Source organism: Salmo salar, chromosome 10 (genome assembly GCF_965601325.2).
Source record: "Salmo salar chromosome 10, fSalSal1, whole genome shotgun sequence".
NCBI lineage: Eukaryota > Metazoa > Chordata > Actinopteri > Salmoniformes > Salmonidae > Salmo > Salmo salar.
In genome coordinates, this window is record NC_138300.1 from 18,355,520 (window position 1) to 18,427,608 (window position 72,089).

General features: G+C 44.3%; 3 protein-coding genes across 3 annotated transcripts; 1 reads left to right on the forward strand and 2 right to left on the reverse strand.

Moving 5' to 3' along the window:
* Positions 1–2,368: 2,368 nt before the first annotated feature.
* Positions 2,369–8,088, reverse strand: tmem44 (transmembrane protein 44). The gene is made up of 10 exons (XM_014216151.3): positions 6,853–8,088; positions 6,630–6,759; positions 6,427–6,514; positions 5,984–6,147; positions 5,791–5,877; positions 5,436–5,603; positions 5,160–5,300; positions 4,816–4,920; positions 4,583–4,729; positions 2,369–2,686 (listed from the first exon to the last, which is right to left on the reverse strand). The coding sequence occupies exons 1-10, from the start codon at positions 7,032–7,034 to the stop codon at positions 2,552–2,554; spliced, it is 1,347 nt and encodes a 448-aa protein (XP_014071626.1). The 5' UTR covers positions 7,035–8,088; the 3' UTR covers positions 2,369–2,551.
* An 83-nt stretch (positions 8,089–8,171) lies between these two features.
* Positions 8,172–15,361, reverse strand: LOC106613660 (large subunit GTPase 1 homolog). Its single transcript, XM_082956773.1, has 14 exons — positions 15,166–15,361; positions 13,331–13,457; positions 13,101–13,221; positions 12,854–12,940; positions 12,126–12,212; positions 11,972–12,032; positions 11,640–11,816; positions 11,087–11,518; positions 10,863–10,964; positions 10,610–10,746; positions 10,236–10,366; positions 10,025–10,104; positions 9,686–9,856; positions 8,172–9,529 (listed from the first exon to the last, which is right to left on the reverse strand). Exons 1-14 carry the CDS (start codon positions 15,256–15,258, stop codon positions 9,338–9,340), a joined length of 1,998 nt encoding a protein of 665 aa, XP_082812899.1. The 5' UTR covers positions 15,259–15,361; the 3' UTR covers positions 8,172–9,337.
* Positions 15,362–16,562: 1,201 nt separating this feature from the next.
* Positions 16,563–18,542, forward strand: LOC100195399 (family with sequence similarity 43 member A). Its single transcript, NM_001140428.1, is given in 1 exon segment — positions 16,563–18,542. A coding segment is annotated over 1 exon segment (1,035 nt). The 5' UTR covers positions 16,563–16,776; the 3' UTR covers positions 17,812–18,542.
* The last annotated feature ends 53,547 nt before the right edge of the window (positions 18,543–72,089 follow it).

Sequence of the window (72,089 nt, forward strand, 5' to 3'; positions counted from 1 at the left end):
AACGGGTGTGGCTGAAATAACCGAATCCACTCATTTGAATGGGTGTCCACATACTTTTGTAAATACAGTACCAATCAAAAGTTTGGACACACCTACCTACTCATTCAAGAGTTTCTTTATTTTTACTATTTTCTACATTGTAGAATAATAGTGAAGACAAACTATGAAATAACACATATGGAATCATGTAGTAACCAAGAAAGTGTTAAACAAATCAAAATATATTTTAGATTTTTCAAAGTAGCCAAGCTTTGCCTTGATGACAGCTTTGCACTCTTGGCATTCTCTCAACCAGCTTCACCTGGAATGATTTTCCAACAGTCTTGAAGGAGTTCCCACATATGCTGAGCACTTGTTGGCTGCATCCCAAACCATCTCAATTGGGTTGATGTCGGGTGATTGCGGAGGCCAGGTCATCTTATGCAGCACTCCATCACTCTCCTTCTTGGTCAAATAGCCCTTACACAGCCTGGAGATGTGTTGGGTCATTGTCCTGTTGAAAAACAAATGTAGTCCCGCTAAGCACAAACCAGATGGGATGGCGAATCGCTGCAGAATGCTGTGGTAGCCATGCTGGTTGCGTGTGCCTTGAATTCTAAATAAATCACTGAGTGTCACCAGCAAAGTACCCCCCCACCATCACACCTCCTCCATGCTTCACGGTGGGAACCACACATGCAGAGATCATCCGTTCACTTACTCTGCGTCTCACAAAGAGACGGTGGTTGGAACCAAAAATCTAAAATGTCCATTGCTCGTGTTTCTTGGCCCAAGCAAATCTCTTCTTATTGGTGTCCTTTAGTAGTGGTTTCGCTGCAGCAATTCGACCATGAAGGCCTGATTCACGCAGTCTCCTCTGAACAGTTGATGTTGAGATGTCTGTTACTTGAACTCTGAAGCATTTATTTGGCCTACCATTTATACTGAACAAATAAACATATAAACTCAACATGTAAAGTGTTGGTCCCATGTTCAAGAGCTGAAATAAGATACTAAAAAAGCTTATTTCTCTCAAATTTTGTTTGCCTTGATAATCTATCCACCCGACAGGTATGGTATATCAAGATGATTAAACAGCATGATCATTACATAGGTGCACTTTGTGCTGGGGACAATAAAAGGTCACAAAAATGTGCAGTTGTGTCACACAATATAATGCCACAGATGTCTCAAGTTGAGGGAATGTGCAATTGGCATGCTGACTGCAGGAATGTCCACCAGAACTGTTGCCAGAAAATGTAATGTTGATTTCTCTACCATAGGCCACCTCGATGTCATTTCAGAGAATTTGGCAGTACGTCCAACCGGCCTCACAACCGCAGACCATATGTAACCACGCCAACCCAGGACCTCCACATCTAGCTTCTTTACCTGCGGGATTATCTGAGACCAGCCACCCAGACAGCTGATGAAACTGGAGTATTCCTTTCTGTAAAAGCCCTTTGTAGGGTAAAACTAATTCTGATTGGCTGGGCCTGGTTCCCCAGTGTGTGGGTCTATGCCCTTCCAGGCCCACCAATGGCTGCACCCCTGCCCAGTCATGTGAAATCCATAGGGCCTAATGAATTTTTCAATTTCCTGATTTCCTTATGAACTGTAACTCAGTAAAATTGTTGAATTTATTTTTGTTTATATTATCCATTTCTTGTCACAGACCAATGTCTTCAGCAGACATGTCAAAGGATATGTAATGTGAAGAATGTACTTCACAGTTTTGCTCTAACATATGTACTGTCCTTTTATCAGAACCCAGGGAAGTCACTTGAATGCCCATCAGTTAAAACAACTCTGGCACCATACTATCCGCTAGTTAGAGAAACGGGCCAGACAGGTAGAGTATTGGGAGCGACTGGGAAGGACGGAGGAGCCCTTGTCCTCTTAATCTGGCCCCAATCAGGTCTGCTGGGCCTTTTCCAGTTTAGCCCAGATAACCTGGCCTGACTAGGAAAATCTAGGAAGTGAACCTTTGACCTTGCGAGGCGGACATGGAGCGATATTGTTTTATTAAGAGTGGTCTACGGTGACCCATTCCGAATGGGTCTCGTTATTTAGTGCAGTCCATGCAAAAGCCAAGCTGATGAGGAGTCTGGGTGTCATCCGTTTAATGAGTGGTGCAAACCCATTACAGGAAAGCTGTCTGAGGCTAGCTGAGCATCTGAGGAGCGATGACAGCATCTGTAGTTGACAAACTTACAAAGAGAGTCAGATGCACTGCCATACAGTGCATCCATTAGTAATTGAACCCATTAATTAAATCTTTCATGAAACTAAAACCAGCTGGCTCAATGTCCACATTGTTATGTCAACTCCACAGGTCACTTATGAAGACAAACCAATAACTTATTACACCCAATGAGTATAAGACATTACAAAAACAAAGTTTGATGGCAGATACATTTTTGCACTTTTATTATCTTTCATATTCACAATCCAAACACAGATCTGACAATGTAATGTCATGAGGAAGTGTTACCAGGTCATTCACCAGTGTTTGAAATTATCACGCCACTTCACCCTCACCCACTCTGCTTTATACGCTCTTCCCAGCCTGTCAAATGATGCCACCACAGCTGCAGATGGGTTTTGGGCTCAGGTTCTTTGGCCATTCTTGCAGGGGAAACCCATCCACTTTCTCTTGCTCTTTTGGCAGTTTGTTCCACTGTGCATTTGCATCTTCAAAATCCCACTGGAGAGAAGACAGTTGTGTTGTTACTGGGCAGAGATACCGTTTACCCATTATGCATATTCATTATGGTTGACACATTGTTTATGTCTATCGCTTAATTACATTGTGTTCTTGGTCTCTAAGGAAATATTCTACACTGCAATAAAAACACAAAATGTTAATTTGTTCACATGTTCAACCAACAAAAAAAACTCCTCAGTCCTTGGAGAGCAGCATACAAAATGTTGAGCCAAGCCCTGACCAGCAGGCAACACACAGGAGACCGTAAACAGCTCCCAAAATAGCAGAGCTGAGTGACGAATCCCCTATAGACTAGGCAACCATTTTGTGCCTGCTTCCGAGGCAGAATGGCCCTGCCTTTCAACCCTTGATTTGTAAAAGCAGAATAGTGGGGCCACAATGCAAATCTTGAACAATTCAAACCCTCCGCCTCACCTCAACCCAACTCGAACAAGTACTCAGCAGAAATGAGCAAGAAAAACAATACTAATGGGAATTCCAATCAGCTTTCTTGTGGCTGGGGTTGTTTTCAGAGTAACAAGAAAAACAGACCATTTACACAGAGCCCTGTGGTGAGTTTATGCAGCCGGAAAACTGCAAAAGGCCTTTATTATTTCCTCATAAGAATTCAATATAAAAGCAAATAGTGATATGCAAAAATGACCTAAAGCCTTTGTCAACATCATGGTTTATGCTAATTATTTTTATATCATTCAGTAGTAAATTAAGTGCTTTAAATACTTAGCCTGTTTGTTCTCCAAATAAGACTTTACAGCTGTATGGCCCTAGACAGTCTAGTATTATATAATAGAAATGAAGGTAGAGGGGCATTACATTCAAAGAATCCAGAACAGCCCTTCAGACCTAAAGGAACACGTGTACCAGGTGCCAGGCTACCAGCCCATCCCCACTTATGGATGATTTGTCTGAGTGTTAGTGATCAAAGATTATGCAATACGTGTCGACGGAACTAAACGGACGAACTGAACCCCCATCATATATTACTAAGTAACTGGATGTCTGACCTTTATCAGACCATAGTTAATGCTAACCAAAGGCAAATAACATTTGAGATGTTAAGTAAACGGATGAAAAACCTCATACTGTACAAACTACAGCCCATAGCTATAGAATGCCACTGCTGACAAAATGACAATGACTCAATTCAGCCATGTTAACTACAGAATGTTCTGAACCCTTGTTTGGGCCCTACTGCTCTTTAATGCACTTAGCCAGGGGAGGTTCACATAATTTGCTTTTTCCCGTTTGGTGAATAGTATAAAGTTCCAATTGTTTTCCCTCACACCACTTGCAATTGTTTCAGATTAAATGACATCCTCTGTGACTTGGCTTTCTGCGGAACCACAGAGAGCACTATTATTCGAAAGATGTGAGGGCCAAAAAGGGTGCCAATAGAAAATTAATTTCCCATAAGGCATTAAAGACATCGCACGCTAACCCTAACCATTCTAAACTTTTCCCAATTATGAGGATGACAGGTTGGTTATGAGTGGACTGTCACTGCACCAGAATAGCAAGTTCACATGGGAAGACCTGAGCATAATGAAGTTAAATAAATAGTAATTTGGCAAGCAAAGCACTTCAGAAGAGCTTGCAGGTAAATGTCTTGATTTTACCTTCATTACTTGGTAATAGGCCTGCAATGTGTTCTGACAGAAAATTATTGGCTTCCTTGACGTGTAGATAAATCCAAAGCAACTAGTGTGTGAAGGATGGTTGAACACCACCACCACCACCTTGTGGCAGAAAGTGGTTTTACAGTTCACATCTCTTGACTACCACATACTACACTTCACGAACTCAGAAGACCTAGACCATATCTCACTGTAGAAGATGATTTTACACAATAGTAAAGTTGATTTGTCTCCATCTGACCTCCAGATCCGAGTTGAGGGATGAGGAGTCTGAGAACGTTTCGGAGGTGCAGGGTTCGTCCACTCGCACTACCCTTACTGTCCTCCTGAGGGGATGGCTCTCTGAAACCCCCTCCTCCCTAGAGAGGGTCACCTCCTTCAGACACACCTGAAATCATACATTGATGTAAGTAAAGGAGGTACAAATCTGAGTTGTATGTCAAGTTGAACTTCTGAAGAAGTTTTGACCCTCACCTTTCGCACGGGTTGAATGTTGACATCCATGTAATGCCCCATATCGGCAAACTTTAGATTCTTCTTACTGGAGAGAACCCGGAGAGGAGCTCCATCCAAGTCCAACTCACATGAGGAAATAAGAGTGGTGTTTATTTAAAAAGGAGATGATCAAATACTGTGTGAAGCAAAGCCTGGGTATGAATGAAAGAGTTCTCAAACTGCCATTTTGACTTTCATTCTGTAGCTTAAAGGTCTTTAGTTGGTCTTTCATTCCAATACTTTCTATACAAGTAAGTATTTAATCAGACATTCAGAGTCCATCTCCTCAACTCGGGCATATGAAGACAGGACTGTAGACTTACTGGGTGTTTTTGTTTTGTCTTCCCACTGGGGTTGTGCTGAGTGGGGGGAGAGGAGCCGCCCAGGAGACTCTCTGTATCTGGAGAACCCCCTCCAGGCTGCTGCTCAGGGGTACCCTTCCTACACCAGGACAGGACCACGATCTGACCACAAAGTTAAGACAAAACTGAAGGGGGGGGGGGGGTTCTATTAAATTAGAACTCGGTCCATTCACGGAGATGACCCGATATTCTATTCACATAATGTAGAACTAATATTCACAAGCTTGAGAAGGATACAGCAAGATCCAGGGCTGCACCGCACGTTGACGCCAGGAGCCACGGCATGGCTCTCAGTACAAACTCATACTGGGTGTCGTAAAGTAATATGGCCGAGGTGTAGAGGGCACCGGCCAAAGAGCACAGCAACCCTGAGGACACGTGTGCCCTTGAACTCTCCCCTCTGTGCTAAAAGATCAACGTAGAGGTTGAAGTGCTATGGGCATTATGCAGTATTGCAGTGAGCATTATGTTATGTATAACGCTGTTTTTTTTACTACATAACAGTTGGCTTTGAGGGACTGTTGTGACAATACAGCAAAGTATGGGCAACTCAGACATGAATGGACGTGAACTATGATGGGGTGTCACTTACTGCTCTGGAGAGGTCAGGGAACTTGGAGGTCCAGGCAATCACAAAAGAGAGCAGACCAAGAATGTATCCCAGGACCTCCATACGGTCCTGCCCAAGAAGACAGCATTATAGTCAGTGAGCCATTGAAAAGGTCACTCTGGAATTTATGGGAGGTAATAGAAGAGTGATTTCATAGGAGAATTTACACATTTACATGCAGGAGGTCAGTGAGAAGAAGTCTTCTCCCAGTGAGAGGTCTGTCTACAAGCCCATGGCTGGTCCTGAAGGTTAGGTAGCTCCCTCCACCCACCACCAACAGCAGAGACACGGCCATGAAGTTCTGCCTCCTCCTCCTCTTCATCATCCTCAGCCTCTTCTCTGAGGGGAAAAGGAGGCGAAGGTTAAGGATTGCAGCTCTGCTGACTGAACGTTGCCCATTGAAACATTAAAATAATATTTCTCAAGGCCCTCTCTTCAGCCTCATTTGTTTGGTATCTCTCGGCTTTATAGATAAAACATTTCTTTACTGTTTTGCCTATGCACATTGTGCAAGTGTTGTGTGTCGATAAGGGCTTGTAGGACAGGACTATTGTGAGCAGCTCTGGAAAAAAAGGCAAAAGTGATACATGTGTAAAAGGGACCCACCCTCTTGCTTACCTGCTCTGGTGTTCCAACACAAAAATACCGGGAAGATGGAGATGAAATGAATAACTTCTACAGCTGCCATAAAACCACCCATTATGACCTAAAACAATCACAATGGAAGAAACATGGAATATAGTGATGGACGTAGCAGGTAATCATGATCTTATACAGTATAGGCCCATACAGCGTCTGGAAATAGAATGTCGTTTTGTCACCTGAAGAGCCAGCTGATTGGAGAGAAATGCCCCGACGGTGCCGCACAAATTTCCAAAGAAACAGTAGAGGACACAGGCTGCCTCCTTGCCGGAATTCCTGTCCCGGCCTCTGCATCTCAGACATACCACCCTTGAACAAGTATTGCGGACAAAAGTTAAGTAAAACAACTATAATAAGTAGCCTTTACTCCAGGTTTAAATGCGTAATTACCCACATACTCACATAAAACATGATATTAACAAAAGAAGCACCGACAAACAGACGAGTCCGGTCGAGATGCAAACGTTCTGTCTGTTTGAAAAACAGCTCGATATAATGTCGTGGCGCCACCAAGACGTAAAGTCAAACGAAAGGCTTTCTGCTCTGCTTTGTCCATTTGTGACACTCTGTGCTTCCACTCCCATATCTTCCAACTATGCCGTTGACCTAAAACAAATCTATGGAATGGCAAATATGACCAGCTGCGTCAGTGGCAGAGCGACAGGTGGTGCCCAGCACAGGTATGTAAAAGATGTGCGCAATTGTGCCCTGATCACATGCAAATTTACTTCACAAAAGCGCTGCCCAATAGAGACCACTGGTTCAATATACGATTTTAAACGCATGATCTTGCCAGGGCATGTCGATGCCTTTCCTAAACAACAAAAAATGGAGGTAGATGTAATAAGAAAGTCGGTCAATTGAATTTATATGATAGTCACATTTTAAAGAATAATTGCGTACACCAGTCATGTGCAACAAAGCAAATCAATTCCAAACCAAGGAACACATTTCTGCTCTACACTGAAAGATAAAGGGCAGTTCTCTTGAGAAAAAAATGTAGGTGAGCTACAGCAAAGATTGTCTATTATATTGATATTCGAGTGACAGCTCAAACAATGGAAATGCCTGTCCTCAAAGATGGAAGGCAGGCGAGATCAGGTGGGACCATTCTAGCCAATGAGAGGGAAGATACCCGTATGAACAGGCCATATCTGTGCAATTATAGTATGTAAAACAGCATGGGCAGCGCCATTGAGGCTATCTCCATTTTAAAGAAGTAAATTGTTGGTTCATTTGCTGAATGCTCCCAACTCATAGGAATGCCCACCCAGTTAAGTACATGAAAATGGTGGAAACTCTGAATGACAATACCCATGATGAGTTCTCTATCTAGCTCTGTGACAACCGGCACAACTCCGATATACTGTAGTCGTTTACTGGGTACGTTGCGAAATGCCACGTGCACCAACTTATCAGTACATTTGTAACAACCTAACCATGATGAAACTTCTATTCGATCAAATAAGCAATTTATGTTTTTGTTGCCCAATTTCGACAAGAGTCTCATTGAACGCCATACAAAAATTCCTCACATCGTGGGTTTATTTTCGTGGCCAGATTTTGGGCGGAGTAAAACCTCTCTTCGCCTCTTTCTCTCTGGCTACAGCTTCAAGTACCTCGTTGAGGCTTTTGTTGTGGCAGTTCGATGGTACATTGAGCACATAGTCAGGGAAAATATTGCAAACACTCATAAAAGAGAGCCAAAAACACCACAAATGAACGTTTGAAAACCATCATATATATAATGATTTATTCAGGGATATTACACAAGTGTTGTTGCTTCAAATAAATGTATAGCAAAGTAGCAGTCGGGTTGTAGATCTTTGGGAATCAAACTACTTCATTATCTCTGTAAAGCAGGGGTCTTCAATCTTTTCTTGCCCAGGGCAAACCGGCGACCCAGGGTTCCCCCATCATACCATAAAAAATGACATCTAGTCTTATCAGGTGAATGATAATGGCAAGAAGTAATCTTCATTTTAAAAGAAATAGATATGGTAGTGTTTCATTTTTTTGACCTCCCCGCAATATAATTACTAGAAAGGCAACTCGAAACATTTTCGCTAAGAGCAGCTCTTTAGCTGGTTAAACAAAGGTTAGCAGAAATGTATGCCCAAGTCAAGAAAGCTTACCAGCAGCCACATTATAATTGGACGTGGAAGTGTAAACTCTAACATAACCTATTAACTATAAAAGGTAACTCCAAACACGTTTTCGCTGAAAGGTTAGCCATGTGTTGGCAAAAATGTATGTCCAAGTCAAGAAAGCTTACCAGCTGCACTGGTAGCCTATTCAAGGGTGCTTTGAGTGTAATTTGCTCAATATTAGGAGTTGATAAATAAAGTTGACATCATCAGAAATAGATTCTCCTCTTTTCTACTGTAGGTATGTAAGTAAAACATATTCTGTTACTAGCGATATTCATAAAAACATTGACATTTAAAAAAGCATTTTATTTGTTTTATATACTTTTGCAGACCCCCTGCTGAATATCCCTGCTGTAAAGTACAATAGGCTGCACCTTGTAACAAACATTATTTCAAAAAAAATATCTTCACTGATTGATTTCCAATGAATTCCTCTGGTTCAGAGTAAGGCTCAATTTCAGTTGCAGAAATTCCTGGAATTGAGTTGACCCCAACTCTGCTCTGGTAATAGTGGAATGTACTGTCACTGCAATGTATGGTGAGTTACACAGAATATCCTGAATTATGTTTGATATCAAAAGGCAACCTTTCCCCGTTTCTCCATATTGCAAAGTGCAATGGAGGTTATTGTTGTTGACCAGTATCTACATACCAATTCCTGTGGAATTGCATTGGAAAGTCCTTTGGGGGTTAACAATCCAAACTACCAGCGATTTCTAACAGTTTATAGATGTTCTTCAGGCATCCAGGTGCTTGGTGAGTCGGCGTACTTTCTCTTTCTTGTTCCTGTTGCCATGCTTCTTCCAGGGTTTGCCCACAGGCTGTTCTAAGCCAGGTTTCATTTGACTTACCAGTTCACGCTGGCCTACGCTGCCTTCCTTGTAACCCATGAAAGACTGGACCCCCTTGGTGAGCGCCCGAACATTCTCCTGGAACAAAAAACACAACAATGGGGTTACTATCTGAATTATCCCATTTCACTACAATGGTAATAAAGTAATCTGCCTAGACTGGCTTGAGTTTGGTGTCAATTCTGCAAATGCAGCATTTTAATGTAATTTCTATGGAGTTGCCTTCTACTGTACCTGATGGAAGAAGTTCTTGTCGACCAGATTCTCGTGCCTCTTGACTTTGCTCGGTTTGTTGCCTATCTTGGAGTCTTCACCGTCTGCATCTCCGGTCTGGAACTTGCTGTGCTGGGGCTGGAAGTCTGCAGCACTGATGTGGGGAGGAGGGTGGCAGTACAGCAGTTTTCCCTGGAGATGGTCAGACAGAACCAGTTAGTGGTGCTGCTCTCCCATTACTACTACTGAATTTAGGTAAACAGACTAAACAATATTTAGACTATTCTGCCTAATAAACCGGAGTTGTACAACAAGAGCATGTATTTGGTGGCGGGAGGAGAAGGATGAGGGTTAACTTACAACGACGTAATCCTTGAGAATGTAACGGGCTGATCTCGACTGGTCAGGTTGTCCGTGTGTTGTCATGAAGCCCCTCATGTCTGAAAGAGAACCGATCAGAACAGTGCCAATGGCTTGTTCGGACTCCATCCATATCATATGGCTTACGTTGTGCTATGTCAGTTGTTGTACACTGTGCTGTACTGAATAAGGACAGGGTTTATAGTCTCACATCCATAGGCCATCAGTAGCTCCTCATAGTTGGGTATGCGGTCGGGATCCTCATCCTCTCGCGGGCGGATGATGTTGATGCCATAGGTGCCCTCCAGCACATCCCGAGGAATTGTCTGACACACGTGAGTGGTCTGTTAAGGCCTTAACCACACTGAACACCCAATCAAACATCTGAAAACTCCTTTACCGGTGTAAAACGTGCAGCTCTATTTTCATCCAACTTAAAACAGATCTAGCCGTGACTCAAATGTATTTCAGAAAGAGATTGCTCCAGTATTATCTATTGATTGGAACAATAAACATGACTCTTCTACACCCACAAGTTAACAGACGAGTGGTGTGTAGGGTTGGTAATTGAAGGATATGAGAGAGATGGCAGGCACATGGTCTCGTATCTGGTCGATGGGCAGGATCCCACAGCAGATCATCTCAGCTTTAGTGGACACAAAGGAGGGCATGACCAGGCCAGGGCAGTCACACAGACACAGACCTGGCTCCACGTACAGCGTCTGGAACACACACAAGCACACTTGAATGCTTTGACCCCACAAGAAAATAATGTATCGTCACCAAAGGAACACGTTTTTAGAGGTCCAGCAGGCTACATCAGAGAGCCGGTCTTTACCTGAAAGTGCTTGGTGTGCCCAGGCGTGACTGAGACGGACACCTTCTTATTCCTCAGAATGGTGTTGATGGTCGAACTTTTGCCCACATTGGGATACCCCACCTGTTCAGAGCGTATATAGGAGAATTGAGATCCCACAAACGTCATTCCAAACACAAGACCTGTTCTCCTACTGCAACATTTGAGCCTATTCATTTCCAGTGTGTGTATCTGTGTGTACTCACCAGCCCCACTGTGAGCTCACCCTCTTTCAACGTTGGCCCATCGTGAGCAGCCTTAAATATGGCCAGCAGCTCATCTTTGGTCAGCAGGCGACTGGAGTTGTGGAAGGAGGAGCCGTGGGTGGAGCCATCTATACTCTCTTCATCATCTGCCTCCTCACCCTCTGATGCCTCTTCACCCTCCTCACCCTCTGATGCCTCTTCACCCTCTGATGCCGTCTGCCAGTCTCCCTCTGCTACGCAGTCTTTAAACTGCTCCCCTTCCATATCGCTCTCCTCTTCCTCCTCCTCCTCCTCCTCCTCGCTCTTTTCCTCATTCTTCTCCTTGTTATCCTCTACCTCCGGTCTTTGGCTCACATTGTCGTTGTCTGGCATTCCCTCGTCTTCATCCTCTGCTTCGCTCTTTTCATCCTCCTGCTCCTCCACTTCCATTCCCTGTGGAGAATGAACAAGGGCAGAAGAGGAGAACCCTAGCAACTTGTCTTTCATCAGTCAAAAAAGTAACCAGGTTTAAACAGGCTAAGACCTTCCAATTAAAATGTGACTGCCTCCTCACCTTCTCCTCTGCCTCCAGCCTCTCGTTCTCCACCAGTGCGGACCAGAACACAGCGCGGAGGCCCTCTCTCTGGAAGTATCTGGCCCAGATCCTCCGCTGCTGCCGGGTCAGCAGGTCAGCCTTGTTCACCAGCAACAAGTTCACCTTGTACCGGGACACCTCTTTTACATAGCACTCCTACAGGAACCAGGAAGATCAATGGGTGAAATACCGCAATGTTTCCCCTACTATCAGTTTGGTGGGGTGGGTTCCCCCACCTGGCAATGTCATCCCACATTCAAGAAAAATTGGCCTCAATTGTTTGATGTGACAGCCTTAGGCCCTTTACTTACCAGGTCAGGGCAACGAAATAGCAATGGGTTTCTGGCATCAACAATCTGAACAACAACGTCACTGCGGAGGAAAATTCACAACATTACCACCATCATACAAGGCATTGAACAGCTGACAACCAGTGTCACAAGACAGAGCAGCTCTGATTCCTACCTCCTCTCAATCACTCTCCAGAGCTGTCTCCAGAAATCCAAATTCCTCTCAAAAGGTGTGAGAATCATTTTCTGCTCCTCTTCAAGCCTATAAAACAAGATAGATAAACTTCCAGGCACTGCTGACATAAAACAGTGTTAGGGATTTAAGGTGAATTAAAGGGTTATTACTAACTCATAAGAACTTCCAGCGCTCTACCAGGTGGTTGAGAAGTCAAGAGGGTCATACTAGCAATGCCATATTAGAATGGCAATTTGCATTGCATTTTTACTCATCTCAACAATATTACAAAAATTACTTTAGGTCTGCTTCAATGGCTTTTATAGGCATAGTTAAATAAATGAAATGAGGACAAATGATTGTAATCTTGTATGTCCAAACGTGAATATGAAATTAAATTGAAATGAATGCGTTTTCAGGTGCGATGTCCCTTACATTTCAAATGATCCCGGTTCTTCCATGTTTCCACAGGTTCAGACTACATTTTGAGATAAGATAGTGCCATTTTTTATTACTATTATAGAGCTCGCCAGTTTTTGTTTTTATTTTACCTTTATTTAACTAGGCAAGTCAGTTAAGAACAAATTCTTATTTTCAATGACGGCCTAGGAACAGTGGGTTAACTGCCTTGTTCAGGGGCAGAACGACAGATTTGTACCTTGTCAGCTCGGGGATTCGAACTTGCAACAATTACATCCTATTCAATTAATGGGGGGGGGGGTTCATACTCTGCCAGTTCTCGTCTCCACTCCAGGAAGCTGTCTCTCTCTGTCTGCTGGAGGACCTCTGGACTGGTGCCCTCATCCCAGTGGGGCCTGAAAAATGACAGGACAAAGAAGGCATTAATGGAACATCAGAAGCAATGCAACATTAGCACAATTCCTACTTCTAAGACAACTAGAAAGAAGACATAAAATACATTGACAGTGTAATGTTGACAGTGTAATGTCTTTGGAGTCTCTGGGCTTACTGCACCTTCGTGGAATTCTGAGGAGTTGTTTGTTCTCCTCGTGCAGCTTCTTCAGCTTTGCCGTCTCCTCGGCTGTCAGTAATCCTGCCCGAGCTTCAGCTGGCACAAACTTGATGTTGAGCTTTTCTGGGGAAACATTTTATGCATCAGTTGCATCCTGGGAATCCAGTCTAAAGTACTTGTAGATTACCGTTTTCAAGGATCACTTGTCACGTCAATGCAATAGAGTATTTACCTGCAACAAACTCTGTCCCAGCCATTTCAGCAGTTGCAAGGAAGTCATCCATAGAACTCTGTTCAGTCACTGACTGCAGGTTGAGACGACCCCAGTCGTAGCCATCATTCAGTTCACTGGTGTGGAGCTGGCAATGTGAGATCAAGTTTATTCATCAGAAAATTGTCTAGCTAGCTACAGCTAATAAGACAGACGGCCATTAAAACATGTACAGTGCCTTCAGAAAGTATTCAGACCCCTTGACTTTTTCCACATTGTTACATTACTTCCTTATTCTAAAATTGCTTTAATTATTTCTCCTTCAATCCACACACAGTAGATTGAGTGGAAAAAAAATAATTAAAGCAATTTGACAAAGCAAAAACAGGTTTTTAGACAGCATCAAGTCTTCTTGGGTATGACGCTACAAGCTTGGCACACCTGTATTTTGGGAGTTACTCTCATTCTTCTTGGCAGATCCTCTCAAGCTTTGTCAGGTTGGATGGGGAGCGTTGTTGCACAGCTATTTTCAGGTCTCTCCAGAGATGTTCGATAGGGTTCAAGTCCGGGCTCTGGCTGGGCCATTCAAGGACATTCAGAGACTTGTCCCGAAGCCACTCCTGCGTTGTCTTGGCTGAGTGCTTTGGGTCGTTGTCCTGTTGGAAGGTGAACCTTCGCCCCAGAGGTCCTGAACACTTTGGAGGAGGTTTCCATCAAGGATCTCTCTCTACTTTGCTCTGTTCATCTTTGCCTCGATCCTGACAAGTCTCCTAGTCCTTGCCGCTGAAAAATATCCCCACAGCATGATGCTGCCACCACCATGCTTCACCGTAGGGATGGTGCCAGATTTCCTCCAGATGTGATGCTTGGCATTCAGGCCAAAGAGTTCAATCTTGGTTTCATCAGACCAGAGAATCTTGTTTCTCATGGTCTGAGAGTCCTTTAGGTGCCTTTTGGCAAACTCAAAGCGGGCTGTCAGGTGCCATTTACTGAGGAGTGGCTTCCATCTGGCCTGGTTGGTGGAGTGCTGCAGAGATGGTTGTCCTTCTGGAAGGTTCTCCCATCTTCACAGAGGAACTCTGGAGCTCTGTCAGACTGACCAAGGCCCTTCTTCCCCGATTGCTCAGTTTGGCCGGGTGGCCAACTCTAGAAAGAGTCTTGGTGGATCCAAACTTCTTCGATTTAAGAATGATGGAGGCCACTGTGTTCTTGGGGACCTTCAATGCTGCAGAAATGTTTTGGTACCCTTCCCCAGATCTTTGCCTCGACACAATCTACAGACAATTCCTTCGACCTCATGGCTTGGTTTCTTCTCTGGCATGCACTGTCAACTGTGGGACGTGTGCCTTCCCTAATCATGTCCAATCAATTTAATTTACCACAGGTGGACTCAAATCAAGTTGTAGAACCAACTGAAGGATGATCATAGGAAACAGTATGCAACTGAGTTTAATTTCGAGTCTCATAGCAATGGGTCTGAATATTTATGTAAATATTTCAGTTGTTTTATCTAAAAACCTGTTTTCGATTTGTCATTATGGGGTATTGTGTGTAGATTGCTGAGGATCATTTTTTATTTAATCCATTTTAGAATAATGCTGTAACGTAACCAAATTTGGAAAAAGTCAAGGGATCTGAATACTTTCTAAAGGCACTGTAGTTACTTCATTTTCAACAGGTCAGTATTCACCAAATTCTGCTTTTCTCCAATTAACGTTCCTCAGCGAAATAGTAAGGTAGAACTGGATAGAACCCTTGGAGGTAGGCATCTACTGTTATATGTTTAGCTCGCTAACTAGCTAGCTAGCTAGCTGTTGAAACACGTATCATCAACATATAGTAACAGTTAAAGTTACCCAAGTATCGCCCCTCTTGTTGCCTCGGCCTGCGTTGAGTCTCTCCTTTATCAGTGCTCTCCCGAGCCCCATTGCAGACTTCTTCTTACCCATTTTTCGGTTTGGGTTTAGCCTTGCTTGTTAACGTTACCACAAATCTGTTTTTGTAAAATTTTGCCCATGTGAGAATTGTTGTCCCATGAGGAAGTGAAACGGAACGTGCCAACTTCATTGCAGAATGACGAATAACTATCGAGATGAATCATGTTTTCTCTAATGTATAATTAGACTTATTTCTGGAGATTATTGAACCTGGAGGTTATTGAATCAAACTCGCTGTGTATTTGTATAGCTTTTATTAGGATTTAATGTAATGATTTGTGCATTGACTTTGGATTTGTGGTACATTCCAAAAGATGTGTCCAACACTCAATTATGCATTGAAGGAAACATCCTTTGGCAATTAATAGTTCCGCCAAGGACAAGGTCATGTGACAGGTGCTACCATTTAAATGTCGATACTAAATTGTATTAATTTCTAAATATATAACCTACTCAATATATTTATAATTACATTTCTGCAATACATGCGCAACACAAGGAACTAGTTCAGATAGATTTGTAAACTATATTTTTCTTAACTGTAGGCCTTTAAATAAGTATATATATATATATATATATATATATATATATATATATACACAGAGTTATTTTTTTCCTTTTTTGGGGATAATTTTCAGAAAATTCCACACTATTTTGTTTGGGGGTGTTTCATGAAGAGACAATTATACTCTAGCCTAATTATACGTATAGCCTACTTATAACATTCTTATTCTTAAATGTTATTTTTATTTTAAGCTTGTTACAGAGTAATGAAAGAGGCTTGAGCGCATGTTATCAGTACAGGGGGAAACTCTGTTGCATTGCCAACAGATGGCAGCATAAAACAAAGGATGAGGACCAACATTTTGGTGCATTGCCATGAATTGAATAATTGACAGCAAACCAGCGTTAATTTGTATTATACGATTGAAATACTGAAACTTTAGGTAGGCTATGTATAGGCTCGATTTGTATCCCTCTTGCATTTAGGTTTCTGTTTTTAAACGAACTAGATACAAACGTTATATCCGTTGTGTTCTGAGTGAATGTAGGTACAACGGAATTATTGTTGCAATTTACAGGTCGGATGTATATAAGCTGTTATCAGTTTTGTATATTAGCCTAAATTTCCCAAATTCGAATGATTTCAGTTCATAAATAAACCTTTGTAAGTGCGCTCTGAGTGCCAATTTTATCCTCAAGGGAGAGCTGTTTGACTTTGGTCTCCTCCTCTATGTTCCCTGCAGAGACACTGAAATGGTTCAACCCAGTATATATCCACTGTAGACCATCCCACTCACAGCAGAACCAACCTCACAGCAATCAGTAACCGCAGAATGGGAAAACGCACTTGTCTGGTTATGGAGAAGTCTTTAGAGGATGAGCAAATGAATTACAGGATAACTTGACCGTTTGTTGTATTGGAGTTGCTATTATATGAAAAAGGTCAGTAAAAAGATACGATTTAGTTGCAGTAAAACGTTCGCTGTAGTTGTACATTGTTTTCTGTGGACGTGACACGACCATATAATGCTGCCTTGGAAGAAGAATAAGTTCGACCTGATAGATGAAGATAAACAGTCGAAGCAGAAGGGTTATGCCGTGAGTTTGAACTACTCTGCGCTGACCTCCTTTGCCAAGTCTTGTCCGGAGAGTGCTTTGAACAGGGTTGGAAGCATGTTCAAGTCAAAAAGGAAAAAGGTTAAAATTACCAGCGAAGACCCCACATACACGGTCCTCTACCTGGGCAATGCCACCACCATCCAGTCGAAAGGAGAAGGCTGTACGGACGTGGCTGTGAGCAAGATTTGGGGCAAGAGCGAAATGGGCAAAAATGGCACGAAGATGAAACTGACCATCAGCTCGCAGGGAATCCGGATGGTGCATGTGGACGACAAGGCGAGAAGACCGGGACATTTGTATTTATTGCACCGGATAACCTATTGCGTTGCCGACCCAAGGTTACACAAAATTTTCGCTTGGATATACCGTCATGAGATGAAGCACAAGGCAGTGATGCTGCGGTGCCATGCGGTGCTGGTGTCCAAGCCGGAGAAGGCAAAGGCCATGGCACTGCTTTTGTACCAGACCTCGGCAACAGCGCTTGCTGAATTTAAAAGACTTAAAAGGAGGGACGATGCAAGGCACCAGCAACAGCAGCTGATAGGGGAACAAACCATACCCCTTGTGCCCCTCAGGAAGCTTCTAAACGGACAGTGTTATTACAAACCCCCGGTGGAGCGCAGCAGGAGCGCACCCAAATTGGGCTCTATCACAGAGGACTTGATCGGAGAGGAGGAGGAGGAGAAAGCGATGCTCTTTGAGTGTGAGGATATTCTAGACACGAATGACGATTGTGTGGGCAATGGTAAACAGGAGCTGTCCCAGATTATCAGTGACCTTGGAGAGATGTGCATTGGAAACGACGTACAAACACTAAAAGCGGACTTTAGAGTTACCCGACTCCTCTCCGGGGAGAGCACGGGCAGCGAATCGTCAATAGAAAGCAACCAGGAACCAATTTCGCTCTCAAATGGATTCGAGGGGGGAAGATGCAGGAAATAACATTAATAAATCTGCATTTTCCTGGAGCCAAAATTGCCTCCACAAATAATTGAATTTCTGTTTATTTCACGCTGTCCATTAAATGAGAGTGTAGGCAATGCCTGTAGTATTGCGGCTCCTCGTGAAAGGATATAAGAGGGTTGTTACAATGATTGTGGACAAAATACGCACAAAAAAACACCTACTATTGAATGATATTCTGGGAAACATGGATAGTCTACAGAAAAGGGGAGGACTGCATGCTGAGACTGAACCCCAAACTCGCAGTGCGCACCAGGACAGTGATTTCCACTCTTCAATAAGAGGGTTTGTATTAGAGCTCGTTTACCCAACCTATTTCCCTCGTGGAAATGACATTCTTCTTGAACAACATTGTCCACGAATATGTAACTTTACATTTTAAAAGCACGTTTACTTTTTGGCTCGATGGGTTAAATTAGATGTCCCTCACTCTCCTTTCAGAACGCTTTTCTACAATTAAAAACTGTTGTTTAAATTCAGTCGAGTATTACGTTTATTAGGCTATGTGTATAATATCGTTTTCTCGTAGGCCTATATGGTCTCATAAACATAATGTAATATCTTTGCTGTGCAAAAGAAAAATGTCCTAATGTATTAAGATGTACATCGTCAATGCGTTGTGTATACAGATATCCATTCTTTTTTAAAGGACAAAATGTGGTTTGTTTATGTGAACCTAAAAAAAGACCAATAAAAAGAAATAAAGAATATGCAGGCGTTTGTATAGTTCATGCACTCATTTGGTACATTATTTCTAAGAATCCAGTATAATTTCCATAGAGTATGTACACCATGTGATTTGATGCCTCAACTTTACCCCTCCAAATTTAGGTCAGATCATTATTATTTCGATGCATGCACCACTGGGTTTAGAATTGCAATGAGTTAATGGAACATATCAGCATTCACACTTTACATGTTTTATTTTTTTTTGCATGTAACTGATTGATAAAATATTAATTTACCAACATTACACCCCCCCCCCCCCCCATCCTTGGGAATCACATCATTTTGGGAAAATAGTTTTAGTGGAGGTTGGCATGCATGGGAGAGACATCTCATGGCCAAGTTTATTCTGGGAAAGGGAAAAATACTCTCTTGTTCAACTGTCAGTTCTCACACAGACATTTTCTTCCTTGCTCAGTTGATTTTGGTGACAGTGTTTCAAGAGGGTGTTACATGTAGTTGACCCATTACTTGTTGAGTCGACACCTGCAGTGCAAATCACACCGCAAACAACACCTCTCCAACACCTCTATTTTCTCTCCAGCTCGGTTTTTGAAAGGTGGGCTCACTGTATTGCAGTCACCATTGTAATTAGGGGATTACTAGAAATGTCTCATGATTGTTGTCGTACAACCATAGGGACATGCCCAGGTAAACCACAACACCACTAGGGGCTCAAATCATTAAAGAGAGAGAGTATTTATTGTGTTACATCCAAAAAATACTTCATGTAAGACCAAGGAGTCTATTTATAGGATTTTTTTTTATTTTACCTTTATTTAACTAGGCAAGTCAGTTAAGAACACATTCTTATTTTCAATGACTGCCTAGGAACAGTGGGTTAACTGCCTTGTTCATGGGCAGAACAACAGATTTGTACCTTGTCAGCTCGGGGATTCGAACTTGCAACCTTTCAGTTACTAGCCCAACGCTCTAACCACTAGGCTACCCTGCCGCCCCAAATTACTAAGCTAATTCTTATTAATCTATTATTACAATTTTGTTACTGCAGAATTGGAACAGATTTAAGTTCTGTACGTAATTTACAAATAACAATGTGTATCAATACATCTGAGTCATGTCTGTATGTTAGCCCAATTGTCAGCGTGTTTGATATTTAAAGTCTTGCTTACAGCCTGGGTTGTCTTGCCTAAACAGAATACGCTCTTATTAGGCTCCATACAGATCCTATTCAATTCGTAATTCTATGTTAGACTCACACACACGTGTGACCTACAGTATCACTTAGGATGCTATCTGCATTCACAGACTGCCGCCACACTGCAACTTTTACTGCTTTTCTATAAGTAGAAGGACTGTCATGGAAGCTTCCCATCCATGCTCTACCAAACATGCATAGCAACAGGCCCACATGAATACCACCAACTGTATTCAGATCCTGCCTGTCACATTGAGTGGTATTAATAACACAGTAGTGCCACCATGGTCACAGCACTGCTCTGTCGGGGTTGTCACACTACTGGGCATGGTGTTCTTAAGATCATATTTCATGAGAAGGGAGCTGAGGGCAGTCACCACTCTCTGTGGCTGTCTGTCTGCGAGGACTACTGTATTGATATGGACATTAGTATTCTAGTTGGGGATAGTTCAGTGCTGCTTCAGTCCAGCATTATCCTCAGTCTGTCTGCCAGTGCTTTACTCCAGAGCACTCTACAGCATGCAGAGATGCTACTTCAGAGGCAGCCACTTCTACCTATGCTGCGGCTCAGTAATAAGAACTGAATTAGAGATGAGGCGAGAAAGGTGAGCTTGTTCCCTGTTTAGAATCCAGGTGATGTGTGAAGGTGTCTTGTTATATGAACAGTGCCTATTGCACTAAATCAACATTGACCACCCCCAGACCTTTCCAACACTTCATATATAGCCTGGATGGCCCACCATGGCTCTAGAAATGGGAAGTCAGTGCTTTGGGCCAATGATTTCCCATGGGTCCTATAAAAAGCAACACATCTCATTTTGAATTGATGCAATGGTGGTCACTAGGACAGTAAGACAAAACTACACAACACCAAGGCTGTGTCACTCGCTGTACTTTCTTTCAGGGAGTGGATGGAAACTACTGTGGGAATCGAAATAGCAAGAGTGTGTCAACCCACACAGTTTCCCTTGTCAACGTGGTGCTGCTTCCATCTGCACTAGCTGCAGTCTCACTGAAGTCTACCATACAATAATTACACCACAGACATTATGACATCATCAGCCCATGCTCACCACATGATAAACCAGCAGGATGTGCTATTAGTGGACAACTGCAAACTAGGTCTATAAACCTCTCATAAAGACAGGGAAACTGTCCATTAGTCTTCTATTTTTAAAGTACCCCTTGCAATCACTAGACAGTTTCGCCCTAGTGCAGCCGTGACCTACTGTATATTTTCCCTCAGTGCCAGCAAGCTACATTTGGACTCTTTGTTAAGCTTACCATATGCTTCCTAGTCAAAACGGTTAATGCATATATTATGGCAACATTTTGTGACGTTTCTGTTCGTTTTGGTGTTCGGCTGCTTGAGCGCACATTTCTTTCTTGAGGCAAGCCATAGTTCGGTAGCCGAAGTCTACGCCCCTTCGTCTGTGATTGGTCAACAATAAGGATTCTTCAATTAAGTGATTGTTGTCATTCAACGACAGATGACTAGTTTTCATGCCAATGTTGTTCACTTGAGAAATGCTGCATCAAACATCTTGGTTAGATGTAAAATCAGGCAACTAAGACCTCAGAAAAAATGTCAAAATGAATGGCAGATTCATGATTTATCTTAGATTGATTCTGACTATTTTTAGGAAGTGTTACTGTAGGTTGTTTTGTACAGCGTCTCAAGAGGGACAAACAGTAATATTTCCATTTTCTTCTAGTTTTTTAAGCAAATGTCTTTTTAAGGGAGTATGCGTGGCACTGATGTTCGCTTCGCCAAGCCGAGTTCTGCCAGGAGCAAAGCGGACCAAGTATGCGGATGCCTTTACAAGGCCGCCAAACCTTGTTCCTGTTGTTTTTCAGGGTAACCTGAATATCCTCTCCGTGTTTATTGAGTGGGTCTGATTTAACAGTTTAATACGATGCGTTGACATTTAGTGCATGTAAACATACGTTAATTCAAACCTCGTGGGGCGAGAGCAGATGTTATTGTCTCTCACTGATAAAAGGAATAAAATAGGCTTTTAAAATTCAAATGTCACCTACAACTTCACCTTAAAGGTCCAATGCAGCAGTTTGTATTTCAATATCAAATCATTCCTGGGTAACAATTAAGTACCGTACTGTGATTGTTTTCAATTAAAATGGTTAAAAAAATAACCAAAATATGTATATTTTTTGTAATGTTTAAAAAAAATTAGGGGGTAATGTAAGGATCGACGCTGGTGACAAGAAGCAGGTGCAGGGAGTGAACATTTAATAACCACGGACAGGAACAGAATAAGGACAGCGTCTGGACAGGTGAAACGGAACAACAATAATGCTGACATGGGGATGAATCAGAGGAAACAGACAGATATAGGGAAGGCAATCAAAACGTGAAGGAGTCCAGGTGAGTTAAATGAGCGCTGATTCTTGTAATGATGGTGACAGGTGTGCGTAATGAAAGGCAGCCTGACGCCCTTCAGAGAGGGAGAGCAGGAGCAGGCGTGACAGGTAGCTCAGCTTTAATATTGCAGATCGATTGTAGCTTCCAACAATTTAATTGTCTGCATCATTTCCAATCCCCCATATATATTTTCTTGTAAATATATACAGTGCCTTCGGAAAGTATTCAGACCCCTTGACTTTTTCCACATTTTGTTACGTTACAGCCTTATTCTAAAATGTATTACATCGTTTTTTCCCTCCCCTCATCAATCTACACACAATACCCCATAATGCAAAGCAAAACCTTTATTTTTTTTTGTTTTTTTTTGTTAATTTATTACAAATATAAACCTGAAATATTCCATTTACGTAAGTATTCAGACCGTTTACTCAGTACTTTGTTGAAGCACCTTTGGCAGTGATTACAGCCTTGAGCCTTCTTGGTTATAACGCTACAAGCTTGGCATACGTGTATTTGGGGAGTTTCACCCATTCTTCTCTGCAGATCCTCAAGCTCTGTCAGGTTGGATGGGGAGCGTTGCTGCACAGCTATTTTCAGGTCTCTCCAGAGCTGTTTGATCAGGTTCAAGTCCGGGCTTTAGCTGGGCCATTCAAGGATATTCAGAGACTTTTCCCGAAGCCACTCCTGTGCTGTCTTGGCTATGTGCTTAGTGTCGTTGTTCTGTTGGGAGGTGAACCTTCGCCCTAGTCTGGGAACCTGCTCCAGAGGGCTCAGGACTTTATCATGGATCTCTTTTGGTGCCTTTTGACAAACTCCAAACGGGCTGTGATGTGCCTTTTACTGAGGAGTGGCTTCCGTCTGGCCACTCCACCATAAAGACCTGATTGGTGGAGTGCTGCAGAGATGGTTGTCCTTCTGGAAGGTTCTCCCATCCCCACAGAAGAACTCTGGAGATCTGTCAGAGTAACCATCGGGTTCTTGGTCACCTCCCTGACCAAGGCCCTTCTCCCCCGATTGCGCAGTTTGGCTGGGCGGCCAGCTCTAGAAAGAGTCTTGGTGGTTCCAAACTTCTTCTATTTAAGAATGATGGGGCCACTGTGTTCTTTGGGACCTTCAATGCTGCAGAAATATTTTGGTACTCTTTCCCAGATCTATGCCTCGAAACAATCCTGTATTGGAGCTCTACGGACAATTCTGTCGACCTCATAGTTTGGTTTTTGCTCTGATATGCACTGTGGGACCTTATATAGACAGGTGTGTGCTTTTCCAAATCATGTCCAATTAATTACATTTTCTAGTGGTGAACTCCAATCAAGTTGTAGAAACATCTCAAGGATGATCAATGGGAACAGGATGCACCTGAGCTCAATTTTGAGCAAAGGGTCTGAATACCTATGTCAATAAGGTATGTTTTTTTGTTGTTGTATAAATTAGCATTTTTTTCTTCGCTTTGTCATTATGGGGTATTGTGTGTAGATTGATGAGGATTTGTAATAAAAAATAAAATACAAAAATAATATTTTAGAATAAGGCTGTAACGTAATAAAATGTGGAAAAGAGGAAGGGGTCTGAATACTTTCCAAATGCACTGTATATAAAACATAGAAAAATCACATTTCTGTCTGCACTGGGCCTTTTACAGTTTTTGTTTAACCTACTGTAAAGTATATGAATCAACAGGTTATTAAATAGTACACCACTCATGTTTGAACGAGACAACACGCTAACCTGTCAAATTGTATATACTATAGTCCTACTCCAGTCTCGTTTTAAGCTAATGTATCACCTGATTTACTTAACAAAAGGCACATCTCAATAGGTTGTCAGGGTATCCTCATGATAGGGGGGGTGGGCATTTCCTCTGTTGTTCTTTATTGCTCCTCTATTGTTTCTCAAGCAAGGGGGAGGCCGATGACATTACGAATCCCCGTCAGACCAACTCCTTGAATGCCCTACTTCTTGAAATTTGAAGTTGCCTGAAAAACCCTGTTTTGCAACAAAAAAAATGGTACCCTTTAGTGTGTGTACTTTACTGTATTTACAGTATTTTCAACAGTAAAAAGTTAAAGTAATGCAGATTGAACATCTATTTTATAACACAGACCCATTTCCCCAAATAATTGAAGTGCACATTGTAATCATTTAGTCGGTGCCTTTAGTCGTGCACAAAGTGAGGCCCATACAGAAATGGTTTGTCGAGATCTGTGTGGAAGAACGTGACTGGCCTGCACAGAGCCCTGACCTCAAACCCATCGAGCACCTTAGGGATGAATTGGAACGCCGACTGCCAGCCAGGTCTAATCACCCAACATCTGTGCCTGACCTCACTAATGCTCTTGTGGCCGAATGGAAGTCCCAGCAGCAACGTTCCAACATCTAGTGGAAAGCCTTCCCAGAAGAGTGGAGGCTGTTATAGCAGAAAAGGGGGGACCAACTCCATATTAATGCCCATGATTTTGGAGTGAGATGTTCGACGAGCAGGTATCCACATACTTTTGGTAATGTATTGTATATAAGTGTATTTGTCCGAATACTTTTGGTCCCCTAAAATGGGGGTACTCATTACAAAAAGTGCTCTAATTTCTAAACGGTTCTCCCGATTTATAGATCTGACAGAAGCTGACAGCACTTTAACTTCATAGTTGTTGTATCATTTAAAATCCAAAGTGCTGGAGTACAGAGCCAAAACATCAAAAAAATTTGTGACTGTCCCAAATACTTTTGGAGCTCACTGTAGATCTCAACGCCTCTCATGTTTGACTTACATACATTTTTCCTCAAGTGGTTTTGCCATGTTGTAATCATCACTGCCGTCAGCAATTCAGAAACCCATTTTTTGTGTGCTCCATGGAAGATCTCAATAAATACTATTTACTTGAATCGTAAGAGTTTTGCTAATCATCTGCTTGTGGAACCTAACAGTACAGGTTGAACCAGAACAACTAGAGGTTTGCTAATCATCTGCTTGTGGAACCTAACAGTACAGGTTGAACCAGAACAACTAGAGGTTTGCTAATCATCTGCTTGTGGAACCTAACAGTACAGGTTGAACCAGAACAACTAGAGGTTTGCTAATCATCTGCTTGTGGAACATAACAGTACAGGTTGAACCAGAACAACTAGAGGTTTGCTAATCATCTGCTTGTGGAACCTAACAGTACAGGTTGAACCAGAACAACTAGAGGTTTGCTAATCATCTGCTTGTGGAACCTAACAGTACAGGTTGAACCAGAACAACTAGAGGTTTGCTAATCATCTGCTTGTGGAACCTAACAGTACAGGTTGAACCAGAACAACTAGAGGTTTGCTAATCATCTGCTTGTGGAACCTAACAGTACAGGTTGAACCAGAACAACTAGAGGTTTGCTAATCATCTGCTTGTGGAACATAACAGTACAGGTTGAACCAGAACAACTAGAGGTTTGCTAATCATCTGCTTGTGGAACCTAACAGTACAGGTTGAACCAGAACAACTAGAGGTTTGCTAATCATCTGCTTGTGGAACCTAACAGTACAGGTTGAACCAGAACAACTAGAGGTTTGCTAATCATCTGCTTGTGGAACCTAACAGTACAGGTTGAACCAGAACAACTAGAGTTTGCTAATCATCTGCTTGTGGAACCTAACAGTACAGGTTGAACCAGAACAACTAGAGGTTTGCTAATCATCTGCTTGTGGAACATAACAGTACAGGTTGAACCAGAACAACTAGAGGTTTGCTAATCATCTGCTTGTGGAACCTAACAGTACAGGTTGAACCAGAACAACTAGAGGTTTGCTAATCATCTGCTTGTGGAACCTAACAGTACAGGTTGAACCAGAACAACTAGAGGTTTGCTAATCATCTGCTTGTGGAACATAACAGTACAGGTTGAACCAGAACAACTAGAGGTTTGCTAATCATCTGCTTGTGGAACCTAACAGTACAGGTTGAACCAGAACAACTAGAGGTTTGCTAATCATCTGCTTGTGGAACATAACAGTACAGGTTGAACCAGAACAACTAGTGCTGGGACTTGTTTCGAGCCATGCAAATCAATCTGTTGTTAAATAATGCATGTGATGTTTGGAACAGTGGCCTTTTAGGTCGAGCTCCTGTTACATCAACAGCAGAGAGACGACATTGGCCTGGATCATTATGAAGAGACCAGTGACCCTTTGAATAATGGCAATACACAAAAACACACATCGTCTGCATGCGCCTTTACACAGACACACACAGATGGTGAACTATGACAATAGAAGCCTGGACAGCAGGCACGAGCTTGCCTGGGGGCAGAGAACTTTATAGTTGTTTTGGAGTCTGATTTATAATCTGGAGATCTATAATCAAATGGAGCTTCAATTACAGTAATCAACATTTGACTCTGTTTTTCAGATCCTCCCACAATTCATCCTAGGCTGCTATTATGGCACATTTTGAAGTATAGTATGTATAGGCTAGATTGAAATCAAGGCGAACTTTGGCTATATTGACTCAATGTAATCCAGCTTCTCATTGGCGGCCCTCCCTTGCAGTGGTACAATACATTTGGTCGTTCTGGTTTAGTGACATGGCAGGTGTCAAAGACAAGACAATCTAATCTGACACTCCTGATGACATTCGTAGGCTGTGTGAGGGAAGATAAGCTCTGAGAGACATTAGCCTGGAAATTGTGTGAGAGAGAGAGAGAGAGAGATCGTGTATGGCACTGAGTCACTTTCATGTCAACACATTTGTAGATTTGAGTTGTCTCTGGAGGTTCGGTGTCAAAGGAACAGGAGCTTGCTATGCCATTCTGATGGAGAGCGAACAGAAACATCAACGTTGTGGCAGACATGTTTAATGAACAAGTATTCACATTCATTGAATAAAGCTTATCTTATGAAACACACAGTAAGGTAGGCCAAGCTGATTTCAGCATCAGCTAGTGTTAAGAATCCCTTTGGCCCTGCAGTCTAGGGGAGATGGAACTGAGACCCGTAACATAAATCATGCACATTATAATAGTGAAAAGTAACAGTGAGAACAAAAACCATAGACAACTGAAATCTACCGTCAAACACTAAAGGTTTATTGTTTAAACACACGGTAAGGGGGGGGGGGGGGGGTGAGAAAAGGGGCTGAGTGGGACCCAAGCAAAGAAACAATAATCCAAAACCACCCCTAAGCTAGACTAGCCTATTTCAACAACAGCTAGCTAACTAACCAAAAATACAGGGGGTGGTCCGCCCAGTTCTAACTAGTGTATTTAGACACTGTTTTCCTACGGGTAATGTAGGCCCATGGGAGACTGGTCTTGTTACCCCCTTTTCCCACCAAACAAACAAGTCAAACAAAACAATACTCACAGGTACCGGACAAATGGGACATTTGGGGTGAAAGAAAAACAAAGGAGATGGGTGAGAGAGAGAGCATACAAAGAGCGATTGAGAGAATGACACAAAGATTGATCTCACAGAGAGAGATTGAACACAGAGTGATAATGAGCTAGAGAAAGAGCAACTGACTGGGGTTTTTAAACCAAGGGAAAGGGGCTGTGATTGGGTGAGGAAAGGGGAGCAGGTGTCTTCTGATTGGGGACTGGTTGATGACTGATCGGGGAGTGATGATTGTCACCTGTGAGGGGAGGAGAGAAAAGAAACACATACAGGATACATACACAGGATACCTGTATCCGTAACAGCTAGAATATACTCTATAAGCAAAAGTCAATTGCCGCTCTTGAGAATGGACCAGGCTTACACAACTTCTACATTATAGATATATCACTGACGAAATCTGTCATCACTTTGCTCTCAGGTGTAATTTGGGCCATGTGAACCATCCACTTTTCAGTATGAGACATAGGGAGCTTCTTTTGGAAAGGCACATCTCGCCCTATCCCCATAATGGCCACCCGGTAATGAGTCATGTCTGTGGTGGTGGCCCTTCTCCCTGGGCGACTGTGAAACACTAGAGCCCCCAAAGCTCCACTTGGCTGCCAGTTGCTCTTGTTTTCCACTGCTTCTGACACAAATGGTTTTCCTCCAGGAGAGTCATAGATTTCAGCATGGTTATTTCTGTCCTTCCGTTAGCAGGGAGTAAATGTAATAATAACAGGAGGAGAGCAGGGAAAATCACAGGACTGACTGACATACTGCTTGTCTGTATGGTATGGGAGATCCCATCAAAACAGAATCCGTCCACAACCTCTTTCATTTTCAGAACAGGATACGGCGGCCATGTTAATATCCCAAAATGCTACCTGTTCATCCATGTGGAAACAGTGGAGTCAGTGAAAATTGTACAATACGTACAGCATCTTCTTATCGTATTGCAGTACTTACCCCGAAACCCTAGATGATATCTCTTAGATTCTCAGAAAATGTCCCCATGTACTCTCTAGATGAATTCCTTCAGTAGCTGCATGTTTATGGGCAGAAGACTGAAGCAGCGGCTACATCACTACAGTGCCTCCACTCTGCTCTCCCAGAGGGACTGAGTGCGAGTTCATCATTTGAGATGAGGACTAGTGGCGACTGGTGTGTCGAGCTGACACAGGAGAATAGTGTTAATGTGTAAAGAATACACACCACTGTGGGAGATCGCCTTGGAGGTCTGCTACTGAGCCAAACAGAAGTATTTGTTTCTATATGGAGGTCTCTCTGTTGGCTGGCTGCATGATGTAACAAAACATTTCCCATAACAGTACAGTGCCCTCTTATTTAACATTAGTGGAAGTTGTAAACTCATTATTTGTTGTGAACGGATATGTTTATCTGGTTTGCCCCATCAATTACCGTGGGATGATGAAAACATGCCACCATATCTTTATGGACTGTACAGTCTGGGTATATCTGCCACTATGGTCAGGTTTCCTGGACCCAGATTGAGAATTTCCTTTGAAAGTGCATGTTAGTCCAGGACTAAGCTTAATCAGGATCTGGGAATCCATCCCCAAGTGTTTTTAGCTATGGGATTATTTTATGTAACTATGGGATTGTAGGAACTCTCATGATTGATTAGATTATACATAACCAGAGCTGAATATTCCATTGGAAATACCTTATAATAGGCAGGCCTCATTGTTGTATTGACACATGGTTATGTACTACCATGCTGGCCGACGAGCCAAGATGGTCTATACTGTAGGGCACTGGGGCTGGTGTCATCGATCTGTGCTATTTCACCAACGTATGTACGTGTCAACAGTTGGCGCCCACGTGGAACCATATTGACTTTGGTTCTGACGTGGTTCTCACAATGGCTCAATGGAGATGATTGGATACAAGCCTTGAACTGAGAGGATGTAGTTTTCCACCCGCTTACCCTTATCAGTCGTTCAGAATCTCACTGTCACGGTGGATTAAATCTGCGATCAGAAAATGATCAGAAAACATCAACGAAATTACATTTCATTATTTAAATCCTTTTTTTGCAAAGCAAAAATTGCTATGTAATTTCATGCCGTGCAGTTTTCATTCAATTCCACGGAATAACTTTTCTATAATCATAACGGATATGAGATATATATATATATGAGAAATAACACACGGCTGCAGTACTGGACTGTGTGCTGCTGGCACACCAAAGGCGCCATATCATGCGACGTCTCAGACGAGAATGTAAACAAAACAGGGCCTTTTGTCCACAGACATCCCAACAATGTTGATCCAGCGGCATGCAGCGGACAATACTGAGAAGCAGACTGCTGCAAACCTGACATTTTTCTAGGTCTCTTCTATATGTCTGTTGTGTTTACAATAACATGTATCAATATCAAGGTTGGAGAAGTATAGGATATTAGAAACTGGGCGGTTCGAGCTCTGAATGCTGATTGGCTGACAGCTGTGGTATACCAGACCATATACCACGGGTATGACAAAACAGTTATTTTTACTGCTCTTATTACGTTGGTAACCAGTTTATAATAGAATAAGGCACCTCTGGGGTTTGTGGTATATGGCCAATATACCACGGCTAAGGGCTGTTCTTATGCACACCCCCTTGGGCCTTATTGCTTAAGTACAGCATTACAGTGGCTTGCGAAAGTATTCACCCCCCTTGGCATTTTTCCTATTTTGTTGCCTTACAACCTGGAATTAAAATAGATTTTTGGGGGGGTTTGTATCATTTGATTTACACAACATGTCTACCACTTTGAAGATGCAAAATATTTTTTATTGTGAAACAAACAAGAAATAAGACAAAAAAAACTGAACTTGAGCATGCATAACTATTCACCCGCCAAAAGTCAATACTTTGTAGAGCCACCTTTTGCAGCAATTACAGCTGCAAGTCTCTTGGGATATGTCTCTATAAACTTGGCACATCTAGCCATTGGGATTTTTGCCCATTCTTCAAGGCAAAACTGCTTCAGCTCCTTCAAGTTGGATGGGTTCCACTGGTGTACAGCAATCTTTAAGTCATACTACAGATTCTCAATTGGATTGAGGTCTGGGCTTTGACTAGGCCATTCCAAGACATTTAAATGTTTCCCCTTAAACTACTCAAGTGTTGCTTCAGCAGTATGCTTAGGGTCATTGTCCTGCTGGAAGGTGAACCTCTGTCCCAGCCTCAAATCTCTGGAAGACAAACAGGTTTCCCTCAAGAATTTCCCTGTATTTAGCGCCATCCATCATTCCTTCAATTCGGACCAGTTTCAAAGTCCCTGCCGATTAAAAATATCCCCACAGCATGATGCTGCCACCACCATGCTTCACTGTGGGGATGGTGTTCTCGGGGTGGTGGGTTTGCACCAGACATAGCATTTTCCTTGATGGCCAAAAGCTAAATTGTTGTCTCATCTGACCAGAGTACCTTCTTCCATATACTTGGGGAGTCTCCCACATGCCTTTTGGCGAACACCAAACGTGTTTGCTTATTTTTTTCTTTAAGCAATAGCTTTTTTCTGGCCACGCTTCCGTAAAGCCCAGCTCTGTGGAGTGTACGGCTTAAAGTGGTCCTATGGACAGATACTCCAATCTCCGCTGTGGAGCTTTGCAGCTCCTTCAGGGTTATCTTTGGTCTCTTTGTTGCCTCTCTGATTAATGCCCTCCTTGCCTGGTCCGTGAGTGTTGGTGAGGTGCCACCCTCTCTTGGCAGATTTATTGTGCTGCCATATTCTTTCCATTTTTTAATAATGGATTTAATGGTGCTCTGTGGGATGTTCAGAGTTTCTGATATTTTTTTTTAACCCAACCCTGATCTGTACTTCCCCACAACTTTGTCCCTGACCTGTTTGGAGAGCTCCTTGGTCTTCATGGTGCCGCTTGTGTCACATCTGTCGTAAAGATGGGACCAAGGCGCAGCGGGAATGTGAATACTCATCTTCTTTATTATGAAGAAAACCAAAATAAACACTTAAACAAAAACAACGACGAGAAACAGTCCTGTAAGGCACACAGCTACACATGGAACAACTACCCACAAAAACCCATGAAAAAACACCCCTACTAAATAGGACCTTCAATTAGAGGCAACGAGGAACAGCTACCTCCAATTGAAGGTCAACCCAATAAACTAAATGTAGAAATAGAAAAACTAGAATGAACATAGAAATATACTAACCAAGAACATAAACCAAAAAACCCAGAAACACATAAAACAAACACCCCCTGCCATGCCCTGACCAAACTACAATAACAAACAACCCCTTATACTGGTCAGGACGTGACAGCTTGCTTGGTGGTGCCCCTTGCTTAGTGGTGTTGCAGACTCTGGGGCCTTTCAGAACAGGCGTGTATATATACTGAGATCATGTGACAGATCATGTGACACTTAGATTGCACACACAGGTGGACTTTATTTAACTAATTATGTGACTTCTGAAGGTAATTGGTTGCACAATATCTTTTTTTTAGGGGCTTCATAGCAAAGGGTGAACGCACCACTTTTCCGTTTTTTATTTTTTTAGAATTGTTTGACACTAGTTATTTTTTTCATTTCACTTCACCATTTTGGACTATTTTGTGTACGTCCATTACATGAAATCCAAATAAAAATCCATTTAAATTACAGGTTGTAATGCAACAAAATAGGAAAACACCAAGGGGATGAACATTTTTGCAAGGCACTGTATAAGCTAAAGCAGCTTGAATCATTAGAAACCCCCAGTTACACAGAAGGCTACATGCAGACTGGTTAATGGTTAGGCTAACTAGCTCATATGATCCCTTACTCCCCTGGGGCATTATGGGAGATGATGACACATCAGTTGATGGATGTGTGAAATTGTGACCATTCTAAGCAGAACCATCGCGCTCTCCCTGAAACTTAGCCGGTGTGTAAACCCTGTGAATTCACACAGACAAAAATGTATAATGGGTTCACACTGAAGAAGGCTGTAAAGCCAAAACGTCTGTGTATGGGAAAGGGGGATACCTAGTCAGTTGTCCAACTGAATGTATTCAACTGAAGTGTGTCTTCTTAATCAGAGGTTCGGGGGCCTGCCTTAATCGACATCCACGTCTTCGGCGCCCGGGGAACATTGCTATCCCCGATGCAGTGAAAATAATTTAAAACATTGAATGATGAAGTAAGCTTTATGCGTGCGATTCCATTACACCTTTCTGTTTGTTTGAAATTGTGACCACCCCATGTTTTCATATTGCAAAACAAACCTAGGAAGGAGTGCTTATTGTCTATGATTTCCACAACAGATCTACTCTAAGCAGTTACATACATAAACAGCAGCCATGATGAATAATAAGAGGCATCAGAGAAATCGTGCAGCTTGCTTGATTTTGAATCAACAAATCGTGATGCATGTTTATTAGAATAGAACATAATAAAGTAGTATGCAATAGATATTAGTTCAACATGAATTAGCCCTATGGTTCTACGGGGGCTAATCTCCCTAGTTACACTACTAGCCTAGATACCCAGAAGGACCCTGTCCAGAATGTGAGACTGGTGGAGACAGATGGTCGGTACTCGGTACCCACTCAAAGCCTCTTAAAGACTCAGGACTCAGGCCAAAATCCTCTGGACACAACAAGACCATATTAGACTACCAATACTATCTAATGGTTTACTATTTACTGTAATCTCTTGCCCTTTCGTGCTGTCTGTGCGGGTGTGAATGTTTAAACTAAATTGGGATTGTTAATGTTTAGAGAAAAAAAACGAACCCGAAAAACAGTGTTTTTCCCACAAAATTTAAATCACAAAGCAGTTATCACAAAACTACCACTAATAGGTCCCAATCATCATAAAGAAAAATATATAATTTAACAAATACCTAATGCAACAATGCTGTAATGTTAGTCTTTCAAATTACATAAAGCTGTCCCAACAGCAGTGTCCCAAAAGCAGTGTCCCAACAGCAGTCCCAGCACCATACCACTGTTACACCTGGCTATCAGCGAAGCCTTGTCTGGCAGCGAAACAGTTCATTCAGCCTTATTTACTGCCTTTTAAAAAAACATAGCTGATATGGCAGACTTGCTTAAACAAATGTGGTTTCTACTGACAATTGAGATGTACAAACTATGGCATAAGGGGATGACAAGCGGATAAGAGACAATCCGTTATTTCGATTAGGACGGACGTAGTCAATATAACTATTTGTTCAGCACTTTTGAAATGTACAGCGACATAATTCAGAACATGGGCCATTCTAACAGTAGTCTCCCTGTACACCAAGTCAGAACTGTAGGATAAATAAAGGTGGCATATAAGTAGACAATGAAAGCTCTTACATTATTTAATGATTACATTTGTCTAAAACAGGCTATAGGCTACATGTGCACGACCATGTCAGAACAGTAGGCTAAATTATGAGGGGGGAAAGGGACCAAGTTATTAGGGTGAGGAACATGGGCTACTAACAGCTTACTACACAACATATACTTAGTATTACTTTCTTGGCTACAGTATACATATCTCCCTTGCATATTACATAATTAATGTAGCAGCATACAATACATTTTTGGACTCACCTTGTTGTGCTGTGCTCACTTGAACAGGAATGTGGTGCGAACGTCCTTCTTGTTCTCGACTTGGAATTCTGAGTTGGATGACAGTTCAAAATTATTTTCTGTATTTTTCCAGTCTGACATAGTTTATTTTTTTTGAGTTCCCAGTTGTCTTGAACTCACAGATGTCTGAGATTTCCCAGTTCCAATTTTCCAGTTGTTTTGAACGTGGCAGAAGTCATGCTGGATTGACAACATGGCCAATTCGATATCATGAAATTGGTGAGAAAAAGGGGGTAAAAAAATACAAAAGGATAAATATTCACATGCAATGCCATGAGCCAGAAGTTACAATCTTGTCTAATCACTGCATCTCCCCTACGGACTCGGGGAAGGTCAAGAGCCAAGCTGCTTCTTGACATACTGCCCGGAAGCCAGCCACACCAATGTGTCAAAGAAAACACTGTCGAACTGATGACCGAAGTCCACTTGCAGGCACCCGGCCCGCCGCAAGGAGTTGCTAGAGCACGATGAGACAAAAAAATCCCAGCTGGCCAAACCCTCCCCTAACTCGGATGACGCTGGGCCAATTGTGCGCCATCCCATGGGTCTCCCGGTCACGCCCGGCTGTGACTCAGCCTGGGACTGAACATGAGGTTGCAATTGCGCCTCAGCACTCATTGTTGAATTAGCAATTTCCAACTTGTTGTGTAATGTTTATGTCCAATGGCCTATGAGCATTGATACGTTTTATCTATAATTTCTCTTCATATGACAAGGATTGAAAAGGATTTGCCAGCAGATTGTCGACTCGACTCGGCAGGAGACCAAATGTGCAATAGTAGAGCATTTTATTTCCAGGGTCCAAACCACCAATAACAGGCATGAATAAGGAAAACCCAACCAGACAAAAATGTCCACCCCAAAAAGGGCCGGAACGCAGTCCAAAATAAAACACCAGTCCACAAATAGATAAAGAGAAATACGTAACCCCCAAACCCAACACGAAACAATCCTGCACAAAACCCAACCTAGAACAGCAAGACTAAATAACCCACTAATGAACTCAACACAAAACAGGTGCAACACAAGACAGACAAAACCAAACAAAAAGGGAAAAGGGGATCGGTGGCAGCTAGTAGGCCGGCGACGACGAGCAGGGAGAGCCACCTTCGGTAGAAGTCGTGACACCCAGCTGCCCTGAATGACGCGTCGCTACTGTGTGGGGTACAGAGATGAGGTAGTCATTCAAAAATCATGTTAAACACTTTTATTCCAGTCCATGCAACTTATTTTGTGTCTTGTTGTCACGGCTGGCTCAAAAAAGCAGGAGAGGTAGAGTCAGGCGCAGGAGACAGAGAATTCTTGACCACACTTCTTTATTCAAGAAAAATGGATGTGGTCACCAAAAATATAGGGACGCAGCCCTTAAATACTTCTGCGGTGGTGAACACAACGAAACCAACCACAGGCAGAGGAAAACCAGCACACGTTCCTCAAGCACATAAACTGGACAAGAAACACAATCACGCACAAACACAGACATCCTACGCTAAACTAAATAACCCCCCCTACTAATGACTAACCCAAAACAGGTGCATGCCTACCTAGACCTAACCAACAGAAAGTGAAACAAAAAAGGATCGATGGCAGCTAGTAGGCCGGCGACGACGACCGCCGAGCTCCGCCCGGCCGAGGAGGGGCGCCACCATCCGTCGGTGTCGTGACAGTACTCCCCACCTGACGCGCGGCTCCCGCAGCGCGCCGACGCCGGCCTCGAGGACGCCCCGGAGGGCGAGGCGCAGGGCGATCCGGATGGAGGCTGTGGAACTCCCGGATGAGCGCTGGGTCCAATATGTCCACCACCGGTACCCAGCACCTCTCCTCCGGGCCGTACCCCTCCCAGTCCGCGAGGTACTGCAGGCCCCTCGCCCGGCGTCTGGAGTCCAAGATGGACCGGACTGTGTACGCCGGGGGCCCCCCGATGTCCAGGGGGGGTGGAGGGACCTCCCGTACCTCATTTTCCTGCAGCGGACCAGCTACCACCAGCCTGAGGAGAGACACATGAAACGAGGGGTTAATACGATAATAAGAAGGAAGTTGTAATCTGTAACACACCTCGTTTATTCTCCTCAGGACTTTAAATGGCCTCACAAACCGCGGACCCAGCTTCCGGCAGGACAGGCGGAGGGGCAGGTTCCGGGTCGAGAGCCAGACTCTCTCCCCTGGAGTGAACACAGGGGCCTCGCTGCGGTGCCGGTCAGCGCTCGGCTTTTGTCGCTCCCTGGCTCATTCCAGGGATTCCTGCACAGCGTCCCAGGTCTCCCTTGAGCGCTGAACCCATTCCTCCACCGCAGGGGCCTCCGTCTGGCTCTGATGCCATGGCCCCAGGACCGGCTGATAACCCAACACACATTGGAATTGTGACATGTTGGTGGAGGAGTGGCGCAAAGTATTCTGAGCCATTTCGGCCCATGGCACGAACCTTGCCCACTCCCCTGGCCGGTCCTGGCAGTAGGACCGCAGAAACCTGCCCACCTCCTGGTTTACCCTTTCTACCTGCCCATTACTTTCGGGGTGAAACCCCGAGGTCAAACTGACCGAAACCCCCAGTCGCTCCATAAACGCCCGCCACACTCGGGACGTGAACTGGGGGCCTCGATCTGAGACGATATCCTCGGGGACCCCGTAGTGCCGGAAGACGTGGGTGAATAAGGCTTCCGCGGTCTGCAGGGCCGTAGGAAGACCGGGTAACGGAAGCAGACGGCAGGACTTAGAGAACCGGTCCACAACGACCAGGATCGTAGTGTTGCCCTGAGACGGCGGGAGATCGGTCAGGAAATCCACCGCCAGGTGGGACCATGGTCGTTGTGGAACCGGGAGGGGCTGTAATTTCCCTCTAGGCAGGTGCCTGGGAGCCTTACTCTGAGCGCACACCGAACAGGAGGAGACATAGTGCCTCACGTCCCTCACCAAGGTGGGCCACCAGTATCTCCCACTAAGACCACACACTGTCCGCTCAACCCCTGGGTGACCCGAGGAGGGAAGCATGTGAGCCCACCGAATCAGACGATCGCGAACACCGAGCGGAACGTACTTACGACCCACTGGACACTGCGGAGGAGTAGGCTCCGTCCGTAACGCCCGCTCGATGTCCGCGTCCACCTCCCAGACCACCGGTGCCACCAGGCAGGAGGCTGGAAGTATGGGAGTGGGATCGGTGGACCGTTCCTCGGCGTCATGGAGACGAGACAGTGCGTCGGCCTTAGTGTTCCGGGAACCTGGGATATACGAGATGTTAAACTGAAATCTAGTAAAGAACATCGCCCACCTGGCTTGACGCGGGTTCAGTCTCCTCGCCGCCCGGATGTACACCAGATTACGGTGGTCAGTCCAGATGAGAAAAGGGTGATGCGCCCCCTCAAGCCAATGTCTCCACACCTTCAGTGCTCTGACCACAGCCAACAACTCCCTGTCCCCCACATCATAGTTACGCTCCGCCGGACTCAACTTCCTAGAGAAGAAGGCGCTGGGGCGGAGCTTGGGGGGGGGGGCGCCCGAGCGCTGGGACAGCACGGCTCCTACCCCAGCCTCGGACGCGTCCACCTCCACTATGAAGGGCAAAGAGGGGTCCGGGTGCGCCAGCACCGGAGCGTCGGTGAACAAAACCTTCAGACGACTAAAGGCCCTGTCCGCCTCCGCGGACCACTGCAACCGCACCGGGCCCCCCTTCATCAGTGAGGTAATGGGAGCCGCCACCTGCCCAAAGCCCCGGATAAACCTCCGGTAGTAATTGGCAAATCCCAAAAACCGCTGCACCTCCTTCACCGTGGTGGGAGTCGGCCAATTACGCACGGCTGAGATGCAGTCACATTCCATCACTACCCCTGATGTGGAAATGCGATACCCCAAGAAAGAGACGGCTGGTTTGGAAAACTCACATTTCTCAGCCTTGACGTATAGGTCATGCTCCACCAGTCGCCCAAGCACTTTACGCACCAGAGACACATGCTCGGCGCGTGTAGCAGAGTAGACCAGAATGTCATCGATGTACACCACTACACCCTGACCGAGCAGGTCCCGGAGAATCTCGTCCACAAAGGATTGGAAGACTGCGGGAGCATTCTTTAACCCATACGGCATGACGAGGTACTCATAATGGCCAGATGTGGTACTAAATGCAGTTTTCCACTCGTCCCCTCCTCGGATACGCACCAGATTATATGCACTCCTGAGATCCAATTCCGTGAAGAAGCGCACCCCGTGAAATGACTCTATCGCCGAGGCGATGAGAGGTAGTGGGTAACTGAAACCCACTGTGATGGCATTTAGACCTCTATAGTCAATGCACGGGCGCAGACCTCCCTCCTTCTTCTTCACAAAAAAGAAGCTCGAGGAGACGGTGAGTTAGATGGCCGAATGTATCCCTGCCTCAAAGACTCAGTGACGTATGTTTCCATAGCCGCTGTTTCCTCCTGAGACAGGGGATAAACGTGACTACGAGGAAGTGCAGCGCCCACCTGGAGGTTTATCGCACAGTCTCCTCGTCGATGAGGTGGTAATTGGGTCGCCTTCGTTTTACTGAAGGCAATAGCCAAATCGGCATACTCTGAGGGAATGTGCACGGTGGAGACTTGGTCTGGACTCTCCACCGTAGTCGCACATATGGAAAGTCCTATGCACCTGCCCGAGCACTCATTTGACCACCCCTTAAATAGCTGTAAAATAGTCATATGTTTGAGAAATTGAAGTAATAGCATTTCTAAGGTATTTTAAAATCGCGCCACAGGATTCAACTGGCTGTTACGTAGGTGGGACGATTTGGTGCCACCTAGCCCAGAGAGGTTAAGAGCCCTCTGTCCCCACGAAATCTTAGGGTTGTGAGTGGCTAGCCAGGGAATCCCTAGAACCACTGGAAACGCTGGGGAATCAATGAGGAAAAGACTAATCCGCTCCTCATGACCCCCCCGCATTACCATGACCAGTGGCACAGTGACCTCCCTGACCAGCCCTGACCCTAGTGGTCGACTGTCTAGGGCGTGCACGGGGAAGGGTTGGTCCAACTGGACCAGGGGAATCCCTAACTTAGCCGCGACCCCACGGTCCATAAAACTCCCCGCCGCGCCTGAATTGACTAGCGCCTTAAACCGGGAGTGAGGGGAGAAACAAGGAAAAGACACTGACACGTACATGTGACGGACAGGGGGCTCTGGGTGAGGCTGGTGCTGACTCACCTGAGGTGTCAAAGGAGCGCTCTGCCTGCCTTCTGGACTCCCAGGTGAGTCTCTCCAGCACCGGTCCACAGTGTGCCCTTTGTGACCACATGAGGTGCAGGAGCGAACTCCCCCTCCAGTCTTCCTGGCTGCTGCCCCCCCTATCTCCATAGGCGTGGGAGCAGGAGGGCTGGAGGGTGGAATGAGCAGGGCCCGGGTCGGACGTCCGCGGGCGGCCAGCAGATTGTCCAGTCGGATGGACAGATCCACCAGTTGGTCCAGGGTGATGGTCGTGTCCCGACAGGCTAATTCCCGGCGGACGTCCTCCCTCAAACTACAACGGTAGTGATCTATAAGGGCCCTCTCATTCCACCCTGCTCCCGCGGCCAGGGTCCGGAACTCGAGAGCAAAATCCTGCGCGCTCCTCGTCTCCTGCCTCAGGTGAAACAGCCGCTCACCCGCCGCTCTCCCCTCCGGGGGATGATCGAATACTGCCCGAAAGCGGCGGGTGAACTCTGGGTAGTTGTCCCTGGCTGAGTCCGGACTGTCCCACACGGCGTTTGCCCATTCCAGGGCCTTACCCGTGAGACAGGAGACGAGGACGCTGACGCTCTTCCCCCCCGAGGGAGAGGGACGAACGGTCGCCAGGTATAACTCCTACTGGAGTAAGAAGCCCTTACACCCAGCGGCCGTCCCATCGTACTCCCTGGGGGGAGCGAGTTTCACCCCACTGGTACTGGGTGCTGTGGGTGCTGGTGGGGGCGCAGGCTGTTGACCTGCCGCGCTCAGGGGGCCGAGAGCGCTTCGGTCCCAGCTCTCCATGCGCGCCAACACCTGATCCATGGCGTTCCCCAGACGGTGGAGCAGGGTGGAGTGTTGGTCAACTCTTTCCTCCATGGACAGGGTTGGCGCTGAAGCTCCTGCTGACTCCATCAAGTTTGGTGCGTGATTTCTGTCACGGGCTGGCTCAAAAAAGCAGGAGAGGTAGAGTCAGGCGCAGGAGACAGAGAATTCTTGACCACACTTCTTTATTCAAGAAAAATGGATGTGGTCGCCAAAAATATAGGGACGCAGCCCTTAAATACTTCTGCGGTGGTGAACACAACGAAACCAACCACAGGCAGAGGAAAACCAGCACACGTTCCTCAAGCACATAAACCGGACAAGAAACACAATCACGCACAAACACAGACATCCTACGCTAAACTAAATAACCCCCCCCCCCTACTAATGACTAACCCAAAACAGGTGCGTGCCTACCTAGACCTAACCAACAGAAAGTGAAACAAAAAAGGATCGATGGCAGCTAGTAGGCCGGCGACGACGACCGCCGAGCTCCGCCCGGCCGAGGAGCGGCGCCACCATCCGTCGGTGTTGTGACGCTTGTTAAGAATTGTTTTACTCCTGAACTTATTTAGACTTGCCATAACAAAAGGGTTGAATAGTTATTAACTCAAGACATTTCAGCTTTAATTTTTTTATTAATTTGTATTTTTTTAAATCTAAAAACATAATTCCACTTTGACATTATGGGGTATTGTGTGTAGGCCAGTCACACAAAATCTCAATTTAATCCATTTTTAATTCAGGCGGTAACACAACAAAATGTGTAAAAAGTCAAGGGGTGAGAATACTTTCTGAAGGCACTGTACATACCCATAGCCATACAGACACACAACAAAAACTTTTTTCTTCTCAAGGAGAGTTATGGCAGAAACTATGGCAGATATGTGCCTGAGAGCAAACTTGGTTCCTTGTTTTGCATTTGCAGAGGTATGAGGAATAAGCGATTGAATTGGTTTGAAGAGAAACAAAAACAGAAACAAAGAGAAACAAAAACAGAGAGGAAACATGATAGGCTCAGATCTACCAATTATGATAAGAATAGTTTGTTTTCTCCTCTCTTCTGTGGAATGCATAAATGAATAGATGAATGCAAGTCATGGGAGAGTTGACCCCCAACATACAGGTCAACAGAACTGTTTTGACTTTTAACCTCTGTGTGGAATTCCGCTTTTGTTTTTGTTTTAGCCAATGGTGGTGGCGTCTTCTCTGTGATTTCCTGCCCCAGCAGCTATCATCATATTTGGGTTCCTCTCTGCTCTCCCTTTCTCCCACACTGGTCCCTAAGGTACTCAGCATGAGGCTGAGGTCACTGTTTGGTTGTGTGACTACTCGGCTGTGTCCAATCTATTGGACAGCTCTTATTGCAGTGACCAAAACCGAAAAACAAGAGAGGGAGGTAGGAAGGGAGAAAGAAAGAGACGGTGTGTATAAGTTTCCAGAAATGGTGATGACAAAGGGAGAGTGGCAGTTGTAGAGAGCAACCCACATCACTTCCTTCCTGTTTCGTTTGTTTCAATTCACTGGTGAGCCTTGACCCCAATCCATTACAATACACACATCTGATCTGATCTGCGCAAGCAAACACACACAGATGCATGCAGGCACGCACACACAAACGCATGCACACTATCAACATGCACGCATTGTCAAGTGTCAGTTGTGCAGAGGTGAGGACGGAGTCAGGCGCAGGACACAGAACTGAGTAAAATAACGTACTTTACTCTGAAAAATAATCAACCAATATATCCACGCAGGGATAACAAACCCTCCTAACACAAAAGACTAACACAAAAACCAGGAAACAACAACGCACAAAACATAATGAGAACCAGAGGGTTAAATAGGGAAATAATAATAACGTAATGGGAACCAGGTGTGAGCAATCAAGACATAACAAATGGAAAAAGAAACATGGATCGGTGGCAGCTAGAAAGCCGGCGACGACGACCACCGAACGCCGTCCGAACAAGGAGAGGCACCCACTTCGGCGGAAGTCGTGACAGCAGCGCGCCGACACCGGCCTCGGGGACGACCCGGAAGACGAGGTGCAGGGCGATCTGGGTGGAGACGGTGAAATTCCTGCAGTAAGGAAGGGTCCAGTATGTCCTCCACCGGCACCCAGCATCTCTCCTCCGGACCGTACCCGTCCCACTCCACGAGCTACTGAAGGCCCCTCGCCCGATGCCTTGAGTCCATGATGGCTCGCACAGTATACGCCGGGGCCCCCTCGATGTCCAGAGGGGGCGGAGGAACCTCCCGCACCTCAGACTGCAGGAGCGGACCAGCCACCACCGGCCTGAGGAGAGACACATGGAACGAGGGGTTAATACGATAATCAGGGGGAAGCTGTAACCTATAACATACCTCATTCAGTCTCCTCAGGACTTTAAATGGCCCCAGCTTCCGGCAGGGCAGGCGAAGGGGCAGGTTTCGGGTCGAGAGCCAGACCCGGTCTCCCGGTGCATATACCGGGGCCTCACTACGGTGGCGGTCGGCGCTCGCCTTCTGTTGCCTGATGGCCTATTGCAGGCGTACATGGGCAGCGTCCCAGGTTTCCGCCGAAACCATTCATCTACCGCAGGTGCCTCGATCTGGCTCTGATGCCACGGTGCCAGAGCCGGCTGATAACTTAGTACACACTGAAATGGGGACAGGTTAGTGGAGGAGTGACGGAGGGAGTTTTGGGCCATCTCTGCCCAGGGGATGAAAGCCGACCACTCCCCCAGCCGGTCCTGGCAATAAGACCGCAGAAACCTACCCACATCTTGGTTAACTCTCTCCACCTGCCCATTACTTTCGGGGTGAAACCCTGAGGTCAGGCTGACCGAGACCCCCAGACGTTCCATGAACGCCCTCCAGACCCTTGATGTGAACTGGGGACCCCGATCAGACACTATATCCTCAGGCACCCCGTAGTGCCGGAAGACGTGTGTAAACAGGGCCTCCGCAGTCTGTAGGGCCGTAGGGAGACCGGGCAAAGGAATGAGACGGCAGGACTTAGAAAACCGATCCACAACAACCAGAATTGTGGTGTTTCCTTGTGACGGAGGGAGATCCATCACGAAATCCACCGATAGGTATGACCACGGCCGTTGTGGAACGTGTAGGGGTTGTAATTTCCCTCTGGGCAGGTGTCTAGGTGCCTTGCACTGGGCGCACACTGAGCAGGAGGAAACATACACCCTCACGTCCTTAGCTAAAGTGGGCCACCAGTACTTCCCACTAAGACAGCGCACTGTCCGACCGATGCCAGGATGACCAGAGGAAGGTGACGTATGAGCCCAACAGATCAATCGATCACGAACATCAGATGGAACGTACTTACGTCCAACTGGACACTGGGTGGGAATGGGCTCCGCACGCAACGCCCGTTCGATGTCTGCGTCAACCTCCCATACCACCGGTGCCACCAGGCAAGAAGCCAGAATTATGGGAGTGGGGTCCGTGGACCGCTCCTCTGTGTCATACATCCGAGACAGTGCGTCTGCCTTAGCGTTCTGGGAACCTGGACACAAAATGGGTGAAAAACATGGACCACCTTGCCTGGCGAGGATTCATTCTCCTCGCCGCCCGGATGTACTCCAGATTGGGGTGGTCATTCCAAATGAAAAAAAGGGTGTTTAGCCCCCTCAAGCCAATGCCTCCATGCTTTCAGAGCCCCGACAACAGCCAACAGCTCCCGGTCCCCCACATCATAGTTTCGCTTCGCCGGGCTGAGCTTCTTCGAAAAGAACGCACAGGGGCGGAGTTTAGGTGGCGTACCCAAGCGCTGAGACAGCACAGCTCCTATCCCAGTCTCGGACGCGTCCACCTCTACTATGAACACTAAGGAGGGATCAGGATGAGCCAACACAGAAGCCAAGGGAAACAGAGCCTTCAGGTGACCAAAAGCCCTGTCCGCCCCAGCTGACCACTGCAGTCGCACCGGTACCCCCTTCAGCAGTGAGGTAATGGGAGCCGCTACCTGACCAAAGCCCCGGATAAACCTCCAGTAGTAGTTGGCGAACCGCTGCACCTCCTTTACCGTGGTTGGAGTCGGCCAATTACGCACAGCTGAAATGCGGTCATTCTCCATCTCCACCCCTGACTCGGACAGGCGATACTCTAGGAAGGAGACGGACTGTTGGAAGAACAGACATTTCTCAGCCTTAACGTACAGGTTATGCTCCAACAGTCGACCAATCACCTTGCGCACTAGAGACACATGCTCGGTGCGTGTAGCGGAGTATATTAGAATGTCATCTATATACACCACTACACCCTGCCCGTGCAGGTCCCTGAAAATCTTGTCTACAAAGGATTGGAAGACGGATGGAGCATTCATTAACTTCTCTAGGGCCGGCGGGACGAAATCGTCCAAGCTACATAACAGCCAGTGGAATCCTGTGGCGCGTTATTCAAATACCTTAGAAATGCTATTACTTCAATTTCTCAAACATATGACTATTTTACACCATTTTAAAGACAAGACTCTCGTTAATCTAACCACACTGTCCGATTTCAAAAAGGCTTTACAACGAAAGCAAAACATTAGATTATGTCAGCAGAGTACCCAGCCAGAAATAATCAGACACCCATTTTTCAAGCTAGCATATAATGTCACAAAAACCCAGAAGACAGCTAAATGCAGCACTAACCTTTGATGATCTTCATCAGATGACACACCTAGGACATTATGTTATACAATACATGCATGTTTTGTTCAATCAAGTTCATATTTATATCAAAAAACAGCTTTTTACATTAGCATGTGACGTTCAGAACTAGCAAACTTCCGGTGAATTTACTAAATTACTCACGATAAACGTTCACAAAAAACATAACAATTATTTTAAGAATTAAAGATACAGAACTCCTCTATGCACTCGATATGTCCGATTTTAAAATAGCTTTTCGGTGAAAGCACATTTTGCAATATTCTAAGTAGATAGCCCGGCATCACAGGGCTAGCTATTTAGACACCCAGCAAGTTTAGCACTCACCAAAGTCAGATTTACTATAAGAAAAATGTTATTACCTTTGCTGTTCTTCGTCAGAATGCTACTTCAATAACAAATGTTGGTTTGGTCCCAAATAATCCATTGTTATATCCAAATAGCGGCGTTTTGTTCGTGCGTTCAAGACACTATCCGAATGGTAAAGAAGGGTGACGGGCACGGCGCATTTCGTGACAAAAAATGTCTAAATATTCCATTACCGTACTTCGAAGCATGTCAACCGCTGTTTAAAATCAATTTTTATGCCATTTTTCTCGTAAAAAAGCGATAATATTCCGACCGGGAATCTGCATTTAGGTAAAAAGACGAAAGAAAATAAAGCATGGAGTCGACTCGTGCACGCGCCTAAGCCCATTGTCCTCTGATCGGCCACTTGCCAAACGCGCAAATGTGTTTCAGCCTGGGGCTGCCTCGATATCATTCAGCTTTTTCCCGGGCTCTGAGAGCCTATGGGAGCCGTAGGAAGTGTCACGTTACAGCAAAGATCCTCAGTCTTCAATAAACAGAGACAAGAAGAACAAGATCTTGTCAGAGAGGGCACTTTCTGTAAGGAATCTTCTCAGGTTTTTGCCTGCCATATGAGTTCTGTTATACTCACAGACACCATTCAAACAGTTTTAGAAACTTTATGGTGTTTTCTATCCAAAGCCAATAATTATATGCATATTCTAGTTACTGGGCAGGAGTAGTAACCAGATTAAATCGGGTACGTTTTTTATCCGGCCGTGTCAATACTGCCCCCTACCCCCAACAGGTTAACCCGTACGGCATGACGAGGTACTCATAGTGCCCAGAGGTGGTACTAAATGCCGTCTTCCACTCATCCCCCTCCCGGATACGCACCAGGTTGTAAGCACTCCTGAGATCCAATTTGGTGAAGAAGCACGCCCCATGCAATGACTCGGTCACACTGGCTATGAGAGGCAGAGGGTAACTATACTTCACCGTGATCTGATTTAAACCTCTATAGTCAATGCACAGGCGTAAACCTCCATCCTTCTTCACAAAAAAATTTACTTGAGGAGGCAGGTGAAGTGGAAGGCCGAATGTATCCCTGTCCCAGAGATTCGCTGACATATGTTTCCATAGCCGCCGTCTCCTCCTGTGACAGAGGATACACTTGACTCTTGGGAAGTGCTGCGTCAACCAGGAGATTTATCGCACAATCCCCCTGTTGATGGGGTGGTAGTTGAGTCGCCTTCTTTTTACAGAAGGCGAGAGCCAAATCGGCATATTCAGGGGGGATGTGCATGGTGGAGACCTGGTTTGGACTCTCCACCGTAGTTGCACCGTAGTTGCACCTATGGAAACACCTATACACCTCCCTGAACACTGACGTGACCATCCCTTGAGAGCCCTCTGTTGCAACGAAATAGTGGGGTTATGATGGGCCAACCAGGGAAACCCCAACACCACAGGAAACGCAGGAGAATCTATCAGGAAGAGACTAATTCTCTCCTCATGACCCTCCTGCGTTATCATACAAAGGGGAGCTGTGACCTCCCTAATCAGACCTGACCCTAAAGGACGACTATCTAAGGAATGTACAGGGAAAGGCACATCAACAGGAACAATAGGGATCCCTAATCTACGAGCAAATGAACGGTCAATAAAGTTCCCAGCTGCGCCTGAATCTACTAGCGCCTTATGCTGGGAATGCGGGGAAAACTCAGGAAATTCTATAGATATATACATGTGCGCAACAGGAAGCTCTGGGTGAGTTGGGTGCATACTCACCTGGGATGATCCACCAGTGCCCTGCCTGCTGCCTCGACTTCCTGGGGAACCTCTCCAGCACCGACCAGCAGTGTATCCTCTGCGGCCACAGGTAGTGCAGGAAACAGCCCCCCCTCCGGTTACCCTTAAAGCAGCACCTCCGAGCTCCATAGGTGTTGGATCGGAGGTGCTGGGGGATGGAATGGACGGACCCTGATCTGAACGTCTGCGGGTGGCCAATAGGTTATCCAGCCGGATGGATAAATCCACCAGCTGGTCGAGGGTAAGGGTGGTGTCCCTGCAGGCCAGCTCCCGACAAACGTGGATCGGTGGCAGCTAGAAAGCCGGCAACGACGACTGCCGAACGCCGCCCGAACAAGGAGAAGCACCCACTTCAGCAGAAGTCGTGACACGCATGCATACATGCACGCACGCATACATGCACGCACGCACGCACGCACACATGCACGCACGCACGCATACATGCACACACACACGCATGCATGAAAACACACATGAACACACACATGCATACTGGGTAATGGAATGCATTTCACATCGCATAGAATTAACACTAAGACATTGTAATTTACATTGTATTGACAGGTTTGGCTCACTGTAACCAACATGTTCGGTCTGCTGTGTTCACGTGTCTCTATAGTGAACATGCCCAGCCTGTAGTTGTTTCATGACCTGCATCTGTAATCTGAGCATGCATCCCTATCCATCAGGTGGAGACACACACTGTTCCTCAACAATAGAGATGCTGGCTCTTGGATGCCTCCCAAGCAACTGGTTTTGTCCCTCGTACACAGTGCGTGTGTTTGCTTGTTTGTGTGTGTGTGTGTGTTTGTGTGTCTGCATGCGTGTGTGTGTGTGTGTGCGCGCGCGCACACAGGTGACCTACTGAGATTAGTGAGGCGTGCCCATTGAAATCAGTATATGATATTATTGCAATGCTGAATTACAGGTAGATGTTATCAAGACAGGAGTCAACATATCTCAACAGAATCATCTCACTAACGCACAGATACTATCACACAGAGTGGCGCCTTATAGACGTGGGAAACCAGCTCAATTACACAGTATTACACTTCACCACTGAGAAATGTAGAGATGGGTAGCAGCAAATTGTGAAGTTGAATCAGACCCATTTGAACAGTGTCAAACAATGTACTCAGTCTAGCTTTACTCACACTTCTGAATAAATGGGTCGAGAGAGAGAAAGAGAGAGAGAGAAAAAGGGAAGTGGTATACTGTTGCTGACCACACCCTGTCTTGCCCTCTGGTCAGGTAAACATCTCTCGCTCTGGGCGGCTCAGCTCTCCCACACTCTGCTATCAGCATAGCTCATCACTGGCAATGCCAAATACATAGACTTGGAATCACTGGCCACTTTAATAATGTTTAAATACTGTTTACATGCTGCTTTGCTCATCTCATATGTATATACTGAATTCTCATGTATTTTAGTCAATGCCACTCCGACATTGCTCAATCTAACATTTATGTATTTCTTAATTACATTTTTTTACTTTTAGATTTGTTTGTATTTTTGTGAATTGTTAGATACTACTGCACTGTTGGAGCTAGGAATTACAAGCATTTCACTACACCCGCAATAACATCTACTAAATATGTGTGTGACCCATAAAATTGGACTAGATTTGATATGATTTATAGTATTAATACCATAGTATACTATAGTATTATTTTTCTTCTTCATGTGGGTAGATACAGGAGAGAGAGAGAGGAGAATAGATGAGAGGCATTTTCTCATAACTATTGACAGCAAGTGGTCTGAATGGTAAGCTCTTAGTTCGAATACTAGTATGTACTGTATATGTACTAGTATGTACTGTACACTATAGAGTTAATCTCATTATGGCTCAAATCAGGACAATCTTCTCTTTAAAACTGGTAGTGAGGTATTCAGAATAAGTGAAGCTATGTAATAAAAATGCCATTGTATTCTATCTGAGTAGTTCTGGTGCTATAAACAAAACACCGTATATCTTTATGACTGCTATCAAAGGGACTTTGGCAGTACAGGTGTGCACAGTGCAGCACAACAATGTATCTGTGAACACACTACTATCACCAGCTATTTGGGTGGGCCCTACTTCATCATTCCAGATATAGAACATGTAGACAAACTCAAGCTGGCTCTGGCTAGGGCTTCCAGCCACTGACCTTAATCCATGCAATTTCTCAGCATTTCAAAACCAGTATTTTGAAATACCTCAGAAGTACACTCCCAGGGCCTGTATACTTAACTCCTCCTTTTCCATCTCTCCCTTTCCTGTAGTTTTCTCTTCCCTAGGGGGCCTTCATGTGGAGTGCCTGCGGGAGAGAAGGAGAAAGAGAGAGAAAGAGAGAGGGGGGGGAAGGGTTAAAAAAACAGGTCAGAGAAGCTGAGCTGGGATAAGTATTTATGCATTAACCTGATGAAAAACAACAATAATCTGGAATTAGATTCCGATCAGCAAGGAGCGCACTAAGGTCCACCGAGACTGTTGTTGTCTCACCAAGTATTAACAACGCTATCACAAGGTCAGGGTGGAGGTCCCGAGCAAGGGGGAGGCCATTACACTGTCTTTTGAGGCAAGAATGCCAAATAAAGATGTCCTGTCATTGAAAAGGTTCCTAGAGACTGTCTTCAGCAGTGACTGTGTCCCTCAATAAGTGGTGTAGTGGTGCTTGGAGAAGTGGGTATACTCTAAGTCTGCCCGGCGAAGGAAAGGTGCCCTGTGTGAAAAATGTGTTGAGAAACAGTGACATGCACTCTGAATGGCCTAAAATGATAAATCACATACTGGTCTTTCAGTCAGGCCAACCCAGGCTGATAGTAGGCCTACTATTAAAACAGATAAACAGAATCAGAAATTCACAGGTTTAAGATTTCCCCCAATTTTTTCAGGTTTTAGTTCTCAAAGTCACACTTGTTTTTGTTCTTCAGAAAAACAACAAAATTGGATGCTCTAAGGCCATAACAATGCTTAAACCACACAATAACACTTTTGAGGTCTGGGAAAAATGTATTAAATGTTGATTGTTTTTTATTCAAGTGTGCAGGCACTTAGCACTACTGTTAGACTAGCGGTGTTTCTGTAACACATGAGATAGAGTTTGCAAATGAAATGGCCACTGGATTGATGCAAACAATCATGATATCATTCTGACAGGTACTCATGGACTGTTTTGTAGCTAGTGAACCGTTAATAGAGAAGGTTTTTGGGAAAGCCTTTCCATCTACCAGAAGACAATTAGGTCTATCATTATCATTGCTATATTTTTCCTGTTCCTTAATTGTTTGAAACCTGGACATTTTACTTCATATTATGAGGCATGTCTTACCTTGCTTCAAAGTCGCCTGTAGCCAAAATCCCACCATAAAAACGTGGAGACAGTTATTATTATAAAGACTCATATGCGTATCCTGTTCGATTGGTTCTCTTTCCACTTTCTTTCATTGCCTTGCAACCAAAGGCAATATCCTAATCATATTAGCAAGCCATGATAGTTGTTGCATCTTTAAATCCCCCCTCTTTTTAACTGATATTTCCACCTCTGTCTGTCCATGAAACCGCTTGAATGTGTGGTGCACATTTTAGAAGTGTGTTATCCCGCAAATTGCATTTATGGAACATTCACGTGTGGGCCTACTGCCATGTGTACATTGCTGCGCCTTAAATGTGAAGAAATAATAGTTTATCAACACTTTAAGCGTATACCTCCGCTACACTACCTTGATACTTATCAGTGGGGATTAAGTGAGTATATGCAATGCCCACTGAAAAATAAGTGAGTATACCCTCCAATACACCACTGCCCTCAATGTACTCTACTGTACTTTGCTCAATTTAGAGTCAGGGAGTATATCCTCTGGATCACACATGCCTGAGCACGCTAAGAAAACATTAAGCATATTCAGGAAAAACAGGAGAGGGTTGCTAAATATAGGCTTGCTGTGTTGTGTTTGACCTGTCCCAGAGCCGCTGGCTTGTGGAGGGAGGCATAATGGGGCTGCTGTGATCGAGAGAGCAGCCATCGTTTGTGTGTGTGTGCGTGTGCTGCTGCCATAGACCCACAGGCAACCCAGCTGGTCTTGTTGTTCCTCCAGTTTGACCATGCTAATGCTATAGCCTCCTGGGTCTCTTCTGACAGGTCCACAATGCTATGATTTATCATCTGGAATGTTTCTGTGTGTGTGAGGGTGCGCACGTGTGTGGGTCTGCACGTGTGTGGGTCTGCACGTGCGTGTGTGTGTGTGTGTGTGTGTGTGTGTGTGTGTGTGTGTGTGTGTGTGTGTGTGTGTGTGTGTGTGTGTGTGTGTGTGTGTGTGTGTGTGTGTGTGTGTGCGCGCTCGCGCGCGCGTCTGTTTCTGAGACAGGTCCAGCAGTGTCCAGCTGCAGGAAGTGTGTAAGATAAACAGGCGTCATGGCGGATGGAAGCAGGGCCAGGACAGACAGGACAGACCCCTATGAGTGTGCGCTACTGATTTATGGGCCATGCTTTCCATTCCTCCTTCTCCCCTGAACAAGGGCCGTTAAGAGGGAAGCAGTGTTTATTTTTTTGTCAGCCATTGCACTACATGAAACATGACTACATCGATATGTACTTTTGATAATAGTTTGCCTGCATATGCTTTTAACCAGTTTCTTAAATTGCCCGAAACTCAAAGTAGTCACAGATCGATTCAATCTCTAGCTCATCATTGAAACAGTGAGCCTGGTTTAAACTGAGCCTCTGGTAATATGCTGTAGTTGAACAAAAAGTCCATATTTGCTTTGAGCCAAGATTCTCTCTCTGTCTCTTTTTCTTGATCTCAGATTCTCCCTATTGTTAAATCCATGAGGTCTACTTTTGTACTCCAGTGGACCAAAAATAACCAGCAGTGTATGCGACTATTTGCACACGTGTGTGCACTAGAACTTCCTGTAGGCCAAGAAGACACTGGGAGGAAGTGACATAAGAATCCAAAATAACATTCACTGTTTCATTTGTGGCACCATGTAGAACAATACTTTCCAGTGAGATTGAACAATGGACCTGGGAAATAATTAACCAATTTACAAGGAGTGTTTCAGCTATTCTTTGAACAGAGCACAAAGATAAAGTACAGAGTGTTGGAGAAAAGCCAAGGGAAATGTAAGGAACAACATCATTCAGGAGCGGTAAAGGTTATCCTCTTATTTTAGCCATAATAAAAAAAGGAAGGCATCACTATCATCAGCTTTGTTTCAGAGTGAGGCAAAAGAACAATGGTGACCACTTTCTGGGTGACGTACTTAACATTCTGTTGGTACTTTTCCAGCACGATATTGCTTATTGATACACCAAACTGGAACTGGTTCAATCCAGTATGCCATCTAATGATAAAGTTCTTTATGAGTTATACTACAGCAATGTATTCAGTTGATACATTCCAATGCCTGAAAATGTGACATGACAATGTGGCAGCACCTGAGAACATTGTGTATATATTATTGTACTTGAGTGTTCACATAACCTCTTTACAGAATGACACCGGTTTGAACTTTGCTTTGCGGTATTGTGAAACTGTCCGCTAAAAGAAAAATCTGCTGTTACTTTCACAGTAGTTTGATGATGATTCAGTCTGAGTGTGTCAGCTACTCACAAGCCAATGACACAATAATGCAGTTCTACCAGTCAGCTTCTCTTTCTCTCTCTCTCAATTTCTCCCCATCTCTCTCAGACACAATTAATGAGAAGGAGGAGTAGTGAGCACACTGACAATGTCAGCTAAGATAAATATCTGTCCCACACTGTAAACCAGAAGCTGGTCAACAGTCTCAGGGCCCTCCTTTCTGATCCACCGCAGTTCTACTTACCACAGCACGTGAGAGAACAACACTCCCCTGGAGAAACAGAATGGGGACAGACATTTTGGGTGTCCCTCTTTATTTTTACCTATGGTGTGGAGAGGAAGGCCTAAAGATGTCCAAAAACATTTTCAAGAAGACATAACTAAATTCGTACTATTCCGGGAATATTTTCTGAGTATTGCACAAAACATTTTTCAAATAATCTATACTATACCAATTATAAGGAAACGTTGCCGTAACATTCCCATTCTGTCAACCTATTCCCACTCGACGCTACACATGAGACGGCACACTCCCATAGGGAAACATCATCCCACTTTCCTGCATCATCTCAAGAAATTCTGAGAATAAGAAAGCGCACAGGCTAATTGATCAATACCAGCAATACCCTTAGCACAGTATTGACCTTTCAACCCTCCTATGCTGCGTTTAGACAGGCAGACAAATTCGGATATTTTTTTCACAAATTGTTTTTTTGAACGATCAGATCAGCCCTAAAATAATGTGAAAAGATCTGATGTGATTGATTAAAAGACAAATTAGTGGGAAAAATGCTCCGGACACAGATATGACTTGTTCTGCCCATGGAGAGTTACTGTACAGTGCTACTATGCCTGCCGGGCAAACTCTGAGGAAGAGACAATTAAGCCAAGCTAAGACACAGTAACAATATCATATCTGGTAATAGTATGAGACAGTAGTGCTTTGTTTTGAGTATATTGGATTGCTATGCCTCTTACACACAATTAAACAAATGGTGTCTAAACAATTATGACATCCAAGGCATACGTTTCTACGTCTCTAATGACGTACGTAAATAATCTGTCATTTTTTGAGAAACATGGAGTTAACATTGTTACTTTAAGAGAACCCCAGCCAATTTAAAACGTACATAGAAAGAGTCTGGACAGGCCAGTGGAGAGGAGCCAAGCCTGTGTTGTCAGACAGCCAAACCCCCTCCCCTCGAACCCTCCTACGCCTCCAGTCGTCTGCCTCTCCTCTGCCCACCCTGTCATGTCCTGACCAAGCTATTGACTCCTGGCTCCTGTCCTGCGACTTCCTCCTCCTCTATCTCTTGGCTGATTACTGCGATGAGCTGAGGCGAGGAAGTGTTACGGGAGACAAATCTAGCAGTGCCTAAGCCAGGAGGCGGTGAAGGCTATTTCAGGGAGCAGACTGGGCTAAGGAGAGGGACAGGAGCCAGATATAGGACCTGGGGGTGGTGGAAGGTTGTCTTCCAATGGTCCTCTTAAGTGTTTATGTCAAATGCCAAGAGTGTGCAAAGCTGTCATAAAGGCAAAGGGTGGTTACTGAAGAATATCAAATATATTTTGATTTGTTTAACACGTTTTTTAATTACTACATATGTATTATGTCATAGTTTTGATGTCTTTACTATTATTCTATGTAGAAAATACACTGCTCAAAAAAATAAAGGGAACACTTAAACAACACAATGTAACTCCAAATCAATCACACTTCTGTGAAATCAAACTGTCCACTTAGGAAGCAGCACTAATTGACAATAAATTGCACATGCTGTTGTGCAAATGGAATAGACAACAGGTGGAAATTATTGGCAATTAGCAAGACACCCCCAATAAAGGAGTGGTTCTGCAGGTGGGGACCACAGACCACTTCTCAGTTCCTATGCTTCCTGGCTGATGTTTTGGTCACTTTTGAATGCTGGCGGTGCTTTCACTCTAGTGGTAGCATGAGACGGAGTCTACAACCCACACAAGTGGCTCAGGTAGTGCAGCTCATCCAGGATGGCACATCAATGCGAGCTGTGGAAAGAAGGTTTGCTGTGTCTGTCAGCGTAGTGTCCAGAGCATGGAGGCGCTACCAGGAGACAGGCCAGTACATCAGGAGACGTGGAGGAGGCCGTAGGAGGGCAACAACCCAGCAGCAGGACCGCTACCTCAGCCTTTGTGCAAGGAGGAGCAGGAGAAGCACTGCCAGAGCCCTGCAAAATGACCTCCAGCAGGCCACAAATGTGCATGTGTCTGCTCAAACGGTCAGAAACAGACTCCATGAGGGTGGTATGAGGGCCCGACGTCCACAGGTGGGGGTTGTGCTTACAGCCCAACACCGTGCAGGACGTTTGGCATTTGCCAGAGAACACCAAGATTGGCAAAATCGCTACTGGTGCCCTGTGCTCTTCACAGATGAAAGCAGGTTCACACTGAGCACGTGACAGACGTGACAGAGTCTGGAGACGCCGTGGAGAACGTTCTGCTGCCTGCAACATCCTCCAGCATGACCGGTTTGGCGGTGGGTCGGTCATGGTGTGGGGTGGCATTTCTTTGGGGGGCCGCACACCTTCATGTGCTCGCCAGAGGTAGGCTGACTGCCATTAGGTACCGAGATGAGATCCTCAGACCCCTTGTGAGACCATATGCTGGTGCGGTTGGCCCTGGGTTCCTCCTAATGCAAGACAATGCTAGACCTCATGTGGCTGGAGTGTGTCAGCAGTTCCTGCAAGAGGAAGGCATTGATGCTATGGACTGGCCCGCCCGTTCCCCAGACCTGAATCCAATTGAGCACATCTGGGACATCATGTCTCGCTCCATCCACCAACGCCACGTTGCACCACAGACTGTCCAGGAGTTGGCGGATGCTTTAGTCCAGGTCTGGGAGGAGATCCCTCAGGAGACCATCCGCTACCTCATCAGGAGCATGCCCAGGCGTTGTAGGGAGGTCATACAGGCACGTGGATGCAACACACACTACTGAGCCTCATTTTGACTTGTTTTAAGGACATTACATCACAGTTGGATCAGCCTGTAGTGTGGTTTTCCACTTTAATTTTGAGTGTGACTCCAAATCCAGACCTCCATGGGTTGATAAATTGGATTTCCATTGATTATTTTTGTGTGATTTTGTTGTCAGCACATTCAACTATGTAAAGAAAAAAGTATTTAATAAGATTATTTCTTTCATTCAGATCTAGGATGTGTTGTTTAAGTGTTCCCTTTATTTTTTTGAGCAGTATAGTAAAAATAAAAAAACCCTTGAATGAGTAGGTGTGTCCAAACTTTTGACTGGTTCTCTGAACTGGGAAAAAGAGCTCAGACTGGGAACATATGTTTTGAATGGTCATCCAACCCGGAATTCAAAGTCGGGAACTATGGCCTCTTTCTAGAGCTCCGACCTGAAGATCACTGACGTCATGATTCGACCTTGTTTTTTTCCCCGAGTTCCCAGTTGTCTTGAAAAGACCATAAATTCAGAGGATGCGTGTATACTCATCTTCTTTATTAATTTAAAAGAAGGAAAAACAAACAAATCACGTATACAAAACAATGACCGCCACTAAACAGTCCTGTCAGGTCCACAGACACAAAACAGGAGACAACTACCCACAAATCCCATTACAAAAACACCCCTATACATAGGACCTTCAATCAGAAGCAACGAGGAGCAGCTGCTTCCAATTGAAGGTCAACCCCATTAACTAAACATAGAAATAGAAAGACTAGAACTAACATAGAAATACACTTACATAGAACATAGACCAAAAACCCCCGGAACACATAAAACAAACACCCCTCTTACATAAGCACATAGCCCAACAAACCCCGAACCACATAAAACAAACACCCTCTGCCACGTCCTGACCAAATTACAATAACAAATAACCCCTTTACTGGTCAGGACGTGACACCCACGAAGGACTGCCGCACCACCTTCCTGTTCAAGTGAGCACAGCACAACAAGGTGAGTCTAAAAATGTATTGTATGCTAATGCATAAATTATGTACAGTGCCTTGCAAAAAGTATTCATCCCCCTTGGCATTTTCCTATTTTGTTGCATTACAACCTATAATGTAAATTGATTTTTATTCGGATTTCATGTAATGGATATACACAAAATAGTCCAAATTGGTGTAGTGAAATGATAAAAATAACTTGTTTCAAAAATGTCTTAAAAATAAAAAACTGAGAAGTGGTGTGTGCATATGTATTCACCCCCTTTGCTATGAAGCCCCTAAATAAGATCTGGTGCAACCAATTACCTTCAGAAGTAATTTAATTTGTTAAATAACGTCCACGTGTGCAATCTAAGTGTCACATGATCTCAGTATATATACACCTGTTCTGAAAGGCCCCAACGTCTGCAACACCACTAAGCAAGGGGCACCACCAAGCAAGCGGCACCATGAATACCAAGGAGCTCTCCAAAAAGGTCATGGACAAAGTTGTGGAGAAGTACAGATCAGGGTTGGGTTATAAAAAAATATCTGAAACTTTGAACATCCCACGGAGCACCATTAAATCCATTATTAAAAAATGGAAAGAATATGGCACCACAACAATCCTGCCAAGAGAGGGCCGCCCACCAAAACTCACAGACCAGGCAAGGAGGGCATTAATCAAAGAGGCAACAAAGAGACCAAAGATAACCCTGAAGGAGCTGCAAAGCTCCACAACGGAGATTGGAGTATCTGTCCATAGGACCACTAAGCTGTACACTCTACAGAGCTGGGCTTTACGGAAGACTGGCCATAAAAAAGCCATTGCTTAAAGAAACAAATAAGCAAATACGTTTGGTGTTGGCCAAAAGGCATGTGGGAGACTCCCCAAACATATGGAAGAAGGTACTCTGGTCAGATGAGATAAAAATTGAGGAAAATGCTATGTCTGGCGCAAACCCAACACCTATCACTCCGAGAACACCATTCCCACAGTGAAGCGTGGTGGTGGCAGCATCATGCTGTGGGGATATTTTTCATCGGCAGGGACTTTGAAACTGGTCAGAATTGAAGGAATGATGGATGGCGCTAAATACAGGGACATTCTTGAGGGGAAACCTGTTTGTCTTCCAGAGATTTGAGACTGGGACAGAGGTTCACCTTCCAGCAGGACAATGACCCTAAGCATGACCCTACTGCTGAAGCAACACTTGAGTAGTGTAAGGGGAAACATTTAAATGTCTTGGAATGGCCTAGTCAAAGCCCAGACCTCAATCCAATTGAGAATCTGTGGTATGACTTAAAGATTGCTGTACACCAGTGGAACCCATCCAACTTGAAGGAGCTGTAGCAGTTTTGCCTTGAAGAATGGGCAAAACTCCCAATGGCTAGATGTGCCAAGCTTATAGAGACATACCCCAAGATACTTGCAGCTGTAATTGCTGCAAAAGGTGGCTCTACAAAGTATTAGCTTTAATTTCAGGTTGTAAGGCAACAAAATAGGAAAAATGTGAAGGGGGGTGAATACTTTCGCAAGCCACTGTAATATGCCGGGGCGATGTATACTGTAGTTAACGAAGTAATACTAAGTGTCTGTTGTGTAGTGAGCTGTTTGTAGCCCATGTGCCTCACCCTAACTATTTGGTCCCTTTCACCCCGAGTGGCGCGGTGGTCTACTGCACTGCATCTCAGTACAAGAGGCTCTGCAGTACCTGGTTCGAATCCAGGCTGCATCACATCCGGCCATGATTGAGAGTCCCATAGGGCGGCGCACAATTTGTCCAGCCTCTTTCGGGTTTGGCCGGGGTAGGCAGTCATTGTATTTTGTTCTTAACTGACTTGCCTAGTTAAATAAAGGTTAAATAAATAAACATCATTTTGCCTACTGTTCTGACTTGGTGGTGCACAAGTAGCCCATAGCCTGTTTTAGAGAAATGTCATCATCGTGTATTGTAAGAGCTTTCATGGTCTGCTTATATGCCACCTTTATTTATCCTACGGTTCTGACTTGGTGTACAGGGAGAATACTGTAAGAACAGCCCATATTCTGAATTCTGTCACTGTACATTTCAAAAGTGCTGAACAAATACTTATATTGACTACGTCCGTCCTAGCTCGCACATTAATTGCTTAATAAAAATTGTGGATTGCCTCTTATCAGCTCGTCATCCCCTTATGCCATAGTTTGTACATTTCAATTGTCAGTGGAAACCACATTTATTTATGCAAGTCAGCCATATCAGCTATGTTTTTTTAAAGGCAGTAAATTAGGCTGAATGAACTGTTTTGCTGCCAGACAATGCTCCGCTGATAGCCAGGTGTAGCAGTGTTAAGGATTCACTCCATGCCACACCCTCTACTGCTCATCCTGTGTCTCCCTACCCTGCCGCCACTCCCCCAGTGCTCTCTCCCTCTTTCTGTGTGTGTGTGTGTGTGTGTGTGTGTGTGTGTGTGTGTGTGTGTGTGTGTGGTGTGTGTGTGTGTGTGTCTCTCTGTGTGTGTGTGTGTGTGTCTCTGTGTGTGTGTGTGTGTGTGTGTGTGTGTGTGTGTGTGTGTGTGTGTGTGTGTGTGTGTGTGTGTGTGTGTGTGTGTGTGTGTGTGTGTGTGTGTGTGTGTGTGTGAGAGAGAGATTGTGTGGGCAGAGACAGGTGTGCTGGAGGCAGAGCAAATCTCCACCAGCTGCAACCTGTTCCATAATCAAGACCTCTACAAATACTCAGGCCTGCCACTTCCACGCTGCCAGATCGTAACCTCTACTCAGTCAGTCTGCGTTTTTAACTGTTTGTTCCTGCATAGATCCTGTTTTTGTGTTGCGCCTGTTTTCCCTTGCCTGACGCCGTTTTCCTCTCCACTACAGTTCTGTCCGCTCTGACTCTGGTCCCTGTGTCCAGTCCCACATCTCGTCAGTCCTGCTACTCTGTCCTGGATCCCCCACTCTACTGCTTCCTTGGATTTCTCTCCGGACCTGCTTACCCAGCCCCAACTCCCCTAGTTCCAGCCTCAGCTTCAGAACCTGGCTCCCTGCAACCTGCCCAAGCTTCCCTGGCCTGCATCCCATCTTTTTCAATAAATACCTTGGTTACCTTATCCCAGTCTCCTCGTCTGAGTCTGCTCTTGGGATCACCTGCTCCGCTCTGCGTAACAGCTGAAAAGAAAGCTCTGCTGTTGGGACAGCTTCGTAGGCCCTAACAGTTTGTGGGCACCGTTTGTCACCATTATAGTGCAATTAATGTATTGTTTAGTGTTGTGCTGTGTTGTCTAGTGGCTTTACTGGCATGCCCCACCAATATTTACATGCTAAAATCACCATTGTAAAGGCCTATAGGATATAGCATAGCTTTTAGGAGGACGATTTGCAGGCAGAGATAAATGGGTAATCACTACTTTTTGAAAATTGAGTGTGCAATGCTCGCTCACCATAGTAGCCTAACCTATGTGCGCGTTGTGCCTTTTCAATGATGATTTATATTTTTTGATTGCACTTCAACTCACGTTGGTTGAGCGCCCTCCACTTCTTTCCATTATCAATATTTATTTTCAGACACTGTCATCAACTACAGCGTAAAAATATTTAAATTAAATTCATATGCAAGTTAACTGTCACGTGATTCTCCTCCCATGTAGGCCTCCATCTCTTTCAATGAGCCCACACGTGCCAGGGGCATTAACTCTCACGCCCAACTAGGAGAGGTAGGCTACTGAAGTTGAAGCAGCAAATTCTGTGTGAATAATGCGAACAATATATGCTTTTAATACAATAAGTAGGCTAATTGCATACAAAGCTAAAAGAGGATCGTTTCCAAATGATTTGTGGGACAACAAAAATATTTTCATCCCAAAGACCTCTGTCTGACCGCATAACCCCCCCCATTTAAATTATTGAACCATTGATTCTATTCTTGGATAATGTAGAAATGTACACCAAGGTAATTCTTTGTGATGCCTCATTTTAAGAGGATCAGATGGTGACAGGGGTCTCAGCAGGGTCATGCTGCCAGGCAAGACCAGTCTGTGACGGGGTGAGGTGAATTTTTATTCTCTCTGTGCAGCAAACACTGGACAAGCCAGATGCTATAGTCTGACAAACCTTCAAAGTTGACTTCCAAACTGTATCAAGGGTTGATAGAGGCTTTTCTAGACACAAAACATGTAAAACAAAGATGTGAGGAAGACCTGGTAGAAGCTATTGCTGATGATAAATACATACAGATATGTTTGAATGCCCAGTCATGTTCATATCATGTCAGACATACATTACTGTAATTTAAGGCTATTCATATAACGTACTAAATGCTAGTGAAACTGAATTACATGCACTCAGAAATGTCATTCCTCTGCTGGAGGTTTAAAACACAAAGGGGACATATTTGCATATGTTATGGTCTTGTGAAGGCTGGCTGAATTCTGGCAAAGAGTATGTTCTTTTTTATTTTTAGCATGTCTACAGATTCTCCCTTCTCCCTGTTTTTGTTTGCTTGGAAATGTTGCTACTGGAGACTTATCTGAAGAAACTGTGTAATCAAGCATTTATAGTGGTTAAGAAATGCATGCCCAATGAAAGCATGCCCATGTCAGGGGGATACCTATTTAGGCAATCCCTAGCGGACAAAGGAACTGATCGTGGATGACAGGAAAAGGCGGTCCGAACAGGCCCCATTAACATCGACTTGGCTGTAGTGGAGCGGGTTGAGAGTTTCAAGTTCCTTGGTGTCCACATCACCAACGAACTATCATGGTCGTAACACACCAAGACAGTTATTTAGAGGGCACGACAACACCTTTTCCCCCTCAGGAGACTGAAAAGATTTGGCATGGTTCCCCAGATCCTCAAAAAGTTCCTACAGCTGCACCATCGAGAGCATCCTGACTGGTTGCATCACCGCCTGGTATGGCAACTGCTCGGCATCTGACCGTAACGCGCTACAGAGGGTAGTGCATATGGCCCAGTACATCACCGGGGCCAAGCTTCCTTCCATCCAGGACCTATATACTAGGCGGTGTCAGAGGAAAGCCCAAACAATTGTCAGAGACTCCAGTCACCCAAGTCATAGACTGTTTTCTCTGCTCCCACACGGCAAGCGGTACCGGAGCGCCAAGTCTAAGCTATAAGACTGCTGAACAATTAATCAAATGGCCACAGACTATTTACATTGACCCCCCCCCCCCCCCCCCCCATTTGTTTTGTACACTGCTGCTACTCGCTGTTTATTATTTATGTATAGACACTTCACCCCTACCTCCATGTACAAATTACCTCGACTAACCTGTACCCCCGCACATTGACAGGATGAGGCGACCCAGCTATATTGTATGCAAGTAAAAAGAGCTCTACAGTACTATTAGTCCTATGAGATTAATTATATGTAGGATTTGTGGTTTCTGTGTGTTAATGTATATTTGAGGTATATGTGTTGTTTTTTCGTTTTTTTTTTTCAAACCTTTCCCTTGGGAATGAACTGGGAAGGAAATTGAATTAGGAAATTGTGTTGGGAGACAGTTGAGTTATCGACTAGACTGGTGGGGGTCGGGCGTGCAAGCGGCCCGGGCTGGCTGGTCGGTCTGGCTGAAATTTGATGTAGAGGATGTCTTAATAAAGACAATCAAAAGTCTTTGTATTTTTTCAAGTTGTTCATTTGTTAGGCTATTGGTTAAAGGTGCTACACAATATTTATTATTGAATTACCTTTGATCTAGTTCAGTCTTATTAATCACTTTAATATATTTAAAATGATATTTTACCTAGCTTGATGACTGGACATTTTTGCTAACTTTTGTTCTAAATCGAGATGGCATAAACTTTTACATGATACAATGGTATGGGATGCATTTTTTCCATAGTTTTGATGGTAGGCCACTCTGGTAGGCCTACATTATGATCAAATAGCCACACTGTTCAACTGTAACCTAAAGTGGGTACAGCCTCAGTGCACACAATTTTCACAACATTGAAGTTTGTGCTCAGCAGACCTGAAATTTGCCCAGTGCATTACATTTTTTTTGAGGGAATATTGGACATTGGTTATGTATAACACAGTCCTGAGTCCTGATATGTGTTGTGGCTTTGCTTGGGACATTCGTGAATGCATGCACTAAACTGGAGCAAGCAGATACCTCATCTGCAGCTTGTAAAATTATGTACAGTGCATTCAGAAAGTATTCAGACCCCTTGACTTTTTCCACAGCCTTATTCTAAAATGGATGAAATAAAATGTTTTCCTCATTAATCTACAAATAATACCCCAAAATGACAAAGGCAAAACAGGTTTTGAGTAAATTTATAAAGAATAAAGAACATAAATACCTTATTTACATAAGTATTCAGACCCTGCAATGACCTTGCTATGAGACTTGAAATTTAGCTCAGATGCATCCAGTTTTCATTGATCATCCTTGAGATGTTTCTACAACTTGATTGGAGTCCACCTGTGGTAAATTCAATTGATTGGACATGATTTGGAAAGGCACACACCTGTCTATATAAGGTCCCACAGTTGACAGTGCATGTCAGAGCAAAAACCAAGCCATGAGGTTGAAGGAATTGTCCTTAGAGCTCATAGACAGGATTGTGCCGAGGCACAGATCTGGGGAAGGGTACCAAAAAATGTCTGCAGCATTGAAGGTCCTATAGGGGGTACACAGTGGCCTCCATCATTCTTAAATTGAAAAAGTTTGGAACCACCAAGACTCTTCCTGAGCAATCGGGGGAGAAGGGCCTTGGTCAGGGAGGTGACCAAGAACCCGATGGTCACTCTGACAGAGCTCCAGAGTTCCTCTGTGGAGATGGGAGAACATTCCAGAAGGACAACCATCTCTGCAGCAATCCACCAATCAGGCCTTTATGGTAGTGTAGCCAGACAGAAGCCACTCCTCAGTAAAATGCCAAAAGAGTTTGCCGAAAGGCACCGAAAGGACTCTCAGACCATGAGAAAAAAGATTGATGAAAACACGATTGAACTCTTTGGCCTGAACGCCAAGCATCACGTCTGGTGCAAATCTGGCACCATCCCTACGGTGAAGCATGGTGGTGGCAGCATCATGCTGTAGGGATGTTTTTCAGCGAGGAGACTAGTTAGGATCAAGGGAAAGATGAACAGAGGAAAGTACAGAGAGATCTTTGATGAAAACCTCCAAAGCACTCAGGACTTCAGATTGGGACATAGGTTCACCTTCCAATAGGACAACGACACTAAGCACACTGCCAAGACAACACAGCAGTGGCTTCGGGACAAGTCTCTGAATGTCCTTGAGTGACCCAGCCAGAGCCTGGACTTGAACCTGATCTAACATCTCTGGAGAGACCTGAAAATAGCTGTGCAGCGAGGCTCCCTATCCAACCAGACAGAGCTTGAGAGGATCTGCAGAGAAGAATGGGAGAAACTCCCCAAATACAGTTGTGCCAAGCTTGTAGCGTCATACCCAAGAAGACTCAAGGCTGTAATTGCTGCCAAAAGTGCTTCAACAAAGTATTGAGTAAAGGGTCTGAATACTTATGTAAATGTCATTTAAGTTTTTTTATTTTTATTACATTTGCCAACATTTCTAAAAACCTGTTTTTGCTTTGTCATTATGGAGTTTTGTGTGTAGATTGATGCGGGGGGAAAACAATGTAATCCATTTTAGAATAATGTTGTAATATAAAATGTGGAAAAGTCAAGGGGTCTGAATACTTTCAGAATGCACTGTATGTGAAGTTGAACAGGTGAACTGCACTGCACCTAAACAGAGTCTGCTCTTACCAGAATATAATATGTAGGAGTTGGTTGTCTGTACCACATCCTGTCACAAAGCTCTATAAACAGGGTTTTTGGCATTAATGATTCTATAATTCATTACAGGATCTGTATGGTTTTCAGCTACATACAGTTTAGTAGCCTATTGCTAACTGCATTAGAGTGCCAGCTTTCTCACAGAGCTGTTTACTTCCCAAGCTGTACAATACACCAGCAACACAGTCACAGCAGATGCTTAGTTTAAGCTACATTCCCAAGAACTCACACAGATGTCCTCGACACACACACACACACACACACACACACACACACACACACACACACACACACACACACACACACACACACACACACACACACACACACACACACACACACACACACACACACACACACACACACACACACACACGTACTCAGCTGCTAGGTGCTCTGACTATCTTCCAGCAATTCCCAGTTTGGAATTCTCTGGAGTTTACAAGCTCGCTGTCCCATTCCTCCAGAACAGCACTTCTAACCCCAATTCAGTCAAGTACTCAGTCTGAGATGGGAAATTCTACATGACTTTCCAGAGAAAATGTCATTTTAAGTGTTATTGGCACAACCGTGCCTCAGAACATTGCTTTGAGTTCCTGAGTTCCATTCACAGTGAGCTTGTTTGTGTTACCAGTGGGGGAGGAGGAGTGGGTGGCAGGCAAGCAGCAGCCGTGGAGGCTGAACTACTTCACAGGGATTACAGACTAGCATGGTCCCTTCTCAGCAGAGCCCATCACCCCCTAGCACAGCATGGCTAAAGGTTCCCCCCCATCCTCTCTCTGGGACTAAGAGCTAGATTATATCATAAGAGCCAGATGAGGCCTGTCACTGTTCTCATAAACCACTTACACACAGATGAGACTAAATGGCCACTTGGAGTTAATTTAAAATCAAGGAATTTGTCATTTTCTCTTTCCCGTCAGAATCGTACCATTTACTGTAATATGCAGAATCAAATGTCTTGAAAGACTAATGTTCTTTACAGTACATGCTACTCTTATAGCTAACATCTGATTGCTTTCAGGCTGGAGAAAACATTTTGCTGGTCCTGCAGAAGGCTATATCGGTCCACTAATGCAAGACTATTAAAGGCCCAGTGCACTACTTTTGCAAAAAAATATTTAAAAAAAAAAGAATAATCTTCTGATTCTGTGTTCAGATTTTTCAGGGGGTGATTCCCGCGGCTGAGTGAATATAGTATCTATTTCATAGGAGTGTCAGAACTGACACCTTTTCATTAAACACACACAGAGAGATTTAAGGGTGTTACACTAATAGATGTCTCCCCAGGCTCACGAGATGGGATAAGTTACAGCGGCAGGTAGCCTAGTGGTTAGAGCGTTGGACTAGTAACCGGAATGTTGCAAGATCAAATCCCCGAGCCGACAAGGTAAAAATCTGTTGTTCTGCCCCTGAACAAGGCAGATAACCCACTGTTCCTAGGCTGTCATTAAAAATAAGAATTTGTTCTTAACTGACTTGCCTAGTTAAATAAAGGTAAAAACAGGACAAAATGCACATGACCACAACAGCTGTGATATAACATATCTGGTACAGAGGGATGCATTTCCCCAAAGAAACTATAAATAGGAACATTTTCAAATAATGTTTTGCATGGCTCTTTTTATGGTACCTACCGGTAATTCATTACGGGGTATAATGGATTCTGTAGTTACCTAATTCAGAGACTATTATGGATGCATGAATATCTGTGGGTCTCTATATAGTTTCAGGAAAAGTAACAAGCTGCTTGCTTTTATCTGGGACACCTACATGGACAAAGACCATAATAAAAACATCCCTTAAAGGGAAACTTTTTCAAGTCTCCTTACCTAATTATGAGTGATGAGACATAATTATGCACCAAGGCGGTATTTTTGAATTTTTCGCACCGGGAGAGTTCAACCAATGACGTCATCGGTTGATTGAGCCTGCTGTCTGATCTAAAAATGAATGGAGTCAAGTTTTGCAGCAATCATTGTGGCCTTTGTGTTTCGCCGATTGCACGATCACTCTAGCAGCCTATAGATATGGTTGTCCTTGTTCAATAGAGCGATTGGACAAATTCCCTCTGGCTTTGTAAAGACTATAGCTTGACGGGAGCCCTACTTCCTTGTCCAATTGTGTTCCCACCCTCACAGGCGGTCTTCTCAAAACGGGAGTGGTACTATACTGAACAAAAATAGCACGGAAAGTGTTGGTCCCATGTTTCACGAGCTGAAATTAATGATCCCAGAAATTTTCTATAAAACTTACTTCTCTCAAATTTTGTGCACAAATTTGTTTGCCTCTCCATTAGTGAGCATTTCTCCTTTACCAAGATAATCCATCCACCTGACAGGTGTGGCATATCAAGAAGCTGATTAAACAGCATGATTATTACATAGGTGCACCTTGTGCGTCGGACAATAAAAGGCCACTCTAAAATGTGCAGTTTTGTCACACAACACAATGCCACAGATGTCTCAAGTTTTTAGGGAGCGTGCAAATGGCATGCTGACTGCAGGAATGTCCACCAGAGCTGTTGCCAGAGAATTTAAAGTTAATTTCTCTACCATAAGCCACCTCCAACTTTGCTTTAGAAAATTTGGCAGTACATCCAACCGGCCTCACAACCGCAGACCACGTGTAACCACGCCAGCCCAAGACTTCCACATCCGGCTTCTTCACCTGCGGGATCGTCTGAGACCTGCCACCCGGACAGCTGATGAAACTGAGGAGTATTTCTGTCTGTAATAAGCCCTTTTGTGGGGAAAATGACATTCTGATTGGCTGGGCCTGGCTCCCCAGTGGGTGGGCCTGTCTCCCAAGTGGGTGAGCCTATGCCCTCCCAGGCCCATCCATGGCTGCACCCCTGCCTAGTCATGTGAAATCCATAGATTTGGGCCTCATGAATTTATTTCAATTGACTGATTTCCTTATATGAACTATAAGTCAGTAAAATCATTGAAATTGTTGCGTTTATATTTTTGTTCAGTAATAGTTTAGTTTGCGCTGTTTCCAGGACAGTCGCCGCCGCTCTGTCACATTGGCCTCTGTCTTCAAACTTTCCACTTTAGTTGAGTAGGTATCCACTTCAGAAGTTAGCGGATTAAGATATTAATTTACTGGTTTTAATTGCAAGTCAAGGGCAGAGGTAATTTTCTCCACAAACAATCTCTTGGTTAGTAACAGCCAGCTCTTTATTTTGTTAGGTGTTGAGAGCCGCCATGTTCCCTCAGGTGAATTGCGTACGGACAGTTTATGCTAGCTGCTGGAGCGAAATAGACCTGTTTGTTGTTCCTTGTAATACAGTGAACTTTCCACACCTTAATATGTTATATGGTGACAATTATTTGAAAATAAATCTGGTAATTCATAGTTATTTTGCCAAAGAAAGCCACGAGAAAGCCACACGTTTCATTGCATGCCACCGGGACCGGACACATCTTACGTTTCCTCAACCAGATTGTGCCCAGTGGGAAGATTGTAGGTAGTTAATTTCAAATACATTTCATGAATATCACAATGAATTGATCCAGAAGTCAACACTTTATTGGTTTCTGATGCAGCTGGAATCATTTAGTCACTTGTCAGTACACTTGTAAAAAAGATTATATAAAACATTCTATAGAATATAAAACACTGAATGAACAAAACATTAAGAACATACATTTTTTTTCGCCACCTACTACTTCGACCTCTTGCAGAAGATTTATTTGTACGGCAAGTCTCCTGGAAAGACATGAAGACTGATCATGAGGCTGTGTAACCATATAAGAAACCATGTTTATCTTTAAACAGAAATGGGTACAATAGACTGGTATGTGCTTTGTTACACTCAGAATCAATAACGGGGCATTGACATGGGCTGTTAGCAAAGAACTGACTGCAAGGGCGTGAACAGCTTGAGGGGGCTTGACTTGTAGACAGTATAGACGTGTATTGTTGTCTATAAGTACCTACAGTTGGGCTGTTAAGTAGACAAGCACTGCCAACAATAGTCCCCATACCAACGAACTGAATGCAGGGGTGTGAAAAGTTTGAGGGGGCTCGACTTGCAGATAGTCTACTGTATTGTTGTGTATGAGCACCTACAGTCGTGCTGTTGAGTAGACAAGCACTGCCATCAATAGAGTAAATAGGCTAGAAGAGTGTACTAACAGCCCATCTCCCCTATGCCAAAGAACTGACTGCAAGGGTGTGAACATTTTGAGGAGCCCTTGGCTTGTGTATTGGTGATTTTGTTTTCTCAAGTGGGGATTATGCTTTCATAAATACCTTTGGCTGTCCGGGCTTGTTTGCGTCCCACATTCTCATTATAATCCGGGATAACAAGATGTGTCCTCTCCCTTCATGCCCAGGTGCCCAAAATGCTGCCAGTTTGAGTTGTACTTCAGGAGAGCACTGTGCAATGCCTCCAGATGGCCTGTGTGTTTATAAAGACAAAACAGAGAAGATTAAGTCTTTTGGATTTTCTGATTGAAAATATAAAAACATTAGGCTTATGTTGCTGGTCAGGACATTGTGTCATGGTCACCTGCAGGTTTTGTCTAGTTCCTGGTTTGTCCCGGGGACGTCCCTGAGGAAGTTTTTGGGATGTTCTTGGGATGTTGTGAAATAGTCCCCTGGAGGTTTTGTGTAGTTCCCGGTTTGTCCCAGGAACGTCCCCAAGGACATTTTTAGGACGTTCTTGGGACGTTGTGTCATGGTCTGCTGGAGGTTTTTGTCATGAGATGGTCCCAGGTGTCCCAAACCATTATAAGTAAAGAAATGAAATGGTATCGGGATTTTAAGCTGTGGTACGCTGTTCAGCTAAAATTGTGTACAAATCTTTAATAAATCACAATATGACTAAATTTGATCTGATCACTTAGTACTGACTTTCAATATGACCCCACCTGGGATTTGAATTCACAACCTCTGGATTTCAGGGAAACTGATCTTTCTGCTGCACCACAAAGTCTCCAGAATTTCAGAAGTGCCCCACACATTCATTACCTATAATACAACTCTGCACTTAGCAAAAGAGTACAATATGCACTGCTATTTTAGTAAAAATATATATACACTACCGCTCAAAAGTTTGGGGACACTTAGAAATGTCCTTGTTTTTTATAGAAAAGCACATTTTTAGTCCATTAAAATAACATCAAATTGATCAGAAATACAGTGTAGATATTGTTTAATGTTGTAAATGACTATTGTAGCTGGAAACAGCTGATTTTTTATGGAATATCTACATAGGCGTACAGAGGCCCATTATCAGCAACCATCACTCCTGTGTTCCAATAGCACGTTGTGTTAGCTAATCCAAGTTTATAATTTGAAAAGGCTAATTGATCATTATAAAACACTTTTGCAATTATGTTAGCACAGCTGAAAACTGTTGTTCCGATTAAAGAAGCAATAAAACTGTCCTTCTTTAGACTAGTTGAGTATCTGGAGCATCAGCGTTTGTGGGTTCGATTACAGACCAGAAACAAAGTACTTTCTTCTGAAACTCATCAGTCTATTCTTATTCTGAGAAATGAAGGCTGTTCCATGCGAGAAATTGCCAAGAAACTGAAGATCTCGTACAATGCTGTGTACTACTCCCTTCACAGAACAGCGCTAACTGGCTCTAACCAGAATAGAAAGAGGAGTGGGAGGCCCCGGTGCACAACTGAGCAAGAGGACAAGTACATTAGAGTGTCTAGTTTGAGAAACAGATGCCTCACAAGTCCTCAACTGGCAACTTCATTAAATAGTACCCGCAAAACACTAGTCTCAACGTCAACAGTGAACAGGCAACTCCGGGATGCTGGCCTTCTAGGCAGAGTTCCTCTGTCCAGTGTCTGTGTTCTTTTGCCCATCTTAATCTTTTCTTTTTATTGGCCAGTCTGAGATAGCTTTTTCTTTGCAACTCTGTCTAGAAGGCCAACATCCCGGAGTTGCCTGTTCAGTAGTTGCCTAATGTTGGTGGGACATATTATTCCGTTTTAATGTTACTCCTGAATCACTATGACAAATATAGTAGTTTTTCTTGAGTGTATTTTAACAGAGCAGAGCTTCACTGCAAATTGTAGGAATACTGGCAAAATCATTAATTGACACAACAGGAAGAGCAGAATGCTGTGAACCAAAAGGTTGTGAGTTAAAATTCCAGCTGGGGACATAATTAGGACATCATTATTGTATAAATGAACATGGACAATGCAATCATGTATGTCAAAGCGTGTCAAAATATGCATGTTGAAAACATTGTGTGGTGAAAGCACTGTGTGTGGGGGTGTCACTAACATTGCCAAAAGACAAAGAGCTGTGAATAGATCTGTGGTTCACCAATCAGGGCCAAGATGGGCTTGGCAACAGTAACAAGGGGTGTTGCATAATGAAACTAGGGTATGCGTGCCGTGGGTAGAAAACACATGTTTTTTAGGGATAACTTTTCTTTGTGACCATCAGGTGACTTGTCATGGAAATTCTACACAGGGACACTCAAAGTCAATCTTAAATGAATGATTCTTTATTATAAGCACACTGGAGAGGTTCCAACCAACTCAATGCACAAAGTACACATGTTGATCAGGAGCTCCAACGTGGCAGTCCCGTTAGATCTCTTATATACAGACAAGTTATATTTGCATGATTTATCTTATTCATCATTCATAATTAATTAATGATTAACATTTGCTTCATTCATGTGACCGACCAATACTGGGTCATGTATGTGATGGACCAATACCCCTTATCTCTTAGCTGAAACCTTGAAACGGAGATATCTTTTGTTCTCAAAACAAGGGTCTGGGTGTACTGCCTGCCAAATTGCAGATACTGATAGTGAGGATTTATTCAATCAGTCACTTGCAATGACACAGAAATTAGTTATTAGAAAAGCACAAACATAGAACACAGAAATTGGTTATTAGAAAAACACAAACATTTCCATCACAAACGTCCCCGGAACAAACCAGGTACTAGACAAAAACCTCCAGGGGACCATGACACAACATCCCAAGAATGTCCTAAAAATGTCCTCAGAGATGTTCTCGGGACAAACCGGGAACTAGACAAAACCTCCAGGGGACCATGACACAATGTCCTGACCTGGCAATTTTACGACTTCCCGGGGACATCCTAATGACTCATTTTTGTTTGCAGGGTATATCTACCCATTCCCCTCATGTCAATAGATCATGCATGCTCAACTTCACTCAGTACCCACTCCCAACAGACACCAGTCAGTCACCCATACCATCTCCTCCTTACAAATACCTCTGCTTCTCTCCAATTTAGACTAAAAAGCTTTGCATAAACAATCAACTAAGCCTCCATAATATTGAGAAAACTACAGTAGAAGTTGTAGTCTACTTGTAAACACACCAACTATGACAACACAACATGAACCATGTTAATGCCTAGCTCCAGTATATTTATTGACTCATCATGGAGTCATGGAAAGATTTAGCAAAGGTGAATTACACTAGTTCGTGGTGCTGTGCTTGATGTTGGTGGGATCAGATTATGTATATAGAACACATAGGCCAGTCACGTTAGCCTCTGCAATAGTTAGTTAGCTAGCTAACTAATGGTTAATTATAGTAGTCTAGTAGGCTGTAGCTAACGTAACCTAACATAGCTAACATTAGCTTGCAAAGTTACAAATCACAACTCCAGATAGCAGCTGGCTAATTACATTGATATGCTTTGGAATATATAGCCAGCGTATTATGAAAGCTAGCTAGCTAGATTTTGGTTTAGACAAACAAATGTAGTTCGGTAGCTAGTTAGCTAAGTTAGCTAGGTTACCTCTGCTCGACTTCTTTTTTCTGCGTTAATGTTGGCTGGTCGGATACCTTCCTGTTTGAAGTGAAGGGGAAAATAGATGGAATAGCAGTTTTCAACGTTCAACGACCTGGCAACCACATCAGTTGAGACTTCAGGTACGTTTCAAAATCCTCTGACTGAAAGTGTTGGCTACAAACATGGACATGTGGGGGTGCTTTGCACGGGAGTATTCACATCATTGCCCCCACCCACTGTCGGCTCCGAGGAATATCTTC

Coding starts and splice junctions, on each gene's coding strand:
- tmem44 (XM_014216151.3), bottom strand. CDS start 7,034: ATGGGAGTGGAAGCACAGAGTGTCACAAATGGACAAAGCAGAGCAGAA. Junction 5,301..5,435: donor GTGCAGCCCTGGATCTTGCT/GTATCCTTCTCA, acceptor CTTTGTGGTCAG/ATCGTGGTCCTGTCCTGGTG. Junction 4,730..4,815: donor ACATTCAACCCGTGCGAAAG/GTGAGGGTCAAA, acceptor GTATGATTTCAG/GTGTGTCTGAAGGAGGTGAC.
- LOC106613660 (XM_082956773.1), bottom strand. CDS start 15,258: ATGGGTAAGAAGAAGTCTGCAATGGGGCTCGGGAGAGCACTGATAAAG. Junction 12,941..13,100: donor CTCCTCAGAATTCCACGAAG/GTGCAGTAAGCC, acceptor GTCATTTTTCAG/GCCCCACTGGGATGAGGGCA. Junction 9,857..10,024: donor TTCTCAAGGATTACGTCGTT/GTAAGTTAACCC, acceptor GACCATCTCCAG/GGAAAACTGCTGTACTGCCA.